The 52,494-nt window shown below is 48.4% G+C and overlaps 1 protein-coding gene across 2 annotated transcripts; it reads right to left on the bottom strand.

Moving 5' to 3' along the window:
- Window positions 1-29,122: 29,122 nt before the first annotated feature.
- Window positions 29,123-38,687, bottom strand: PHB1 (prohibitin 1). 2 transcript variants are annotated; one of them, XM_037493404.2, is made up of 7 exons: window positions 38,622-38,687; window positions 37,319-37,433; window positions 35,586-35,747; window positions 33,576-33,718; window positions 33,294-33,410; window positions 31,064-31,159; window positions 29,123-29,484 (listed from the first exon to the last, which is right to left on the bottom strand). In XM_037493404.2, the coding sequence occupies exons 2-7, from the start codon at window positions 37,404-37,406 to the stop codon at window positions 29,272-29,274; spliced, it is 819 nt and encodes a 272-aa protein (XP_037349301.1). In that variant the 5' UTR covers window positions 37,407-37,433; window positions 38,622-38,687; the 3' UTR covers window positions 29,123-29,271. The 2 variants fall into 2 exon arrangements, with proteins under 2 accessions (XP_037349301.1, XP_054545095.1); XM_054689120.1 differs by lacking the exon at window positions 38,622-38,687 and adding an exon at window positions 37,888-38,130.
- Between the last annotated feature and the right edge of the window lie 13,807 nt (window positions 38,688-52,494).

Genomic DNA, 52,494 nt, shown 5'->3' with positions numbered 1-52,494 from the left:
TAGGGCTGCCCTGCTTGGAAAAGGGGTATGCAGAGTGGTAGTGAAAGAAATGAGATGACCTTCCAATCTCTTTGACTCTCTACCCACAGGGCAACCCTCAGAAGGGTTCCTACTAATTAGAAGGATAATATTATTACCTTCCATTTGAGGAGTGCTCTATGGTTTTTGCAGGGAGGTTAGGTCCATTATCTCACCACATCCTCCAACAATCCTGTGAGGCAGGCAGAACGGGTATTATTCCCAATGAAGGAAATTCAGGCCAAGGAATATTTCATTACTCAGCTAAAGTCACCCAGCCCAGTAAACAAAAGAGCCTGAACAGGACCAGGCTTCCTGACTTCCAATGTACTGATCTCTCAGTGTTTGACAGGCCCTCTCTGACATACTGCTCCATCTTCCCCTGGGGTAAAACAGGCAGCCTTGGCATGTGATGGAGAATCATTCTAACATTTCCTTCTATGTCTACATTACCTTTCTTTCATTTTTCTTCTTTTTTCTCCAAGACTCTGGGACTTGACCCTGTGTTTCTGAAGCCTTGGCCACTGATACTTTGGAACGCCTTGGGCCTCAGGGCTAGCTAGCCGATCCCAGTTCCTCTGTTCTCCCTTAACTCTTCCCCTTAAGATAACCTACCAGAAGGGGACTAAGGGACTGCCAACCAATGTTATTATTTGATGTGTCACAACAAGAGGGCATTTGCTCTCAGGCTGCTAGTTCCAGTGCTTTCCCTCTTCAGCTGCTGCCCTGCAGCTTGGACGTCTTCACAGCACCCATACCAGGCCTTATTGGAAGATCAGGCAGGTGTTAGCCTAGCTTCTTAACCTTGGATAGCTCTTGACTAATGCTTTCATTAAGACCAGGGGCAGAAACCAGCAGAACCCTTTTCTTTTTAATTAAAAGATTTTAGTATAAATCTGCAGGAGATTTGTGCATTTATCTAATAACTGGTTTTATTAAAATAAATATTGCAGCAATTATAAAAAAAAGATTTTAGTATAAAGTTTCATGCACTTGGATAGTTCTAAAATCCTTCAAATATTTAATCTAAACAACAGCAGAGGATCCTCCCTGATGGTGCAAGGGGTTAAGTCTCAGCACTATGAAGCTATCACCAGCATGAGTTCGATCCCCTGCCAGGGAGCTGACCCACGTGGCCCAGCAGACCTCTTCTGTCTCATCTGGTGTTCCCCTCAGTAGTGTATTTCAGTCAATCTGCCTGTTCTGTTCCCCACTCTGTCTCTGGTGAATCCTCTCACCCCTCCCCTACACCTCTGGCCTACACCTCAGTTCCTGTATGCATAAATAAAAATAAGTCTTAAAAAAAAAATTAAGGGCCTCCCTGGTGGCACAGCGGTTGAGCGCTGGGTTGCGAAGCTGCCTGCAGCCTCCGTGGCGCAGGTTCGATCCCCGGCTGCTCCCCGGCCACCTGAGGAGGGTCCCACATGGCGCGCAAACCTCTCCTGCCGCCTGCTGCTCCCCTCAGCAGTGTACTTCAGTCCTGCCTGCTCTGTTCCCCGCTCTGGCTCTGGTGAATTCTCTCACCCTCCCGCGCTTCTGACTGTACCCAGTGCATGTATAAACAAAACAAACAAACAAACAAATAAAAACATGCCTCTATAAAAAAAAAGAATGCTTTTTTAAAAAAAAAAAGTTAAAAAAATAAACAATAGCAGAGATCTGATTCCTGTTAGATGGCATGCTACAAGTTCCCTGGTCACTGTGTTTCCTGCCTTCCCAGATTTCCATGAATGTACCTAATTCAACAGTTCTCACCACCTTGGCTTTTATAAGGGCAGTGGTTGTGGCCTCTGCTCACCCATGAACTGTTACCCCATGAATGTTACCCAATCCTACTGCACCCAACTTGGAGCCATGGCCCTTGTCGTAGTCTCCTAGGTCCTCATACTTGTACCTTGACCTTGGCTAAATCACTACACCTTTCAACTTTGTAAAAAGAGGGGGTTATATGATGCTTAAAGCCTTCCAGTTCTCATACCTAGGATTCCAGAAAGTTGACTGTGATCATCCATCCCTTGTAATTCCATTCCTTTCATAAGAATTTCTATCCAGGGCTTCCCCGGTGGCACAGCGGTTGAGCGCGGGGTTGCGAAGCTGCCTGCAGCCTCTGCAGTGCCGGTTCGATCCCCGGCTGCTCCCCGGCCACCACAGGAGGGTCCCACATGGCTCGCAGACCTCTCCTGCCACCCGCTGCTCCCCTCAGCAGTGTACTTCAGCCCTTCTGCCTGTTCTGCATCCTGCTCTGACTCTGGTGAATTCTCTCACCCTCCCGCGCTTCTGACTGTACCCAGTGCATGTATGAATAAATAAATAAATCTTAAAAAAAAAAAAAAAATTTGAAAAAAAAAAAGTGTATCTTTAAAAAAAAAAAAAAAGAATTTCTATCCAGATCTCTACAGGAAACTGCCCCTTTGACAGAAGGATAAAGCTATCTGGACTTGCCTTTCCATTCAATTTTTTCTCCTATGTCTAAGTGACAGTATTTAGACAGCTCAGGAAACTGGGCTTTTGGCTTTTCTGCCATAGGACTTGCATGGGTGCCTGTACTTGTGCACGTGTATGTATGTATCTGTCTAGTCTTTTTTTTTTTTATTTTTATTTATTTATTTATTTATTTTAATTTTTTTTTAAAGATTTATTTATTTATTTATACAAGCACTGGGTACAGTCAGAAGCACAGGAGAGTGAGAGAATTCACCAGAGCCAGAGAGGGGAGCAGAACAGGCAGACTGACGAAATATACTGCTGAGGGGAGCAGCGGGCGGCAGGAGAGGTCTGCGGGCCATGTGGGACCCTCGCCTGGTGGCTGGAGATCAAACTGGCGCTACAGAGGCTGTGGGCAGCTTCGCAATCCAGCGCTCAACCGTTGCACCACCGGGGAGGCCCTAGTCTCTTTTTTTTTTTTTTTTTTTTAAAGATTTGTTTATTGGGCTTCCCCTGGTGGCGCAGTGGTTGAAGCTGGGTTGCGAGGCTGCCCACAGCCTCTGCAGCACCAGTTCGATCCCCGACCACCAGCGAGGGTCCAACAAAAAAAAAAAAAAAAAAAGATTTGTTTATTTATACAAGTGCGGGAGGGTGAGAGGATTCACCAGAGACAGAGCGGGGAATAGAACAGGCAGACTGACGAAATACACTGCTGAAGGGAGAAGCGGGCAAGACAGGAGAGGTCTGCTCTGCCATGTGGGCATCTTCGTGGCCAATGGCAGCCGGCGGGGATCGAACCGGCGCTGCAGAGGCTGCGGACAGATTCACAGCGCTGCCCTCAACCACCTGTGCCACCAGGGAGGCCAATATCTGTGTAGTCTTAAAGGGATATGGGCCATGGGCACCTTCACTCTGTGCCCCCTTATTTCTCACCACCCCCACTTTAATTCTAGTGAACAGTTAAAATACATACCAGGATGCCCTAGAAGAAAAGATTCAGAAAAAAGAGTATGCACTAAGAAGCCAGGCATGTGAATATGGCTGCTTTGCCTTGGAGATAGTCAGTGACACTTCAGCTTTAAGCTTGATTTTAGTTGTTATCCTGGGACTGTCATTTGGTTCCTCGGTCTTTACAGCTATGGTTTCTGTACAGCAGCTTCTCCACTTGAAACGTCTCATTGGATTTAGATTAGGATTACTCTGATATCCTTACCATCAACATACATTTTATAATTTTTAAAGACCCATATTTATATGACAACTTTTACAGATCATTTTTCTGGATTACCTCCATCCCTCAACCCTGGGAGGTATTTAAAAAAAAAAACAAAAGGAAAAGAAATGAGGTCTGGAATTTAAGGGCCATACCACCAGAACTAACACTTGGTCTCTAGGGTCCAAGTCCAGGACTTTTCTGTGACACTGTACTATAGCCCTTTGCTGGACACCATACAAAGCAAATTGAACAGATGTGGTCTCTGCTCTCTGGAAGTTTGGACTCAAATGGACAGCCACAATTCCGCAAACATAAGAGAACAGAGTGATTCACAGTCACGCGCCAATAAATAAGAGCTAAATAGATAAGGAAAGCCATGTTTACCTGGTCGAGTATTTTTTTTTTTTCCAGTTTCCGATGGGCAGAACTGACAATTTAGTAGGTTAAGGTTTTAGGCCAGGCCCATCTACCTACTTGTTTTGCACATGGAATAATATTTGTAGCTGCACTCTTTCTTTGTCTTCAACATTCCAACAACCTTGCTGGAGCATATACCAAGTGTCATCCATGGTGGGAATCAAGGACCGTTAAGAAATCATCATTAACATTTTCCTAAGTTAAACCATTGTAAAAGCATTACCTCTGCATATACCATCTCTACTGAAAGAAAAAGGGCAGATCAACTCAGTTAAGAGGACCAGAGTGACATCTTTATCTATGCAAGATGACCAGTTAGGACAGTGGAGAACTTGGAATTTGAAGGACATTGGTCCTATTCTAGAGAAACCAGGCCACCATGCCAGTTTCCTGGATGTCTAAGCAAAGGCAGAGTGGAATACTGGGGTTAGGGAGTGTGGGCAGCTGGGGGGCAGGGTCCCTCCCCAGGGAGTTCTGCCTCCATCTGTCCACAGCAGAGTGAACTAAGGCAGTTAGGACCGAACTGTGTTTGAGCCCTTAAGAGGCTCACAGATTCTTTTAGGCAGCACGCTTAACTGTTGTCTGTAATTGATGTGACATATGCCCCAGAGGCATGTGCTGAGGCCCAATTGAAGAGATGGTTTTTAAAAATTGGAATTAATTAATTAAGGAAGGCAGCTGCACGGGCCTGTGAGTTAGTGCCAAACTCTGTAACCCTAAACCAGCCAACCCACCCAACCGGCCTCACCACCTGAGGAACAATCCCAAAGTTCTCACGGAGGTGGGATGGGAGACTTGGGATGCAGTGCAGGAAGTGGGGGGTGGGGTCTCCATGGTGTGTCTGTGGAGGGGGCAGGGCTCAGAGAACTCTGTTTGCTTTCATCTCCCCCTTCCACATCCCCCCAACAAAAGACTTGGTTCTTGAGACCTGGGCACAGAAAGAAATGTGTTGGAGAGCTTAGAAACAGAAGAGGGAAGGAAAGGTTAAAGGATGTATTTGAGGTTACAGGGCATGAGTGGCTAGAAGGACTAGGGTGTCCAAAACTGGGGACTGGAATGCGAGGGGCAGCTGTTGGCAGGAGTGAAAAATGATGGAACCGCTCAGGCAGGGACAAGATGATCCTTTGGGTCCCTATGGGATGAGGACCCTGTGGAAGAACTCAGAGGAGGTGCAACAGGATGTGGGGGCGGGAACATGATGCCTGGGGCCTCTGGCATTCAGAGGAATTAATTAAACCCCTGACCTGAGGTCATTGACAAAGCAGTGGCAGCTTTTCATAGGGCTGGGTTCATAACAATAACAACAATAATAATAACAATTAGCGATAATGAGACCTTATCTGCAGCAAGTTGTTCCTAGAGCTTTGTAGGCATTAAGTCATTAATTCTCTTGGGCCCTCAGGGCCACCTTTTTCTAGAAGTACTGGAGGTATAAAAGGACACAGACTACCTGTGCTATTCTACCTGCTTCCATTGGGCTTGGAGGGCTGGTTCTTTTACAAAGGGGTAAAATCCTGGGTGCCTTTAGGGCTCCATAAACTGCTATCATGTTTACATTGACTTAGAATTGAGGCTCAAATGGGGTGCTTGTGGAAATGTAGAAATCAGCTACCACAAGTGCCTAAATAATTTTGATGTGCACACTCCAGCTGCACCTGAGAGCACCTGGACAAGATGCCTGGGGATGACTACATAGTGGCCTCTTGGGTGAGTCTCTGACTGGCAGGCAAGGCCCAGAGCTGCTCTCAGTTTCTTCATCTGTGAAATGGGGACAGCCATGCTTGCCCCACCTGGCCTGGTGAGGAGGATTAGCTGAGAGACCGTATGAAAGTATTGCGGGTGACGGGGCTCAGGATTCTCTGGCGAATGAAGCCCTGAGCCCCTTGGCAGGCAGGGCACAGCACTGGAAGTCTGAGGATGAGGAGCTGAGTAAGGTGAGGTCTCTGGCCTGCAGGAGCTCTCTTTCCTGGGAGAGACACCTCTAGCCACCACTGAATCCTCTGGAAACAAAAGGATTTCAATCAGGTGGTATCCTCCAGGTGGATTAAGTGAGGGGGACAGGTATACATGCCTTGGGGATGAGTCAAAAGAACCACTGGAAAGAGGAAGGGGAGATAATATGTGAGACACCTACTCTGCACCAGTGACTTAGGGTAATTGGCTAACTCTTATTTACTTGCCTTGGTCTGCAAACAGGTAAATCAAGCAACTTCAGGCATCTATACAAACCAAGGAGGGAAATTTAGAGAGAGGACTTGGGGGAAGCAAAAAAAAAAAAAAAAAAAAAGAGGGGGGATTATCTAGATTGGGGAAGTCACGTGGGACAGGGCCTGGGAGGCTTGAGCAAACCTTAGTGTCAACAGTGACTGGCCTTGCAGACATTTTCTCATGATTCATGTAACACCCAGGACAAAGACTGCTTTTCCTTCTGCCCAACTCCACCCTTAGGTCCCAGCCACCTTCCCTTTGGTGGTGATGGGATTTGTCTTTCCCAATGTCTTGATGGCTTTAGTCTGGAGTGGGGGTGGTGTCCACAAAGCCTGTATGGGATTAACTCAGGACATCATTTCCCCCTAACATTCCCAGCAAGGAAGAATGGTGAGACTTCATCATTATCTGAGTCAAGATCAAAGATAGCAACATAGAGCATGCATCGCTTAGTGCTGTTCTTCAAAATCCCAACAGCTCAAGATGCTTAAATGGGATGGGTATCCTGGGGGTCCTTGGGTCATGGAATAACAGGGGTGATGTTCCCCACTAAGGATGGGGAGGTGGATGGGGGGTGTGGATGAGGTGCAGAGCAGGAACTGAGCTTACGTGAACTCAGAGATGGGCTGCAGAAATATCTGTCACCACATGAATAGAGAGGTAACAGGGACGCTTGCCTTCCCTCCGGATCATGACCTTTCTTCCCTTCCCTATGCTCCTTTAAAGGACATTAAGAAAGTACTGGAACTGGGGCCTCCCCGGTGGCGCAGCGGTTGAGCGCTGGGTTGCGAGGCTGCCCGCTGCCTCTGCGGCGCCGGTTCGATTCCCGGCTGCTCCCCGGCCACTGGAGGAGGGTCCCACATGGCGTGCAGACCTCTCCTGCCGCCCGCTGCTCCCCTCAGCAGTGTACCTCAGTCCTTCTGCCTGCTCTGCTCCCCGCTCTGGCTCTGGTGAATTCTCTCACCCTCCCGCGCTTCTGACTGTACCCAGTGCATGTACAAACAAAACAAACGAACAAACAAATAAATAAATAAAAACATGCCTCTATAAAAAAAAAAAAAAAAAAAAAAGAAAGTACTGGAACTGGGCCTCCCTGGTGGCGCAAGGGGTTAAGCACAGCACTGTGAAGCTATCCGCATCCACTGCAGCACAAGTTCAGTCCACAGCCAGGGAGCTGACCCACAGGACACAGCAGCCCTCTCCTGTCTCGCCTCCTGCTCCCCTCAGCAGTGTATTTCATCCGGTCTGCCTGTTCTGTCCCCCACTCTGTCTCTGATGAATCCTCCCACCCCCTGCACCTCTGGCCTGTACCCCAGTTCTTCTATAAATAAATCTTTTTTTTTTTTGAAAAAGAAAGTACTGGAACTTCAGGACTTGGATACCCATCTACCTTGTTGATTATACCAAAGAACATACATATACGGTGACGCTGGGAATGGAGTGTTCTGGTTAATCAAATAATCTGGTTAAGAAAACAGTGCTAGACATATCGTAATATCCAATGTTTATATATACTAAAGTTATCCTTTGTTCATTTGCAATTCTAATTTAGCTGGGTGTCCTGTGTTTTGACTTGCAGGTAAGTTTCAAGGAGATCTATATCTAGCCCTTTGGAGTTCCTTAAAGGAAAAAAAAGCAACAGGAAGGAGGGAGATTCTTTGATAGCTTCAAGTTCAATGATACTAGGAAACAGGAACAGAGAAGGTGGCCAAAGGTGTGTTGGGGGAAGCACAGTCCCAGAATCAGGTGCCCCAAGTCTGCTCTACTGTCTCATCATCACACTGGGTGATGGGTAGGATGTTGCCAGGTCTCTAATTGGCCACATGTCAAACTAAACAGTTGTTCCCAAGATCTCAGGGATGAATGCTTAAGACAAAACATCACCAGGGCCTCCCTGGTGGTGCAAGGGGTTAAGATGCAACCTATGAAGCTTTCTGCATCCACTGCAGCACAAGTTCAATCCCCAGCCTGGGAGGTGACCCACATGGTGCAGTAGACCTCTCCTGTCTCACCTGCTGCTCCCCTCAGCAGTGTATTTCAGTTCTGCCTGTTCTGTTCCCCACTCTGTCTCTGGCCAATCCTCTCACCCCCTGCATCTCTGGCACCCCAGCTCTTGTATGCATAAAGAAATAAATCTTTAAAAACAAACAAACAAACAAAAGACATCACCTACTCTTTAAGATTCCCCAACCCTCATAAACCCCACCATAAAATAGGGGCACACAGGGACAGCTTCATCCCTCATTCTTTGTGCCAATAGAGAGGAAGAAGCTAAGTGCTCCGGTGAGCAATGTGGTGCCACTCAAAGGGACTGCATGTCTCTACTGTGCCAGACTCTTCTGGTGCCTGGGCACCTCCTTCCCTACATGCACATAGCCTCTGGAAGTGGGTCCCCCAAGCTAAGTTCTGCCACATGGGACATCAACTGTTAATGACTTTTTCCTGACCAGGTCACTGTTCCTGGCACTGCCTGAGCACCAAGATGTTCCCAGTGCTTTCCACTGTCCTGTTTCACATCTTTTATCCCATATAACCCTTCCATGTACCCCTATGTTGAGGTAGTAACCCCATTTTGCAGATGAGAAACCAGGGCAGAGAGAAATGAAGTAGGAGATGGTACAGTTCATATAACTCTTATGTTAATACTTAGGAGCAGACCCATGTAGTCAGATTCCTAAGCCAGCTCTTTTAACCACACTGCTGTTCTCAACACCTCAAATTCAGTCACTCTACTCTCCTGTTCAGAATTCTTCAATGACTCTGTGGCCTTTCCACAAAGATGCCCACAGCCTGGTTCCTGGTCACTTTACATGGCAATCCATGTCACCTTCCATGACAAAAGGGACTTTGCAAATGGGTTACATTCAGAATCTTGAGACTCAGACTATCTTGGATGAACTGGTAGGTCCAAGTAAACCACAAAGGTCCTTAAAAGAGGGAGCCATGAGCATTAGAGTAAGAGAAGATGTGGCCATGGAAGCAGAAGCCAGGATGACAGAACACTGACTTTCAAGATGGGATATAAAGCAAGGAATGTGGGGAGCCTCTAGAAACTGGAATAGGCAAAGAACTGACTTTCCCCCAGAGTCAGCAGAAGGAACCCAGTCTGCCAACACCTTGATTTTGGCCCAGTGAAACTTCTGATCTCTAGAACTGTCCCACATGTTGTGGCAAGCCTCTCACATTTGTGGTCATTTTTCCAGCAGCAGGAGGAAATAATATAGCGCCCTTTGCTTTTTTTTTTTTTTTTTTAAATTTTTTTTTATTGTTCCCTTTGCTTAAAAGGGAACTTTAAACTGCTTTGCAAGTATTCAAGGACCTAGTGTTATGTATCTGCCCCTGCCTACCACTGTCCAGCCAACCTCACCCCTAGCCCCCATGCTCTATATGCTGAACTTCTTGGGGATCCTCCCAGGCCTTACCCATTCTGCTGTCCATGCCTCTGCTCGTGCCGTTTCTTCCACCTGGAACACTCTCCTCCTGGTTTGTCTGGCAAACACCTCATTCTTTACGTGTCAGCCCAAACAATACCTCCTCTGTGAAGCCTTTCCTGCTTCCCCAAAGGAATCTAGGGCTCCTTTCCTGTGCCTCTGCTGCATTCATGTGCTCCTTTAAAGCAGCTCTCATATTGTGGGGACCTGGATTATAAACTATTTGAGGGTGCAGGTCTTCAAAAGGATATAGACAAGAAGGGAGGGAGGAAGGGAGAGAAAGGAACTTTCCCCAATGCAATGTTTGCCTCCCACATCAAATAATGGTCCCCAGAGATTCAAGCTCTTATTCTGTCCTGTGCCCTAGACCAGTGACGCAGCACCCCCCACCCCCATTTCTCCATCGATAACCAGCATGTGGGAATCCTCCCTGCCCTTCCCTGGTGATGAAGACAAAGGCCATCAGACATGAAAGTGTTTCAAGTTCAAAAAAGAAAACAGGGCCTTTCTGGTGGTGCAAGGGCTTAAGACGCAACCTATGAAGCTGTCCACAGCCACTGCAGCACGAGTTCCATCCCTGGTCTGCTGCTACCCACATGGCACAGCAGACCTCTCCTGACTCGCCTGCTGCTCCCCTCAGCAGTGTATTTCCAGTCAGTCCGCCTGTTCTGTGCCCCACTCTGTCTCTGGTAAATTCTCTCACCCCCACACCTCTGGCCTGTACCCCAGTTCTTGTATGCCTAAATAAATAAATTACAAAAAAAACCAAAAAAACAAAAAAAACAACAACAAAAACCAAAAAAGAAAACGGTGCTAACCAGCTTCCTAGTATTCCAGTTGTACTCACGGTGTTTAATGCTTCCTCTCCAAGTCTCAATCTCTTCAACTGGGGGCAGTTATTAGAGACAGGCTGGGCAAAGACAGGAGCTGTGCTTCCTTCACACCCCCTCGGGCCCTCCATGCCCTACACTCCTCTCTGCTTAGATGGTGGTTGGTGAAGATCTCAGGGAAGGCTTCCCCATTCTTCTGATTCATGGTTTCTCTCCAGTGTGCAGCCTGATATTGGGTGTCATCCCACAGTAGCTGAGTTCCTGTAATTGACTTCTGTGACACTGAGTCAAAGGTGCCTTTGAGCCTCCAAACTCACCCGAGGGCTCTCCCACAGACACAGCAGATACAGGTCTCTTTGCAGTAGGAATTCTCTGATGTATAAGATGGTTACTCCACCCAAATAAGGGCTTATTCACATTTATTACACTATGAATTTTTTCCTGTGTAATTCTCTGATGTTTAACGAGAAGAGGAAGGCCAACGAGTCTCAATAAAGGCCCATTATGTGCCAGCCCTGGGCTGAGTGTTCTGGGGGACTCCAACTCGAGGGATGGCCTGGCGCTGGGGACACAGCAGCCTGGCTGAGGACACATGAGTCATACCCCCTACGCACAGATGCTGTGTGATCACCAAGCTCACGCAGGTTAATGGAATCCAATGGGAATTCAGAAAAAGGGCCTACAAACGAGATTGACTTGTTGAGAACGTGGCCCTAAAGGCTCTGTGTTGGGCTTTAGCTCAGTCTAGGTGGACAGAAGCCTTGAGTCTGGAAGAGGGAACCAAGATGTCCTTCTGGGACTTGCTGTTTTAGATTCTGGAGGGTAAGGCAAGAGGCGAGTATGAAGAAAGTGGTGGGGACTTCTTCCAACACAGTGACTTGCTCCCATGAGCTTAGGGTAGCAGTCTTTGGAAATTTCATTTCTCCATGCTTTTCTCATTCTGGCGCTGACATCACTTTCATGTTTACCAGGCATCTAAAAGGAAGGCTTTACCACTGCACCTGGTAGGCACGGCCCCCTCACCCTCCACCCCATCATCTGGGGCCTGTTCCAGTGCCACCACCAGGAATGTTGTTCTCTATGTGACAGAGGCACCAAGCCGCGGTGGGGGGGAGGAGGGGCAGGAGGGGAGAACCCCACCCCGAGAGAGGGCCGCAGGAGGCTTGAATTCAAGCATGTTAAGGAGCTCTGTCTTCTTTTCTCTCCCCCCAGCCCTGCCATCACATCCTCTAAAAAATTTCCATAGGGGGGGCCTCCCTGGTGGTGCAGCGGTTGAGCGCTGGGGTTGCAAAGCTGCCCGCAGCCTCTGCGAGGCCGGTTCAATCCCCTGCTGCTCCCCGGCTACCACAGGAGGGTCCCACATGGCGCGCAGACCTCTCCTGCCGCCCGCTGCTCCCCTCAGCAGTGTACTTCGGTCCCTCTGCCTGCTCTGCTCCCCGCTCTGGCTCTGGTGAATTCTCTCACCCTCCCGCGCTTCTGACTGTACCCAGTGCTTGCATGTATAAATAAATAAATAAATCTTAAAAAAAAAAATTCCTTTAAAAAAAAATTTCCATAGGGGATGCTCATCAGATCCAAAGGCCTTTACTTATGTCAGTTTATAAAAGTTTCTTTAAAGAGAGTTCATAGTAGAGCATCTTTTACAACTTTTCCTTGTTTTCTCCATTCTGCAGAGGGCGGCGGGCAAGCTGGAGGCTGGAATCTGCAGTGTCTCAATTTGGTGAGACAGTTGGAAGGCACTTCTGCCAATTACAGTGGTTAAACACTGACTCAACACCAACAACTGCATGAGGGGTCACAGCGTCATTCACGGGCAAGTTGCAGAATGAAACGTGGCAGCCCCACCTGTCATGGACAATTTACTCAGAGAACAGAGGAGGTGGATTTCACACCCAACAAGGTGGCTGCTTTCTGGATGGGGTGCAGAATCTGATACTTCCTGACAGTGAAATGGGAAGTGCCTTTTGCATCCTTATTCAATTTCACTGCCTAAAGGCTTTGTGCACAAAATTCTTAGGCTCTTGTTTCCATCCCTGCTTCCTGTGTCACTTCCCTAGGAGACTGAATCTGGGAAGGTAGGGACCTCGCCCACCCCTCTCTCAGGGGTGGGGAGCAGATTGTGCCTAGGACCTTTGGGATCTTACTCTGTGAACCTGCTGTAGTAATATTCTCCCTTCCTCCATAGCCGGGCATACTTGGTTCTGTGAAGAACCCAAGCATCAGTGGTCATGAGAGGGAGAGGAGGTCGGCTGTGCAAAAGATGAAGGATAGAATTGGACTTTTAGTGGTGAATTTAATGTTACAAATACAGACTGACTTATAATGTGGTACACCTGAAATATATACAATGTTACAGTGCAATGCTACTGCCATAAAATAAAAACAAACAATGTAGGTAGGAGGCAGCAAGTAAGAACAATCTGTGAGGCCACAGGGGAAGTGCAGACCCGCAGGGACTGGGGCACATTCTGTACATGGGCTGCCCAAGCCTGGAGGCACCTCTTGTCCTAGTCACCATCAGAACCTGCCTCAGTACCGGTCACAGTACCTGGTACACAGCAACTGTTCCATAAATGTTTGTTGAATAAATCAACTATAAATGTGGACATGATGCTTTTTGAGAACTGTTCACTCTGGCTCAAATGTAGAGAGTTACTTTACCAACACTGGCATGTAGTTGGGTAATAATAATAATCTGGAAACGCATGGGAGGGCCCTGGAAACTGGCCCGAAAGTTCAAATTGAATCTGATAAGCAGCAGGAGCCGCGCACGGCAGGCTCTTCAGGTCTCCAATGAGCGAAGGCATTGGGCGGAGGCTTTACAGGCCTGGCCATATTTGATCTGGAAGAGGACAGGATCACCAAAGAACAGAGTGTCTTGGAGCCTAATCACTGTGGCAAAGCTCACGAACTGACTTCTGTGGCTGACAGCTGAGTGTTTCAACCAGGTGGGGGCAGAAAACCCCCACCTTGTGAGCTGCCTCCTGTGTGCGAACACAGAGAACAGAAGCCAGTGCCAGTGCAAACATGATCCAAATGAGCCAGAGAGGAAGAAGATGCCTTGGGACCCAGCTCAGGGTTCTGGTATTGTGCAGCGGGGGTGAAATCAAAAAGGTTTTCTCCAGAGAGTGGCTGCTGAGGGCAGAGGCCATGTCTTATGCATCCTCACCCACACGTGAGCAGGGCACCTTGCATATAGTAGCTGCTTAATAAACACTTGGCAAGTGAGTGCAGGGCGAATTTGCCAGCACTAGGAAGCCCAGGATGAGAGTGCTCGTGGAGGTCCCCCGAAGCCCTGTTTTCCATCTTCTCTCCTCCAGCTTCCCTGGCCTACTCTTCTGTGCTGTGCTTCCTTTCCTTTAAGCCCAAAGAATTTTTTCAAAGATCGTGACACTCTCTGTAGAGTGCAAGTAGTGGGAAAGGTGACTCGAGCACCTATGGGCAGGGTCTCAGCACAAAGCCTGTCTGCTCATGCCCTCCTTCTGGGGGTTCGGGCTGCCAGCCTGGATTCATAAGTCTTATAGATTCCACTCAGCCCCCCACCCAGTCATCAGGGTGTCCTTCACATTTCCTTCTAGTCTCTCTCTCTTTGATCTCATCATGGCAGGCAGGGACATGTCACCACTGGGAGCTGGGTGTTAGCAAATGTGCGAGAGCGTGCACGCACCTTTCCCAGTCTCTGAGCCATCGTCTGGTTGTCTGCCCCATGGGCCTGGCCCATCTTTATGAGCCCCAGGTTCTTTCTCTCCCGGGATGCTGAAAGCAGCCTCTGAGGAGCTGGGCACTTTGCAAGTCTGTAGCGTCGTCCTCCCTCAGGGGCTTGGGGAAGATCCACCCTTATGGCAGAATCTTCCAGAGAGACGCGAAACCAGGAGCTGACCTCATGATGCCCGCAGCACCTGGCAAGGAGGGTACTAGCTCTGCTGTCCTGGCCCTAGCCCAGTTCTCTCTTCTAGAATCCACACCTTTCCTGGCTTCCCTCCAGGCTGACAAGATCTGCCCCAATTGGGTGAGGACAAGCATGGTCTAGTGTGTAGGGAATGGCAGGGGCTAGAGAGAGTCTCTCCCAGGGGACCCCCTTCTAATTGTTTCCTAGCTCTGGCCTCAGTTTCCCCTTTGAGAAATTTTGCTCATGCTTCTAGGGTTAGCAGTTTACCTAGCACTAGGAAGTTCCCTGAGCTCAGTGGGGGAAAAAAAAATCCAAGGTCAGGTTGTATTCCCTGCAGCCAGGAGCTGCCGGCCCTGCCCCACCCCAGGAGGCCTTGCTAGTTGATGAAGCTGGCCCAGGAAGGCAGGGTCCTGCAGGATGAAAGCTCGGAGAAGCCAGAGCAGGAATAATAATGATAATCATCAGCTGTGGCGTCTTAACCATCCAGGAATGCAAGGCCCCACGCCCTGTGCGCCCCACACCCCGGACACTCCAAGGGCTCCTCTCCCTTCATTTTATTGCAGCGATCCCACACTGCCATTCCCAGCCCAGCCTATTTGGGTTCCCAAGAAAGTAGTGCAGTTACCGGCTCACCCACTATCCAGGTTCCATGGGAAGATTCAGCTCAACAAGACCCAAGCCAGCTGAAGGGTAGGAAGCTCAGCAACTCTGGAACTTGGGCTCCAGGGTTTCCCAGAGAAGCAGTCGGCCCGCCCCTGGCCCGGAGCACTTTCCCACAGACCCAGCAATGTCTGATCAGTGCAAGGTCCAGGAGCTTTGCCTGTGTCAATACAAATCTGAATTCAAGTCCTGGCTGGCTGGGCTACAACTAACTGGCCATGGGACCCTGAAAAGTTTTGTTTTTAACTTCTCAGTCCCCTGCCTTACCTGGCCCCAAATTCCGCAAGACTCCCTTTTGCTCCTTAAAGAGAAAGTAAGTCCAGCATGCAACTGTCTGAGATCTGGTTGGATATACAATCTGGTAGGATATACAATCCTACCCTTCGCCCTCCAGATGCCAGCTGGGAGTACACATGTCCTGTCCCTTCAGTCCTTCTTCGAGAGTATCATTTCCTCCATGTTCTCCTCACCAGACCCTCCAAGCTCCCAGACCCAGAAGCCAGAGGTTTCCTCCACGTCTCTGCCTGACCCTCCTCATACTTTGGATGGAGCTTGACTCTTTCAAGCTCCCTGTGCCCACCCCAGAGGGTTGGTTGTTTGCACATTTTTGACCATTGGCTCATCAGTGTCCTGGGGTCTGTTTTATCTTTGTGCCTTCATGTCCCCGTATAGCAACTTACACAGAGGAATGTGCTCAACCTATGAGTTGTGGGAATAACCATCCCTACCCACTTTACTGCCCCACACAAACATGCTTTGAAAAAATTACTTGAATACAAAAATTACTTGAAATGATTCTTGAGTACAAAATTCCATGGGGTGTATCTTCCCCAGCCCTGTCTACATCCAGACGGGTTATAGGTACCAGGTCTCCATTGAAGGGCTTCGGGCCTTGGCTTCATCTCCTGGGTAGACATATAGAATGCTCTCCTCAACCAGTTGCTGGTCCATTCTGACCTTGGACTTGGCCTAGGAGCAGGTGGCTTCTTCTTCTTTTTTTTTTTTTTTAAGATTTATTTATTTATACATACAAGAACTGGGGTACAGGCCAGAGTTGTGGGGGGTGAGAGAATTCACCAGAGACAGAGTGGGCAACAGAACAGGTGGACTGACTGAAATACACTGCTGAGGGGAGCAGCAGGTGAGACAGGAGAGGTCTGCTGTGCCATGTGGGTAGCTCCCTGGCCAGGGATTGAACTCGTGCTGCAGTGACTGCGGTGAGCTTCACAGGTTGCATCTTAACTCCTTGTGCCACTAAAGAGGCCCGCAGGTGGCTTCTTGCTCAAAGATGGCAACTCCAACGAGGTGTTTTTCTAAGGTCGAGCAGCCTCAGTGCCCCTTAGGACTCATATGCCAGAAGGACCCCTGAGTCCAAGTGGCCTAGCAGACCAAGGCTGGATGTGTTTAGAAACTTCTCACCAGGGTCCCTATCAGCACCCGGTGGAGCCAGGCTGCCCATTCGTGTTGTTAATAATAGTAACAACAGTTTCCGCAATGCCTTGTATTTACTTAATGTTTTTCTCCGGAGAGCTCAACTAATCTCTCTCATCTCCAGAAGGAAGAGAAGGACCCAGGCGATGAAAGAGAAATGAGCCATTGCGGCCGCAGTCTGGAATACAAGCATCCTTTGTTCTAACACATAGCATTTCAGATGTGTCGAACTGATAATGCCGGAAACCATTTCATTCCCAGACCCAAAACTCACCCCTGAAGTACTTCTGCCCAAATCAAATCCCTGTGAGATGATGCCTCCCATCCTGAGAAGTCACCTCTCCTCAGCAATAACCTTTGTAATATATGTTCACCTGTAATATATGCTCAATTATTTACAAGCCGTACACACAACCTACTCTCATTGTATCTCAAGACACATTATATCCTTGGGGTGAGGCTCGCTTTTCACAATGGTAGAAGAGTACGTTCACTTTTCCGACTGTCACTTGCTAGTTACAAGTCACACAGAGAGCTCTGTGGCTCTCCTCCATGTTAGACCAGGCAGATGGTCCTGCTTTTAACCTCATGATGGGCTGACACAGTGCCCATATGAGAAGTGCCAGCTTTGCCATCTTCTCGTGTTAGTGCCTGCTGAATTAGGGTGATCCCCGAAGTGCAACTTCTTTGCAGGAATCTTTTGAAGCCCCTTGTCCATTGTGTGAAGGTTAATTTGGTTTCAGTTGTAGTGTCATCCATGATGTCATTCAAATGGATAATGTATACAGTGATGCTTGGCAGTTTTCTAGCCATGAACTAAAGAGGGAGGGAGTTCTGTCCGTCCCTCTCGTACACTTCCCTGGCCCCCCCACACACAAGGCCATCACCTCAGTGTCTGTCCATATGTTAAAATAGTAGAGGAGCTTCCTTGTCTCCCTCTGAAGGGAACTTTCTGCCACCCCATCTCATTTCTGTCACTGCACTTTCTGTTTCTACTCCCTCCTCTGCCCCTTCTGGCTTTCTCTGCCACCTCAAGCTCATCCTTTCTGGAACCATCTTTGTAAAGGTCATTCTCTCCTTTTATTCCTTACCTCCATTAAGTTCACCACTAAATGCTCAGTGTCCAGTCCAGAGATGTCAGGCCAGACAGCAGGGGGAGTTGGTCTCCTCTCCTTCCTCCTTGTCAGTTTTCCAAAGAAGCCCACTTTGTACGGGCCCTCCAGGGTCGTCTCTGGCCCTGACCATAGATGGGGCCACTTACCAGATGGCCACTCTGCCATCTGCCACTGTTCTTTCTCCCTTCATTTGCCTGCCACATTTCTGGTAGAGAATTCTTTCAAATACACAAGTTTGATTTGGGCGTCCCCTCTTCTGAGCCTCTCCATTTGCCTCAAGCCTAAGGTGTGAATTCTTGGCAAAGTCTAGTGAGCAGCCGGACTGACCTTTCCACACAGTTCCCCCAGCCACCCTCCCTATGCCCACAACTGCCCAGGAGCGGCCGCCTAGGATACCAGGCTCTTTCTCACGCGGGGAGTTTTCACATTCCCTCTTCCTGGCCTGCTGAGCCTTACTCTCCAAGACCAGTTCACCTGGCACCTTCCAACAAGGAAGGCAGAAAGTGGAGGGCCTAGTGGAGCTAGTGCTCCACAGGAGCACCTGTTCCCAGCTGCACCCCCTTCTACCAGCCCAGGGCTGAGGGTCTGGCTCTCCTACCAGAGAGTGCCACAGGCATGATGGTCTCCCCTCTGATCACCCATGCCCTGCTCTCCAGTGGGAGGCCTTCGCCAGCCCACTTCATTCTGGGCTAAGTTTTTTTGGGGATCTCAACCATAGTCTCAGTGGATCAAAATCATTTCTCTGGGAGGGTCTGCCTGAATCAGGCCCAAGAAGGTGAACCCCACCAGGACCCCATCCCCTGGCCACCAGACCTTCCAGGACATGGAGGGTGACGCCCACCTGTCCCACCTGATCAGTTTCCGGCCATTTAATGACACACCCTTCTCCTTCTCTTGGGCCTTTTTTCTCTTCTGCTTTGCCTCCCCACACTTCCTTCCTGTTCTTCTTTCTCTGCACGGGTATTTTTAACCTGAGGTTTCTACTTACCTCTCATTGTCCGACAGGGGATTGGGCGGGGCTGCTGGCGTGAGGGGAGGGCTGGGTGCTATTTTGTTTTCCTCAGTGCTGGACCCAGCCTTTGTCCTCCTCCTCAACCCAGCTGTGTTAGCTTCTGGAGTAAACACCCTAAGCTGGCTGCCGGCTGTGGCCTTGGACAGTGCACAGGCCTGAAGGGGACCCACCACCCCAGGGGGGGTTGCTATGAAAACTGTGGGGCCAGAGGAGCACCTAGAACTCATGGGTCCTCAGAACAGCCACCAGGGTGGCTCTTGGTCCCTTCAGTGGCATGAGGAGGCTTCCAGAGCTGGTGTGGACTGCGCATCTCCCTCCGATTTGGAGATGTGACTCAGAGGCCCAGAGCTCCCTTCTGCCTCCTCTCACAGCCAGAAGTTTCTGCTGGAGACCAGCAAGCCCCGTTCGCCTCATCTCCTAGCTCAGTCCCCAACTCCTGCCACTACACCGCTCATTCTCCACTCCATCCTCAGCCTTGTCTGCAACTCAGGCCTCACTTCTCTGCACCCCAAGCACTTAACAGAGATGTTTGTTTGAAGCCACAGAACTACAAAGGTGTGATAACTGGACTTTTAGCCTTTCATTGTCATTGTTTTTAAATTTGATGTTGGTGTCCAGCTTCTTCAAAAAGAGAACAGTGGTGGGCCTCCCCTGGTGGTGCAGCGGTTGAGCGCTGGGCTGCGAAGCTGCCTGCAGCCTCTGCAGTGCCAGTTCAATCCCCAGCCACTAGCGAGGGTCCCACATGGCGTGACAGGCCTCTCCTGCCACGCCCACTGCTCCCCTCAGCAGTGTGATTCATCCGTCTGCCTGTTCTGTTCCCTGCTCTGGCTCTGGTGAATTCTTTTACCCGCCTGCGCTTCTGACTGTACCTAGTGCTTGTATAAATAAATAAATAAATAAATAACAAAACAAAACAACCAAACAAAGAAACAAAAAAAGGAACAGTGGCAATTAAATGAAGTTGATATCAGAGCTGAGGACTCCCTGCAGGCTGCTGGGCCCACAACTAAAGTTCTCCTAAGTAACTGATAGTCCAAGCATGGCCCGGGGTGCCGCTGCAACCAGGATGAAATATATTCAGCATTGCTTTTGTTAACTGTGTTTTAAAAATTTGAGTTCCTGGGGCCTCCCTGGTGGCGCAAGGGGTTAAGACACAACCTATGAAGCAATCCGCAGCCATTGCAGCAAGAGTTCGATCCCCTGGCCAGCCAGGGAGCAACCCACATGGCGCAGCAGACCTCTCCTGCTCCTCTCAGCAGTGTAATTCAGTCAATCTGCCTATTCTGTTCTCCACTCTGTCTCTGGTGAATCCTCTTACTATCCACACCTCTGGCCTGTACCCCAGTTCTTACATACATAAATAAATAAATATTTTTAAAAAATTTGAGTTCCTTAAAATGAGCACCCCCTGTATAATATATGGGGTAACTGATAAGGGAATGATTTTCCATGTAGGGGCATTCAAGCTGACTAGTCAGAATATCTGCAGCACCATCCAGACTCCCCCACTATCCTAACTGACCCCCACCCCCACGCCTTTCTGTTGGGCTACCCCTTAGGCCCAAGTGGCCCCAGTGAGTGGTGCTGCCACACCGCTCCACCTCCTTGCCTTCTCTTGGAGCTGGCCAGCCATTCAGTCTGCACTTACTGGGCATTTCCTGTGAACAGAGGGCACGCTGGTTGGGTGCTGGGGGAGGCAGAAGAAAACGTGTCAGGGATGCCTGCAGGGAGAAGGTACTGTCACAGCACCGACCCCTAAGAGCTGCTGACTTCAAGTTCAAAAGAATTCTAACTCAGAATCTACATGGCAAGGGCAACCCAAACAGGGGTGTTCTCAGAAAAGGCTTCCTGAAGGGAAAAATAAGAGCCACGCTTTTGTCAGTAAGGCTGTCCCAGCTGGGCAAACCGGACTGCACAGAGCCGTGGAGCAGTGGGACCCAGAACTTCCCCATAGCCTGTCAGGAAGCTGTCTGTGAACCCCAGCTGCTTCGTCCCCACTGGGCTAACAAGGCAATATGGACGGGAGGCCAGCCCCAGCAAGGAGGAAGTGGACCGGCTTCCTGTTTGTTTGTGAATCTCAGTGCAGCACCCTGTGGCAGCGTGAACACCCGCTAAACAGAGCAAGCCCAGCCGGAACCAAGAGCCCCAGGGAGCCCATCAGTCAACCCTGCAAACACTCATCCAGCTGGAAGACTTAGGGACTCATCTTTGGGCAGCCACCCTCAGATGGCTGACCTGGTGGCAGCCATGCCAGCTAGGCAGGGCCAGGAGGTGGAGTACGACTTCCCCAAAGCACTCATAATATGAAAGCTTGGCAGCTGCAGGGGCGCAGGCATTTCCTAGGACCTTAGTTAGGCACCTCCCTTTTGCCCTCTAGTGAAATCTTGTGCAGAGATCACTGGACCCTTTCAAAAACCAAGCAGCATGCATTGCGGGTTTGCTAGCAACAGGACTTGAAAACCACCAAGTCCTCCAAAGCCACTGGTGACAACATACCGGTGGGGCCATACCAGGGGACACTGCAGCCGTTCACAGAAAGGGGCAGATTAGTATGTGATGAGATGTCCAGGATATTTCAGTAAATGAAAACAGCAAGTGTGGGACAGTGCCATTCCCTTTTCATAAATAGATCCCCAAGGGAGATCGTCATATAGGCTTAGAGATACTTGTAACGCCAAATGCATGCTTGTTGGTTTTTTTTTCTGGACACAAACTAACAGTGTTACTTTGGGGGAGAACAGTGGTGGAAAGACTTTCATTTTTCTTTTTTTATTTTATTTTTTATTTTTTTTTAATTTTTTTTTATAGAGGCATGTTTTTATTTATTTATTTATTTGTTTGTTTGTTTGTTTTGTTTGTTTATACATGCACTGGGTACAGTCAGAAGCGCGGGAGGGTGAGAGAATTCACCAGAGCCAGAGCGGGGAGCAGAGCAGGCAGAAGGACCGAAGCACACTGCTGAGGGGAGCAGCGGGCGGCAGGAGAGGTCTGCACGCCATGTGGGACCCTCCTCTGGTGGCCGGGGAGCAGCAGGGGATCGAACTGGCGCCGCAGAGGCCGCGGGCAGCTTCGCAACCCAGCACTCAACCGCTGCGCCACTGGGGAGGCCCAGACTTTCATTTTTCATTATTTATCTTTCTACATTGTTTTCACTTCTTGGTTATCCATCATATATAACTATATTTTATAGTCATATATAGTTGTAAATATATAGTTATACATATGTGAATTTTATATATTTCTATATGCAGGGATACATGATTACCTTGGGCAATGGATTTGTGGTCCATTGCTTTATTCTTTATACTTCTATCACCCAAAAATATTAAACCAGTATTATTTGAAAGACAATTTAATGAGTCAGGCAGTGTGCATTTTCAGATAAAACAGGATATAGGCTAGGATCACAGATTCTTTAGGGAAATAGATGGGAGGAGATGGGGAAAAGCTCTGCTTGAAGATCTGTACCCATCAGTCAGATTGCATAGCTGATTGATTCTACACACTACCTTGTGGATTCCTTATGGCAAACATTTGCACTGTCTCTGGCTTCCTTTCAACCATTCCTTTCACCTATTTCTTCCCCCATTTCACAGCCTCATCATTTAACTATTGAGCTGAACTGAACAAGGAGCTAAGCTCTGTAGCAAGAAGACAAATAATAGACCACACCTCAATAAACGGTCACTGGCCTTAGTCCTTTTTTTTTTTTTTAAAGATTTATTTATTTATGCATACAAGAGCTGGGGTGTAGGCCAGAGGTGAGGGGCAGGTGAGAGGATTTGCCAGAGACAGAGTAGGGAACAGAACAGGCAGATCTACTGAAACACACTGCTGGGGGAAGCAGCAGAAGAGACAGGAGAGGTCTGCTGTGCCATGTGGGTCACCCCCTTGGCAGGGGATTGAACTTGTGCTGCAGTAGCTGTGGATTGCTTCATAGTGTTGAGACTTAACCCCTTGCGCCACCTGGGAGACCCCTTCCTCATTCACTTTTTAACAACTGGGAGAACTCCCCAAACTAACCTCAAGCTGCCAAAACCTAAGTGTCAAGTACCCTGGGAGGCTCCTAGGTTTAACAAAGAGTTAAGCTTCTGTGTATGATGATCTCCCACCTGGCAAAGACAGGGGAAGCACCAGTTTGGCAGGTGGTTGGGACGGGACGCTGAGTGTATTTACAGCCACAGATGCCCAGGAGGTTCTATATCAGGAAGTTGTCTGCAGAGGGTCACCTCAACCTATTTACTTATTCTCCTTGCTGGGGCTAACATTCTCCTTGTTCCTTCCCTGGAATCTTTTTTCTGAACATCTTGTTCTTGTCCACACAGCCTGGCACCTGCAGCAGCAGGCAGGTTGCTGCCATCTGGTGGTAAAGAGAGGCCACGGCCCTGCCCAGCTTGGTCGAAACACACTTGAGAGAGGAAGGGAACTTTTGAGAACTGCTTCCAGGCCAGAGGATTACAAACTACTGCAGCCATGGAATCTTTCCTTCACAGGACAGCAGTGACTTGGGTGCTGATGTAGGCTGGATAAAGTCACTGCCGCTCTGGGGGACCCGCTGGACTCCTAGCACAGCTGGCAAACAGCTGATAAGACTCAGCCCTCATTGTGAGGGTGGGGAAATGCAGAGCTGGGGATTTGAAGGGACTTGGGCAGACAGTGGCACAAACAAGACTCAGGCACAAATCCCTTGTAAAAAACACCCTTTGGAATTTTCCCACCTAACTTGTACCCCAACCTCGAATATAGCTTCCTGAATGCTGGGTTAAGTCAAGGTATCTGGGTTACTGGAGAGAAGAGCCCAGAACTCAATTCTTCTTGCATTTTGCTTGAATCAAAGTAGGTTGGGGCCCATGGTGATCCCAATGCCCCCTTCCCAATAGCTGACATGGTGTGAGGGGCACATGGATGCCCACTGTCTTATCGGATCCCACAGAAGTTTCCTGGTCTGTGACACTAGGAAGAAGCAGGCAATTCCCCAGGACACACGGAGGGAAAGGAAGAAGAATATGCTAATAAGCACTTTCCCCTCTGTCATCTCTTTTATTCCTCAACAGCACTGCATCGTGGATATTCATCTCCTTAGTTTTTTGATAAGGAAAAAGAAAACGGAGACCGGACATATTCACTTGCCCCAGTTTGTCCCAAAGTAGTAAGTGACAGAGTGAGAGTCCAAATTCAAATCATTCCAAGTCCAGAACCCCATGTCCATTCCACTAAATTGAGTGGAGCTGCCTTCTTTTCAGATTTCGAGGGGACCACCGGGTTCTTCCTAACTCCTGCCTCTTTGCCTCCCTCTTTCCCAGCTTCCGTTCAGCTCAGAAACATGTGCAAGCCACAGACAACAGCAGGTGCTATCAATCTGTGCATGAAGCCCCACTGTGACTTTGCTTCCCAGGTTACCATAGCCTCAGACACAATCCAGGACCCTGGTGACAATTACACTGTTCTCTGACCTAAAGCCCTGAACCCTCTCTTTTAGTGCCCGAGACTTCCAAATTCCATGGTGCCTCCCTTTCTTCTCCAAGGCTAACTAATCCCCTAAACCAAGGGCCAGCAAACCTTTCCTGTAAAGGGACAGATGGTAAATACCTGGGCTTGGCAGGTCATTTGGTCAGTTTGCTGGAATGCACATGGGCATAGTTATGTCCTAACAAAACTTTACTTATGACAATGAAGTTTGAATTTCGTATCATTTTCACATGTCAGGACATGTTATTGTTTGAACTTTCTCCTCCAATCATTTAAGAGTTTAAAAACCACTGTAGCTCATGAGCTATATAAAAACAAGTGGAGGGCTGTGCTTGGCCCTTGGGCTCCATGCACGATTGAATCAGTGTTGCGGCTCAGTTAGCCAAATTTATAGGCTGCAAGTCTTTTACTGATCACAGTTTTCTGCCTAATCCAGACAGTTTGTCCTATCCTCCAAGCATGGCAACAGCTTGGAACACCTCCAAAGCAGGCTTATCTTTTGAGGTAGATTGACTGGAAGGTGCAGGAAAGATACCTTCCTCCCTGCCTGCCCAGAGTGCTGCGCAAGGTTGTTCTCTTTCAACTCTAAACTGGTTTCCCCAGGTCTGCTACATTTCCACGCATGCTCTGCTCCAGCCATGTGCATCAGGACCTTGTAAAAGCATCCCAGCCTCTCCTGATAGGAGCAGGCCCATCAGTCCTTTTTTGTTCAGCTCTCAACTCCAGTGTTGCCAGAGTTCCAGAGCCAGTCTTTTTATAAAGGGAGACCTTAAATGCAAGGAAGGCTGGGAAGAGTTCAGCCAAAGGCAAATTCTGGGAGAAGAGGAATTTTAAGTTACCTTGAGAGAGAGGGAGAGGGGCAAGGATGAAAGGAGGAAGGCGGCCTAGTGCACAGACTCTTAGCGCCTGCTGTTCCAGGCAGAAGCAGGAGAGGGTGAGCTGGGGCAGGTGACAGTGAGCGGGGAGCCACACCTGAAGGCCATATGAAGTGAGACAGTAATAAGTCCGGGGGGTTAGTCAGGGTGTGACATTGTGTATGGGTTGTTCTGCTATGTCCCAGAAACCCCCTGATTCAGAGTAGCTTGAGGTAATTTAATGTAATGGTGTGGGAGGAGAACTCAAGGACCTTGGCTTCTAGATCTAATTTTTTTTTAAAGATTAATTTATTTATGCATACAAGAGCTGGGGTATAGGCCAGAGGCGTGGGAGGGTGAGAGGATTCACCAGAGACAGAGTGGGGAGCAGAACAAGTGGATCTACTGAAACACACTGCTGAGGGGAGCAGCGGGTGAGACAGGAGAGGCCTGCTGCGCCATGTGGGTAGCTCCTTGGCCGGCCAGGATTGAACTCAGGCCGCAGTGGCTGCTGATAGCTTGATAGTGCTGACTTTAACCCCTGCACCACTAGGGAGGCCCACTCGCCCTATTTTCTAACTCATCCTCAGTCTTGTGTTATTCCTTCGTTTATTCACTTGACAAACATTAAGTAATTCCTCCAAGAGCCAGGCATGTTTGGCTTGGGGAAAAGTTGAGTGGTTGAGGGAAAGAAGAGAAAGGGAGGATGTCAGATCATTTTCGTGTTCTGTCTTCCACACAGTAGGAGAGAGGTGGCTTGCACATGCACACCCTTTGCACACAACTGCCAGCCCAGGAAGAGCGTGCGGAATGCTTCTGGGATAACGAGTTCAGGCAAGGGGGAGGTAGCGGTGGGAAGGAGGGGACACTGGCAGAAGTTCTGTGGAAGAGAATTTGAACTGGCTCTCAAAGGACAGGGAATATTTGGACCTGTGAAATGTGGGGGTCAAGCTGTATAGGATGAAGTGATGCTGTGAGTAAAGAGGGGTTAGTACAAAGGAATGGGGGGCTATGCAGACAAGAGCAGGGGGCTCAGTTGGGTGCATCTTCAGTGGCAGTCTTACCCCTTTGGGGCAATTTTTCTCTCTGAGTCAGTCTCATGCACAGAAGAGCTCGTAGCATCCCTGCCGGGTCCCCTCCCCCTCGCCCTGTCCTTTTCACTTGCATTTTCAAACAACAGCCCCACCCAGTGGGAACCATTATGGTTTGTGAGGCAAGCAGTACTGTCTAAAGTTGGATGAGAAAGGTCGTGAGAGGTGGCCAGGCCGCAAAGGGCCTCGATCACCAGGACAAGACATTTGCCCTTAATTAAGCAAACAACCAGTGGCAGGAGGTTTCTCAGTGGGAAGGGGGTGAGATTTGCTTTAGAGAAATGAAATTTGGGGCAGTGTGCAGGGTGAACCGGAGGGGAGGCCTAGGAACAGTGGGGAAACCTGCAGCCTCCTGTGACCTCACCAAGTTGTTTTCAGTCAGGGTGGGCTGCAATTATTGGCAGGTAGCAAAGTTCAAGGGGAGGTGCTAAGGCTACACCCCCCCCCCCCCCCCGCTGGTTGCTGACCGTCCTGTTAGAATAGCATTTGCTAAATCAAGATTTGACTAATATTCCAATGTCTCACCCTATCTCAAATATACCCACCTGGGGAGGACCCCAATACCTTTTTCTCTGCCACTGGTCCACACTGGCAAAATCTGCGTAAAAACTAGCAGAAGTGAGGAAAATGGCAACCCTTTGAGGGTTTTTCTCTCCCCTGCCTGTCCAGGGTCTACCACCCTCAGAGCCTGAACAAGGGGTCCATTCAGCCCGGCAGAAGAGAAGGGAGAAGACTCTCCCTGCTTGGCCCCTTCCCTAGCCAGGACAGGACATAGTTTTTGATCCAAGGCCCAGAGAATCCCATGCTTGATAAAGACCCATTGTGGTAGCCTCTGGAGAAATCCAAAGTCAACAGGGGACTCTGGGGCACAGCAGCCAGTTAACAGTCCCTGAACATTTGTGAAAAGAATTACTCGGCGGAAGTCAAGGCAGAATGAGGCCCCTGGGCTGCCAGTGGCACCATCCCTGGCAGGGAGGCTAACAGCAAAAGCAACAGGAAGGGGGCCTGCCTGTGCCGAAAGGACCGACCTGAAGGCAGGAGGCACCCAGAAGCCGTGGAAGGCTCCCCTCCAGACACTGGAACATGAAACCCAATCTCCTGCCAAATGCAAGAAACAACTGCTCCTTTAAGAAGGGCCTGGGGAAGAGAGAAGAGCCTCCTGCCCCATCCCCCAAGTGTCCAAAGCAATAAATGGCAGGAAAGGAGGAAGGCCGAGGGGTGGAAGCGGCCTGGAACCTATTTAGGAGTTATGCTCATTCTGCTCCAGTCTTTAACTTGCTGTGAGTCCACGCACCTCATCATTCTCAGATCTTGCTGCTCTTACTGCAGAAACACAAGTAGCAAGAGATGTCCCAAGGTTTGAGATGAGTGATGCTTGGGGAGATGGCAGGGAGAGGGCTAGATGGGGGGGCTTCAGTGGGAAGTTTGGGGTAGAGCTGAGGGCTGGGAGCCCATCACATGTGTGTGCCCCCAGGGGTTGGGGAAGGACCAGATTCCTGGAGGGGGAGGGTACAGGAATTGGGAGAAGTCAAGCCAAGTCCTAAGTGTGCATCTTCTGCCTTTCCCGGCACAGTTGGCCCTATCACGCGGGGAGGGGAATGCAGAGTCCAGGTCAGAGGGCAGTGCGGTGTCCTCTGAAAGCCTGCTCTCCATGGCCAGGTGGTGAGCCTGGGATGACAGAGCAGAGATTAAAGAACAGTCAATGCCTGTGCTCCCTGCTTTATTCCTAAAAGGACTGGAGGTGGTGACAGACACAGTTCATCTCTAAGAAGTCTGCCCTCCCTTCCCAACATGGAAGATGCACACACCTGCCCTGCCTCGCCGGTGCCAAGTCACGGTCACATCAAAGCCAAGCAGAATAAGCAACACACACCCGCAGCAGAGCACAAAGCCATCTAAACCGAAATAGAGTGGGCACTAGTCCACTCACTAGAAGGCTCGTGAATCACTTTGGACCCGGGCAGCGTTGCTGAGTGGGCCGACTCCGTTTGGAGCAGTGATACCAAAAGCTGTGGAGGAAAGGTAACTAACCTCTCTGCTCACCACTGCCACCTAAGAGCCTATCTCATGACAGACCTCACCTGACACCACTGAGATTTGTTACAGGCTGGTGAAGGATGTGGAACACAAGTGTTTTTCAGAAACCAAAGCACTTTCTGCCTTGCTGGAGCCTGTCCCAGCTGGTGATACACACGTGCACACAAAACTGCTAGAACGCTCTGTTCTGATCCTGCTGCTCCCACAAACACAAAAGCAAACCCAGAGGACTGAGCTGGAAGATCTGGGTATCATTTATTGACGGTAGTTTACACACATTTGTTTTCCTCCTGGGGCTATTTCCTTCAAAGCACAGGCAGAGCCCTCTAGAAGGGCAGTTTCTGACCGAGGGAGCCAGGAACGCAGGATGCACGTCTTTGGCAGGCATGCTCAGCCCCGGCAGGATGCAATCCTTCAAGTTGGAATTCCACTGGGTATCTGAGCCACCAAGGTGGGAGTGGAGAGGAAGTCTTCTGCAGGGCTCATATCTCGGTCCAGGCCTGCTCTCACTATCCAAGTTCTTCCCAGTTTTAGGACCCTGGGGGGCCAGCAAATCAGGCCCACCCACCTTCACAGGGTAGATTCTTCAATCCATGCCCTGCTTGTACACACCTGTTTCCGCCGGCCCCAGTTAGAGGATCAGCCTTAGGGTAACTGACAGACCACTTCCTCTCTGACTGCCCCCCTCAGCACCTTTTCAGCTGGGTCTGTTTCAGGAACCGCTGGAAAAAATTGGGGCCTGCCCTCTTAGCTCAGCTGTGTGTGCCAACTTCCTCAAAGCTTGAATAAATGGTAAGCTGGAGGTTACAAGTTTACTCAGGCCAACGACTGTGTTCCCAGGCCATGACACACGGCCCTGCCTTTCTTCTGCCAATTGCCAGTGCCACGGCTGGCATACCAGCAGACCCCAAAGCCAGGAGCCAAGCAGGTCTGTGTAGGCACTTGGCAAATTTTGGTAGGACAACAGATAAAAAAGTGGATGGAAATGAGAATGAAAGAGTTTCATCCGATAGAGTAATTAGAGTTGAAGTGATTTTACTTTTATTTCCTTCATTTTAAGCCAATCATGAAATTTCACAGTGATTTCTGGGGTGGGGCAGAAGGAAGGCGGTGTGAAGACCCACTGGAGCTATGGCCCGGATGGCCCAAGGAGGCGCGGGCGAGCTGCCTCACTGGGGCAGCTGGAGCAGCACTGACTGCCCAGCCGGCAGGTAGGTAATGTTCCGAGAGCGTGAGAGCTGGTAGGCGATGTCCTCCGCGGCTTCCAGCTTGCGCAGCTCAATCAAGCCGTCGCCCGCAGTGGCCAGTGAGTTGGCAATCAGCTCTGCAGCCTTGGAGTCGCCCTCAGCAGAGATGATGGCTGCCTTCTTCTGTTGCTCAGCCTAGGAGAGTGGAGACAAGAGGACACCTCAGGTCCTGGGTGGCGGACGGCAAGCCTTGCCGAGACCAGGTGAGGAACTTTCACTGGTTCTTGCCCTCCTCATCACCACCTGATCCTCCTCTAATCTGTAATGCCCACTTCTCATCATTGGAGGGATTGTTCTGTCAGCCACACAAACATCTGTCTTATTTCAAAGGCCTCATTAATATTAATAGCAATCCAGTCCAGCCACTCTACGCCGGGCCAGGAGGCCCAAGGCCAAGGAAAACAGGAGATAAAAAGGCGGGATCAATCTCAGGCTCATCTTTCCCTCCAGTCCCAAGTCAAAGTGACTTTCATTAAAACCAGTGTAGGGCTTCCCTGGTGGCGAAGGGCTTAACGACAGCACTATCAAGCTTTTGCCAGCCACTGCAGTATGAAGTTCGATCCCCAGCTGGCCAGGGAGCAACCCACATGGCGCAGCAGACCTCTCCTGCTCCCCTCAGCAGTGTATTTCTGTAGCTCTGCTTGTTCTGCTCCCCACTCTGTCTCTGGTGAATCCTCTCAACCCTCCTCCCCGGCCCTGGTACCTCAGGCCTGTACTCCAGTTCTTGCATGCATAAATAAATAAATCTTAAACAAACAAACAAACAAACAAACAAAACAACCATGTAGCTGAAGAGGATCAGCAGACACGTGTGATTCTCCCAAGAGTAAGCTGTGAGCTACACTGGTTCTCAGTCAGGAACCCAGAACGAGACCGACACTTTTCCTACTGATAGGATGCCATCAATAGGACATGCAGCCGTGACCTTCAGAAGTGTGGGAGGAGAGCACAGTGCAATCCTCTCTGAAACTAACACCTAGTTTTGATACTGCTAGGCCAGGCCTGCTCACTCAACACATTTCCTGAGTACCGAGTACCCCAGGCAGTCTTAAGATGTGTTCCAAACTCTGGAGACACGCAGATACAAAGCAGAGAGCCCATACAAAGTTTACTTTCCCTAAAATTAATTGCTGGTCATCCATACATCTGTTTTCTCCGATTCTAATGAAGGGGTCTTGGATTAGAAATACTAGGTCCAAGAGAATTAGTGGTGAGAAGAGGACAGCATAAACAAACTGGCGCAAAGACCAAGAAGACCAGGCTGCTACGCGAATACACTGTATCCCATCACACTCTGATACATCTGGATGGATTTAGTGCTTGAAAAAAAACAGTGAGGATAGCGCATCTGGCTCAACTGTTTGATCCTTTTTGCTGTCAGCTTTCACTGTGTAACCACAGTTAAAAATGACTTCAGCTTCTGAGTGAAGCTGAAAACATTCCAGGAGAAACATTTTTATTTGTAGGAGGGTGTTTTTGATCTTAGGGAAGTGGAAAAAAAATTACCCTTCAGTGATTTAAGAACATAACTTCACATATCCCTGACTAGCCCCCAAAGACTCTGGAACCAATTGCAGGGTATGGTCCCTTCAATCCCCTTCCGATGATCCCGGAAGGAGAGATGACAGATGATGAATTTCCAGGCCACCCAGCAAACGGGGAGGCTGAGCACAGGAGGAGGGAAGAGGCTCCCGCCATCTGGCTGAACGCTCACCTTTTCCACCACAAATCTGGCCCTCTCTGCTTCCTGCTGAGCCACCTGTTTGGCTTCTACCGCTTCTGTGAACTCCTTCCCGAAGGTCAGATGTGTCTAAGGGGAGAGAGTGAGCAAAAGATGAGGCAGCGTAATTGCTTCGACAGTGCGGCTGCAAGGCCTCCATGCCACTGCAGGAAAAGCCCAGGAATGGCTCTAGCAGCTGGAGGAACGGCGAGCCAGAACACGATTCCACCTCCACATCATGTCTACACTGAGTTCACACCCCAGAATCCTTGGCTGCCCAAACTGTTCCTGCACCTCATTCTGTCACCCTGACTTGGGCTATCTCAAGTAGAAAATGGCTCGTGGCCCCAGAAGGTAGCTGCTCCACTGACCACCTCTCTAAGGTAGACCGTGGGTTCTAGAACCCCCATACTGAGTAGTGTTCCTCCAAGGTCCCCTGATGGTCTGTCTGAAGGCTCCAGGGAAGCCAGATGGAAAACTGAGCCCCTGAGAAGGGGCTGTGCAGCAGGTCTGACGCTCTCTGGGCCTGATGCTCTCTGCTTATGGATTAACCAGTCCAATCCTTCTCAAGGCACCTCCACCACAAAACAGGAAGAGAGAAGATAGACTGCAAATCATGGTGTTCCCATGTGTGAGTGCTCTGGAAAAGGGATTAAAAGAGAAGGCAGGTAAAGCTATTGCCTAGGGTGAGTCTGAAGTCCGACTGCCCACTGACCTCCCCATGGCACACAAAACCGAGCCTTGGCTGAAGTGACTGTCTCCAATGACAGTGCAAAGAAGGGGAACAGGCGGCAGAACTCCTAATGCCTAGCCTGGAGCAATCTACTCACTAATCCAATTTCTTATTAAGAAAGGAAGAAATAAAGAATAACATTGGTTTTGCTATTAAATCCTGTTGCTTTCATTTCCTCTTCCACCCACCCAATCTGGGCTGTTTGTTTAATATAAGTAGTTCAAAAGTCCTGAAGAGTGAATCCTTATCCTACAGATCTTCCAGCATTTTTAATGTGCCTAACTCTTAAACTGCAGCTATTCTACTTAGCCTGCTCCACTTCTGGACTCCTGTTCAAAGTTTGTGGAAGAAGAGACAATCCTGAGAAATGAAAAGTGAAATGTGTAATTAAAGAATAACATTTAATTCTAAAGGGGCCAGTGGAGGGCAGCAAATTCCCCATGAAATCTAATTTTTTTCTCACCCCTCCTAGGTAAGGTTTCTTGTGGTCAACCCACATTTCCCCAGAATAGAGTAGGTGGTTAAAACAAAATGCCAAATTTCTCCTTAGGTTTTTATTTAGCATCGCTCACAGCCAAGGTGCTTAGGTTAACAGTAAGTGGAAGAGTGGGAGGAACTGTTCTTGTCGGAGCAGCCAAATGGCTGCAGCCGGGCATCTTGCCAGTAGAGGGAGCCCAGACCTTCCACGGAAGGCAACGAAAAGCGGTGGAGCAGTGCCCTGTGGGTCAGCACTGGGTGTTGCAGTGTGTGACTGTTTAAACAGCTGCACAGACGCTGAGGTGGGAAACGGTGCTGGTCCCCAGCGATGCACAGGAGAACTGAACAGGAAACACTCTACCTCACTACCCGAACAAATCACTCCAAATGATTTTTCCCAGAGAATCTGGAAACACGACCCTTTCCCCTCACCCTCGATCTGAAATGCTATCCTGCCTGCACTGCCTTCTGTCTGAGTTATGGCATTCAAAGTCACATAAATACACAGGCTATGGAGTCTCCAGAGGATAGCTTACGCCTCCAAGATGTCCCTTGCCCCCACACCAGGCTTTGGGGGAAGAGAATGATTCATTTACACTCTATTACCTTTCATGGGGGTTGACCACTGTGCTTTAGACCCTAACTATTAGGAAATTCCTAAGGGTCAGGCAGGGAAGTCTGCGCTGGGGAGAAAGGCTATCCAAGCAGGTCTCCAGTCTCCACTAGGCAGCTTGTGACTGTGTCAAACAGGGTTAACAAGACAACTCTTCCTGGGGAGCTCTGGAGGACACTTGGGAGTTTGGGGAAGGTGAAAAATGCATATGGCAGAGGGAACGTAAAGGAAGCCTCTTCTGAAGATAAACCAGTGGAGACTGCTCCATGACACAAGAAATTTCTGTTTTCAAGTGTCACACTGAGGAAAGTGGGGCAAGATCTAACAGCATATCCACAATGGAGCCAGACACCTACAGGAGAAGCACAGCTCCTTCCTGGCAGGTTCCCCAGGGATCTTACCAAGGACACATCATCCAGGATTAGCCCAAAGGTTGCTGCTCGCTCCGTAAGGTCATCGCTCACCTGCCTGGAGACCAGTTCTCTCTGGGTGATTAGTTCTCCAGCATCAAAGCGAGCCTGTTTCCAAGGGAGGGCAGAGGAGCAGGACAAGATGAAGAGGAAGCAGAAAGTCACCAGGACACGAGCCACATCCCTAGTCACCCACTGGCAAGCCCTCCCTGCCACCTAGCAAGCTCTCAGGGCTTGTGCTTTGGGCTCAAGGCAGAGGTCCCATTCACTCACCACCACTGACTTGAGGATTTCTGTAGTGATAGATGGCAGGACACGCTCATCATAGTCCTCTCCAATGCTGGTGAAGATGCGGGGGAGCTGGCTAGCAACCGGCCGGAAAAGGATGCGCAGGGTGATGTTGACATTCTGTAAATCTTAGGGTAGTAGACATATATTGAACTTAAAGAACACAATGGCCTTTTCTATGATCTCTTCCCACCCAAACTTGCTATAATTTACAAGTCAGGTAGTTGACTGTCAGACACTACATGGCAAGGAAGGTATCCGCGTGGTTCCCATGGGGGGAATCACCACACCACCGCAGGCTTCTTTCTGGTAATGACAACTTTTAGTATGTCCTGAATATAAATGATTTCCTATGTCCTGAACAGAAGTGACAGCAGTGATTTTGATTATATGTCTAATTGGTGCCATGGGATGTTTGGAACATTAAGTATTTTAAGATACAGGCCAATGCCAAGAATTTTAGGGTAAGGCCTTTCCAAGCCCTTGAATGTGGTCCAAGTCAGGAGTACACCTTGGAGAGATTCCAGGGGTCCAGGAGAAATGGCCCACTTTGGGCTGGGCTAGCTGTCCAGAGGCCCGGGCTGCAGGCCCACTCTGCTCCTCTTACTACTTGGCCCAGGAAAGGATCCAGATTGGGAGTTACAACTTCCCTTACCACGGAGGCCTGCGTGGCACTAAAGCAGCATCACAGCTTGCTTGCAGCTGTCAACATTACGGACCAAGGCCCATGAAATAAAGCCCCGAGCCAGCCACCAAGAGAACATAGATAAACAAGTTCCCATTCTTCAGAAGTTCTGAAGTTTGAAGGTTGGGCAGATTATGTAATAAACCCCCCTCACCCCCACAAACACAGAGCCTGACCAGCTCAAACCTAAGTTCCTCACAGGAGCCTGCCCAGCACCTGGGGAAGCTGGTGCACGCTCTCTTCCCTACCCTGGGCTCTAGCACATACCACACTCTGCTCTACTTGTTTGCACGAGCATCTCCCTAGCAAGAGTGCACCCTCGAGGTCCTTCGTTTTAGTCATCTTTGAACTAAGCACACCCTCCAGTCCAGCACAAAGACAGTAAGCAAACATCTGCTGAGGAGTGGCCCTGAAGTGTCATCAAAGTAATCAACCAACACTCATGTGACCCTCCCATTTTCCTGCACAGAAAAGTCACTGCTGAGCCAGCTCCTGCCATTCCATTTACAGCCTGCGCACCGCTTTGTGTGGGGTGGGGGAGAAAAGCAACAGCCACTCATTTTAGGCTCCAAATGGAAATCCTGAGGCATGTGAGACTCCAGGAGCCCACTCTCAGGGATGTGGGCCTGTCTGTGAGATAGCAATGTGAAGTCCCGGGGGCCTTGGAAAGCAAGGAAAAGGGTAAGACAAGCAGGAGGGCCAGAGACTGATTTATATAGTCAATCTAGGGTACAAGAACTGATGGGAAGGATCAACTGAGGGAGCAAAAGGCACATTTGATTTCTTTAAAATTAAATCACTATGTAATTCTTTGTCTATTTCTCTCAACTTGCCCAGTGTGTTGGGTCTCCTTAGTGGCACAGGAGTTAAAAGTCTCAGTGCTATTAAGCTATCGCCAGCCACCAAGTTCGATCCCCGGGCAGGGAGCTGACCCACATGGTGCAGCGGACTGCTCCTGTCTCGCCTGCTGCTCCCCTCAGCAGTGTATGTCACTAGATCCACCTGTTCTGCTCCCCACTGTCTCTGGTGAATTCTCTCACTCCTGCACATCTGGCCTACACCCCAGTTCTTGTATGCATAAATAAATAAAAATAAATCTTTAAAAAAAATGGATTTGTCCAGTGTGGTCCTTAGGTACATATTTCTATGAATCCATAAAAAACACTCCAGGGCAAATAAACCAGGAATTATTATAGCAAGGTGAACCTCTTCTGGGTCCTGATGTCCCACAAATGCTTCTGGAACTGACAAAAGTGTACAGCACCCCCTTCCACATGCTCTGCTTCACCTGACCCACAGGCCAGACTCACCTTTGCTGCCAGTGATTACTGGCACATTACGTGGCCGAGAACGGCAGTCAAAAAGAATTGGTTTTTGCACCCAAGGGATGAGAAAGTGAGTTCCTTCCCCTACCACGATGTCCTGCACACCACGGAACCGGTCAAAGATGACAGCTCTGTGCCCAGCATCCACTAGGAGTAAAAGTAATGAAGGGTCAGAGAAATTTCCTCACCCTTTTAACTAAAATGATCACATCTTTGAAAGACCCCCCCCCACCTGCTGCTTTCTGTTCACTTATTAAGTCTCCCCTCTCCTGCTCAGACCTCTGATCCCCAAATGCTTCTAACTAGCTACAAAACTAAGCAACTATTTCCTGTCCTAGTGTCTTCCCAAGGATTTTAGTAATAGGCTCTATTCTTCAGCATACTTATTCCTGAAACAACTGGTCACCGATTTTATTAACCACCGAATCCCCAAACTTCCACCAACACATTTCTAGGAATCAACTCCCAAAACTTTTACAAAACTTCACTGTCACTACACTCCACTCCATCCTGGCTCCAATTTAATCCAGCATTCCCATAAGCATCACTATGGGAACACTAAATTTGGAAGGTCCCACCAATAGGATGGTTTTTCTAAGGCTTTCAGGGGTCACCGAGCTTGTCTCTGTATGTTGACTCGGAGAGAAATTAGCAATTATTGTCTAGTTGTGTAAGTGTGGCTAAAAAAGATCAGAATATAAAGCTGTGTCATCTATCCAAGCAGGCTTTCCCAATCAGCTGCTGTCTACCTGCCCTTTTGGAGTTTATATTCGCTCCAAATATCTTCACTCTGAAAGTAACCCTCTTCTTGTCAGTTAGCCACAACAGGGTAGGTCAATCCACTGCTGCTTTCCAAGAGTGAAAGTCAGATAACATCTGAGCTGGAGGGGGTCTGAGAGAGAAAGTAGCTCAGTACCATGCTTGATCAGCAGGATGCTGAGGCCTGGAGAGGAGGAAGTGACTTTTCTAAAGCCACACAGGAAAGTAGGAGAAATGCCTCTTTAAACCCCTGCCACACTGGGGCCTCCCTGGTGGCGCAGGGGTTAAGACACAACCTATAAAGCTATCCGCAGCCACTGCAGCACGAGTTCGATCCCGGGTTGGCCAGGGAGCAACCCACATGGTGCCGCAGACCTCTCCTGACTCGCCCGCTGCTCCCCTCAGCAGAGTACTTCGGTCAATCCACCTGTTCTGTTCCCCACTCTGTCTCTGGTGAATCCTCTCACCCCCTACACCTCTGGCCTGTACCCCAGTTCTTGTATACATAAATAAATCTTTGGAAAAAAAAAAACAAACCAAAAAACCCTGCCACACTGTTAAAATAAAAGATATTTTCTCTGCAACTGCCTCACTTCAGCAGGGCCAAGGTCACCAGAGGTCTAAAGCCGCTGCTGAGTTCTCTGACACAGGGGTAGGAAACAGCAAAGGAGCACATCCTTTCAGCCAGCCTGGGGACTCCTGACACGGTGCAGCACTTGGGTGGTGCAGTATCACTTCCAATTAGCAAGAGCTGCTGGAAATACCCAACTGGTAGCTGGACCTTGAACAAGAGCTCCGAGAGGACGTATGCTAGAAGGACCTGCGGAAAAGCAGGTGTGTCCTCTTGGTCACAAGCACATTCACAGACAGCAGGTGACCATCAGGAGTGGCACAGACTGTGTAGACCAACAGAAATCCTCCAGGAAGAGGACGTGACCCACCACCCCTCCGTGCCTCACCATTATACAAGGCAGAGTTCACCACGCCTCCAGCAACAGCTAATGCCAGGCCAAACTTGCCGATGGACTCAAACACTTTGGCAGCCATGTCTCCTCCTGCTGGACCCACTCACACCTACAGAGGTAAAAACAAAACAACTTGATCCCCAAATCCTCAGCGAAAGCCCTCTCTGAGGCACATTATTCACTTCTTAAGCTGGCTATTTATTTTCCCCACTCTTGAGAGCTTTGAGTCAACCACCAAAGGTCACCCAATACATAACACTCTACAGCTTGGAAAAGTGTAGTGGATCAATTCCTCTGCCTTTTCTACTTCTTTCTTTCTTTCTTTTTTTACCTGGGGAAGGAAAGGGGTCTCTGGCTTTCTGTTCAATAACGGGAAGGAGACATGGACTTGGCACCCCTAGAGAATTCAGCATCACATTTAACCACCTTTCCATTTCTTGGACAAACAGGCCCTAAGAGAAAGGCTGTGTGTTTGTTTCTGTGCAATTTTGGTTTGGAAAATTAACTCAAAGAATGTGGTACATGATGATTCCAACAGCAAAAGGAACAGTGACGGCTTTTACCTGAGGCAGTCTCCTAGCGGCAACTGAATCTTCCACAAGACCCTAACGAAGTAGACTTTTACAGACGAGGCAACTGAGGCGCACACCGGTAAGATGAGAAGCTCAAGATCACATAGCTGTAAGTGTCCGAGGCAGGACTGGGGTCTGGAGGTCTAATTCCACACACAGCTAAACGCCACCATACTGCTTCTCAACACTAGACAGTAACAAAGGTCTGGCAGCAAGGAGCGGGAGCTGGATGACACTCTAGGACCGAGCCAACAGAAGAACCAACGGGGCACAGGGGCCAACCCGCCCCACAGCGAGGGCGAGGCGGGGCAGAGCGAGGCTGGGCGGGGACTCAGCTGGCCTAACTAGAAGGCAGTGGGGGCGCCTAACTTTCCAATGCCCGCCCCGCCGCCGTTCGCGACGGTCTCAAATGCTCCCTCTTGCCCAGACCCCGACTCCTGGGACTCCCCAGATGCCCCCCGCGCACTTCAATACCCCTTTCCCGAGGCCAGACCCCCAGTGCCGGCGGCTTCGGGACGACGCCCCACCCTGCCCCCTACACACTCCCGTACTCCACGAAACCCTCTGCACGTCCAGGGCTCACGGCCTTTCCCCTCCCCCACGAGGCAGACCCAAACACGCAGCGCGCTCGCCCAAACTGCGAACGCGGGTGCAGAGGAGGGTTATAGAGGAGGAGCGCAGCGGCGCCCCAGCAAGGACAGGAGCCAGCCCCCCGCCTTTCTCACCTGCTTCCACTCTGACCTCCACATGAATTTCTCAGCCCCAGAATCTGCGCGTGCGTCCGGCGGCTCCTCCTCTTCCCCGCCCACCATCCAAGATACGCGCCTCCTATTGGTGGGAAGGAGAGCTGTGTATTCTGGGAAGGGTGGCTGGCTTACCTATCTTGGTTCCTAAGCCCATGGTAGATGAACTACAACTCCCAGAAATACATGCGGCATCCGGCTCTAGCTGAAAAACCTTTTCTCATTGGTCTTAAGCTCCGCGAAGGTTGCCACAAAGCCTTTTGGGGGCTGTAGTTCTTTGGGGATAAATGCACGTGCCTATCCCGAGCCAAAGCAGGTGGCTGACAAACTGTGGGCCCTAAGGCCCTTGTAAAGAGTAGCCGCCAAGCGAGCGGCCAGTGGGGGGATGGATAGGGGACGTTACGGACGATGGCAGACAACGAGAGAAATTTATGGTGAAATAACTGGTGGACTGAGAGACCCTGAGGGAAGGCGAGGGTTGTTTTTTCTCCAGAGCCTTGAGAGTAAAGCCCTGAGAGTAATGGGACAGAGCTTGCAGAGCCAGAGAGAACCTTAGGAACCATCTGCACGAGATGGTGCAGGAGACTTAGGAGATCTGGAGTCTTAGCAGACGGACTTGGCTTTGTTTCTGGGGTCCCTGGATACAATTACATGGAAAAGTTGCCGGAATAGTGTAAAAAACATGTGTGTCATTTACTCAGTCTCCAATTGCTAACAGTTTGCTCCACTTGCTTTGTCATTTGCCCCCTCCCTCTTTCCTTCCCACCTTTTCTTTGTGGTGTATTTTCTAAGACCAAGGACCCCATCCCTATATAACTAATCTACCCACTGTGTCCCAGTTTTGTTCACTGACCAATAATGAACTTGATAACAATCCTCTCCTACTCCCAACCCCCACACCCTTGCAGGATTCAGGCTAAGATTAGGCACCGCATTTATTTCTCTTGTCTCTGTAGCTTCCTATAATCTGAAACTTGTTCTCAGCCTTTCTTGTCTCTTATTACATTAAAGCAGGAAATAGAATGTTTCTCTTTTTGGGTTTGTCTTATGTTTCCTCAGGTTTAGGTTCAGGTTTTGCATTCTTAGCTGGAATAGAATCTTAAGTGCTATCTGGACACTTACTTTTGATGCAATCTGGCCCATTTCTGGATTCCAGTAGGATTAGATTATTTTCGCTCTTTCCCCCCTGAGTTCTCTTCTCTCCTTTTGTAACAGGGTGGTCCCCAGGAAAGGGGGAAGTTCCAGGTTCCCTGCCCCACCCAAGGGAGGGTGGAGCTGAGCAGGAAGAGGAGAAGCTGGAGAAGAGACTGAGGAAGGAAGCAGGATGGAGCCAGGAGACCTGGAGGAGGCGCATGGAGCCTAGAGACACGTGAAGAAACTGCGCTTGTCTTTTGGTCGTGGACTAGGTGACACAGATGTGGGTGAGACCCATGGGGAGGTGACAATGGCAGCTTTTATCTTGATGTTGATTTTGCTCTTTTCCTTCCGGGCTTGTCTGGTTGTTTGTGACCCTTTTCTGTGGGTCCCCACTGGAAGATGCTTTAGACGTGTGGCAGGCTTTGGGGCCTTGTTCTGGGCCGATCCCATTTGGATGGAATTTTACCCACGAGGGGATGGGTAACTTTGGGTGTTTCATTTAGAAACTAGATTATTTGCTTTTCCTGTATTGTTTCCTAGTTTTATTAAAGTTCCTTCTCATTAAAGTCTCATATGTTTTGTGTTGATGCGGCGGATGGCCGAACCCATTTAGAATAGGCAGGTTTGCGGGGTTTGGGCTGCCCCTCTCCCTGTCCTATAACACTTTCTCCTCTCCTGGCACAACCATGGCTGCCCTCTTCAATCCCAGCTTTTTCTTCCAATTACTAGAATACAACTTTATGAAAGCTAAAAGTTTCAGTTTGCTGTCTTCATTGTTCTAGTCTTAGGATATACAACTGCTTGGCTCACAGTAGGCACTCAATAAGTATTTATTGAATAAATGAATAATAAAGGGTGTTAAAGTGGCTGGCTTGAGCAGGCTGGGCCAGGTGCACAGGACAGGTTTCTCCAGAACCCTGCAAGAATAGCCATAGTGTTGCCTGCGTCTAATCTATAATTTCACTAGCAGGAGTGCTGGATATGTTAAATTTCGGTATATGGTTTTATAATTTTCAAGTCTGGGTATACAGCATCCCACTTTGAGTATCATTACAACACACTATCTCTATTTACAGAGAAGGAAGTTGAGGTTCATGGGTTAAATGAACCATCACTCACCAATTCAGAGCCAGACTGGACCAGGACACAGGTCTTCTAGGTCTCAGCCCTGAATTAGTTCCACTTCTCCACATTGTGTCTTGGGAAGCATATGTGACATGAAATGGAAAAGCTCAGAGGGGAGGAAGAAGGATAAGGATATTGAGGAAGGTATTTGGGAATCAGGGTGATGAGGCAAAAATTAGGGACAGAGCAGCCATGATGCCTCAGCTTTAGGATGGGGTCCCATTTATTGTCACACAGATCATTTCCCCCTTGAGCCCCTCTTCTTAGCCAGGTGTGCAGGTTGGGGATAAGAACAAAGGCATCTTGGACACTGACAGGGCAAGTTGCTTCATCAATACACAATCTTATTTACTCTTTTCATATCACCATTTGGAAGTGAAGAAATGGCAATTCTGAGAAGTCAGATAACTTACAAACAGTCCTGCAGCTGATAAGTTATAGGTATGTCTGATTCCATAGTGTGAACCTTTCCAAGCTGTGGTAACAGGTGGTCAGTCAGATCCAAACTCAGGTTGATTCTACTTCCTAGCTCAGTGCCAACATGGGGAGGGGGTAGTAATTAAAGCGAACAATTAGATAAGAACATCTCTTTTTCTTCATTCATTGAACACACATGTATTAGAAGCCTGTCATATCTCAGACATTGTGCTAGACATGGGGGATTCAATGACAAAGAGGGTGGAGAAGACTCTGTCCTAATGGAGTTTACATTCTGGGGTGAGGGGAAGGTGACAAGCATACAAAAAAAATGATATGAGATCGTGACTAGTTTCTTGAAGAGAGCAAATAGACAATAGGATATGTGAATCGGTAAAGAAGGTTTTGACTGCAACTAATAGAAAAGTGGGCTAAAATGAATTAATTAGAAAATACAGTACAGGCATACCCCAGAGGGGTAGTGGGCTCAGTTCCAGTCCACTGCAATAAAGCAAATACTGCATAAAGCAAGTCATGAGACCCTGGTTACTTAGTGCATATAAAAGTTGTTTATACTATATTGTAGTCTAAAGGTACAATAGCATTGTGCCTAAAAAAAGCATTGTAGGGCCTCCCCGGTGGTGCAGCAGTTGAGCGCTGGGTTGCGAAGCTGCCCGCAGCCTCTGTGGTGCTGGTTTGATCCCCGGCTGCTCCCTGGCCACTGGAGGAGGATCCCACATGGCGCGCAGACCTCTCCTGCCGCCCGCTGCTCCCCTCAGCAGTGTACTTTGGTCCTTCTGCCTGCTCTGCTCCCCGCTCTGGCTCTGGTGAATTCTCTCACCCTCCCGTGCTTCTGACTGTACTCAGTGCTTGTATAAATAAATAAATAAATCTTTGAAAAAAAAAAAACATTGTAATAATTAATAAATACTTCACTACTAAAAAATGAAAGACAAAGCGACTACCTGCTGTTGAAAAATGGCATCTACAGACTTGCATGATGCAGGGTTGTCACAAACCTTCAGTTTGTAAAAAACCTAGTATCTGTGAAATGCAATAAAATGAAGCCCATCTGTATAGCTAGTCCCAGGGTCGGTAGTTCCGGGACTGGTGAATTTAGCGGTTCATCCACTAAATCCATCCATGATGGCATTTTCCCATCTTTTAGCTATGCCATCGTCAGGTGTTGACTTTTGTCCCCTCAGGTCACAAGATGACTTCAGAAGACCCGCGCTTAGTGTTCTCACACAACAATAACTGCAGGCAAATAGGCAGGAAGAACACATGTCACATTTTCGGTCCTTTTATAAGAAGAAAGGAAAGTTTCCAAAAGCACCCACCGCACATCCCTTTATGTATTATTGGGAAGAATCGTATCATCTACCCATTTCTAAACTAGTCCTTGGAAAGGGCCAGCCTTGAATAGTTAACCTCTGGGACCAGGGAGGAAGAGCCCGACTTTTCCTAAACATGATCACTTATCACCCCAACAAACCAAAAGTGGGGTTCTTATTAGCAAAGAATAGGCTGGAAGGGAGGATGGATGTTGGAATTGCAACCAATAGTGTCTGCCACTGGGGGTCTATTTGGACAAGCTGGTCAAGGAGACCTCTATGAGATGACATGAAGGTAAGATCTAAAGAGCTGGGCGATGCCCAGCAGAGAGGTGAGCCCTTGGGCAGAGGAAGAGTGAGCAAATGTGAAGAACAAGGCAAAGCATGACTGATAGATCTGGATGGTCAAGAGTCAGGGAGTCCTTTTATGATTCAGACTGGAAGAGTGGCCAAAGATGCCAGCTCCCCTATGGAGTGAGAACTAATGCCTGCCGCTACTGCTGCTGCTGCTGCTACAATATTAGAGTTTGCAGCTGAAACCTTAGGGGAGTGAGACAGAAAGCCTCGTACCTCACCCGCAGGCTATGAGAAATTGCCTGCTGACGTCATTCCTGGGAGAGAGGGAAGCAAGTAGGAAATGGCCTTGGAGCAGCTCCTCACAAAGCCCTCCATGTGTTCCAGGGTGGTCACAAGACATCTGCCAAGACTCAGATTCCACTGAGGTTCCAGCCTTGCCTGTGTGGACTCTGTGGGAACGCTAAGGTTGCCAGGGCACCGTGGAGGAGCCATTCCCTCCTGTGCAAAGACCTTGACACAGGCCAGAGCTCAGTCCACAGACGGGACCAAATGAAGATGAATGTGGCAGGAGTATGATGAATGAATGGGAGACTCACACAGTATTACAATGGTGAAATACACAAGTGCCAGATCTTGGAGGCTTTGCTAAAAGTAATTATTTCAAGTGAAAATTTCTAAGTGGGAGAATGGATAATTTCTCTCTGGGGAAAAAAAAGAGCCTGAGAAAAAAACCTACAGATCATGACAGCTGGAAATCCCCGAAGAAAGACCCTAGACAGATCACCCTAATGAAATGGCTCTTAATCTTTTTCATCTCAGGGCCCATTTATATTCTTCTTTTTTTAAAAGATTTATTTATTTATTTTATACAAGAACCAGGGTACAGGCCAGATGCGCAGGAGGGTGAGAGGATTCACCAGAGCCAGAGCAGGGAACAGAACAGGCAGACTGACGAAATACACTGCTGAGGGGAGCAGCGGGCGAGACAGGAAAGGTCTTCCGCGCCACATGGGACCCTCGCCCACCAGCCGGGATCGAACTGGTGCTAGAGATGCTGTGGCCAGCTTCACAGCGCGACGCTCAACCGCCAGCGCGACGTTCAACTGCCTGCGCCACCAGGGGAGGCCCAGGACCCATTTATATTCTTAAAAGTTATTAAGTACCCCTAAAGAACTTTTAAAAATGGATTATGTGTATTCAAAATTAAAATGAAAAAAATTACTGATTTAAAAATAGCAATAATAAACTCATCAGGTGTTAACCTGTTTTTACTAAAAGTAACCAGAGTTTCCCAAATAAAAATATTTAGTGAGAAGAAGCATTGTTTTACATTTGTGCAAATCTTTATTCTGTTGTGCGATTCACTGGTCATATAGCCTCTGGAAAAATGGGTTGTGTATTCAGGAGAGAATCAGGATAAAAAAGGTAAATAATGATTTAGGATTATCTTGAAAATAGTTGTGACTTTAAGTATCCTCTGAAAGTGTTTCTGAGATCCCCAGAGTTACCTGGACCACATCTGGAGAGCTACTGCCTTAGAGTGAAACCACCACTGGACTAGTACACAGAGCTTGTCCACACAAAGCATCCAACCAGCTTCCAGTGCTTATACCCATTGGGAGAAGATTTAATGTGCAGGTTATTGGGCCTCCCTGGTGGCACAAGGGGTTAAGGTGCAACCTATGAAGCAATCCGTAGCCACTGCAGCACGAGTTCTATCCCAGGCCAGGGAGCTAACCACATGGTGCAGCAGACCTCTCCTGACTCACCCGCTGCTCCCTGCAGCTGCTCTCCTTGGTGTATTTCGGTAGATCTGCCTGTTCTGCTCCTCACTCTGTCTCCGGTGAATCCTCTCACTCCCCACACCTCTGGCCTGTAACCCAGTGCTTGTATGCATTAATAAATAAATCTTCTTAAAAAAATAAATAAAGTGCAGGTTATTATACCAAGGAGATCACAAATGAAGTGGGCTAAAGAAGAGAGAAATTACTTTTCTTTTGTGCCACAGGTTATTCACAGACCCAGTTTCCTTCCATTGGTTTGCCATCCCCTTAAAAGCTGTTTTCGTCTAGCCGTGGGCCATCTGTGCTCCAGCTTGCAGGAAGGAAAAACAGGGGAAAGGGCAGCAATAATTTTTTTTTAAAGTTAATGTCTTTTATTATTAACCCATACACAATTACCTGTCTTCTGGTTTGTTGAAATAATAGGTTAGACAACATTAGCCACAATAATGCCTGTCAAAGTGACAGACCATAAAAACTCCAGCACCACATTCATCAGACGGGTCCCCTGGCACAGGTGACTGATTTGGTAAAATCAGTTCTCATCCACCTTATAATATTTCTGTGTTTTAAGCAAACAAGGCAGAAGCAACTCATGTAAATTTCACTCCATTCTATTGGTGAAAACTTGTTACATGACCTCATCTAGTCACAAAAGAGGCTAGAAAAAGCATACTTCCCTGGGCAGCCGAGCATGTAGGAAAAAGGACTTGGAGGTTAACCAGCAGTATTCGGTACCCACTATCAAGTTTGAACAATCACACAAGTGACATAAGTCCATTTGAAAAAAGTCATAACATAACAGAGAAAAGTGAAACAATCAAAAAGAACTAATCAAACAAAAAAACTTGGTAGAATCAGAGACAAGGCAAGGAGCGTGAAAAATCTAAACCAACCAATCAACCAACCAACCAACCCACCCTGTAATTGATATCCTCCATTAAAGAGAAAGATATTACCATACATGAAACTAAGAGCAAGATACTATAAAGAAAAATAGGTAGAGATGAAAGACTGACTGTATCCCCTTAAAATCAAAACAAGGCAAAGACGTTCACTCTCATCACTTTTATGCCACATAAGAAGTCTTAGCCAATAAAATAACCTACATTAGCCAAGAAAAATAAATAGGCATATGGAGTGGAAAAAGTCAAACTTCCTTTATTTGTTTTGTATATAGAAAATATTTTAAAAACTATTAGAACCAAAAAGTGGGTTTATTAAGGATGCAGGATAGAAGGTCAATACACACAAAAGCAACACCAAATATTTGGAAACCAAAATTTTAAAAATGCCATTTAAAATAGTATCCAAAAGTGAAATATTTAGGGTTAAGTCTGTATGGAAAAAAAATGCAAACATTGCAGATACCTCAACAAATGGAATGATATGTTATATTCATTGATGAGAACATTCAGTATTATAAAAAATATCATCTCTGCCTACACTGATGTGTAGATTCAAAGGAATAGCAAATGAAATTCCAGAAAACATTCTTATAAAAAATGACAAGCTAAATTCTAAAATTTATATGAGGATTGCAAAGACCTAGAATTTGCAAAACAATTTTGAAAAATAGTACAAGTTTGGAAGGTGTAATGTACATGGAAGAGTCTCCATTCATCCATAAAGCTACACTAATCTATCATATCAAGTGTGGTATTGGTTTTCAATGGAACAGAATAGAGAATCCAGACACAAACCCACACATCTGTGGTCAATGATGAAAATGTTATTCAATAATTAATGTATAAGCTTCAAAAAAATGACCCTGTATATCCATGCAGTAAAGCAAACTTACTTGGATTTTATCTTACTCCATACATAAAAGTTAATATGAACTGGATTATGAGCCCAAACATAAAAGCTAAAACTATAGAACATCTAGAAGAAAAGCAAGAGAAAATCTTCATAACCATGATAAAGATTTCTTTCATAGGATATACAAAGCACAAACTATAGAAGGGGGGAAAAAGGGATACATTGGACTTCATTAAAATTTAAACTCTTGTTTTTCAAAATGCATTAAGGAGAAAAATTTAAAGCCACAAACTGGGAGAAAATACCTATAATGTATTTTTATGACAAAGGACTTGTATACAGCACATAGTAAAGATATCTTACAACAAAAGGTGTTATGGTCCCAATTGTTTATACCCTTGAGTTCAACTGTTTGGAGTTTTAATGTCTCTAGCCTTTTGGAGATAAAGTAATTCAGGAGACAAGGGTCAAAGATTAAAAAAAAAAATCAAAGATCAGAAGCATATCATAGTAAGAGTGGAATACAATAAGGGTCCCATCCATCCAAACTAATTAGAAAATAGTTTGTTTTTCATAGAAGTCTGGGACCAGGATTCAGTTTTTTCAAGGTGCCCCAACTCTGGATAGTCCCTTCTTTCTCTGCAGTTTTGTTCCCAGCTGGCATTGGAGCTCCGTTCATGACTATTATTGCTACTTCTCTATAAATACAGCCTCAGAGAGGAAGTTAGATAGGCCTTTTTCTGTTTGTGTTCTTTAAGGACCTAAGAGCAATTTAACCTTTTAGCTTGTGTTACAATAGGAGAGAAAAGATTAGAGAATCAACTCAGGTCTGATATCCCACTAATAGGATTTGCAGAAAATAAGAACAGAGAAAACAAGGAAGAAGACATTTATTATACAATAAATAATGAACTGCAGGACATGAGTTTCAGATGAAAAGATCTGACCAAGTAGAGCACAGTGAACAGAAAAAACTGACACCAAGACTCATAATTATGAGATTTCAGAACAATGAGGACACAAAGAAGTTCTAAATGCTTCCAGAGAGGAAAGAGATGGAATCAGGGTGGCATGGACATCCCATGAGCCCCATTGGAACAAAGAATATAGTGAAGCAGTCTTGAGATTCTAAGGGAAACAGGTTTGCTGCCTACTATAGAATACCCAGCCAAATTGTTATAGGACAGGGAGAGGGGCAGCCCAAACCCCGCAAACCTGCCTATTCTAAATGGGTTCTGCCATCCGCCGCATCAACACAAAACATATGAGACTTTAATGGGAAAAAAATTTTAATAAAACTAGGAAACAATACAGGTAAGGCAAAGAGTCTAGTTTCTAAATGAAGCACCCAAAGTTACCCGTCCCCTCGTGGGTAAAACTCCATCCAATATGGGATCGGCCCAGAACAAGGCCCCAAAGCCTGCCACAAGTCTAAAGCATCTTCCAGTGGGGACCCACAGAAAAGGGTCACAAACAACCAGACAAGCCCAGAAGGAAAAGAGCAAAATCAACATCAAGATAAAAGCTGCCATTGTCACCTCCCCACAGGTCTCACCCACATCTGTGTCACCCAGTCCACGACCAAAAGACAAGCGCAGTTTCTTCACGTGTCTCTAGGCTCCATGTGCCTCCTCCAGGTCTCCTGGCTCCATCCTGCTTCCTTCCTCAGTCTCTCCTGCAGCTTCTCCTCTTCCTGCTCAGCTCCACCCTCCCTTGGGTGGGGCAGGGAACCTCCCCCTTTCCTGGGGACCACCCTGTTACAAAATGATCAGGTGAGAATTCTAGAATCAAGACATTTTCAGAATATAAGTTCTCAAAAATGTTACCTCACATACACCCTTTCTCAGGAAGTCACCTAAGGGTGAGCTGCAGCAAAAAAGGAGAAATTTTTGAAAAAGGATAGACGATTTAGGAAATAGGGGATATGATCAGGAGAGAGGCAAAAGGGATTTCTAGGATGATGGTGAGATGAAATGTATACCCAGAACAGGTGGGAGGAACCCAGGATTCAGGGAGGATGTTGCAAAGAAAAAAGTTTTTTTATTGTTCAAAAGTACTGAGAGAAGATATTTATTTCTGTCAAAGCATGTGGGAATTAATTAGTGGTAAGTACATAGAAGAGTAAATAAAATTTAAAAAAAGAAAGAGGCAAGTTTAATTCTGGGGGAAATGCAGTTATTCAAGAAAAGAATCAGTGCCATAGTATACTATGTGGCTCAGCTGTGCGTAACACTTTCATAGTCAGATTAATGTCAGTGCTCAAAGATTTCACAAACTACAGGGGATTTCACAAAACTACAGTTCTACTGGGGAGCTGTGGGAGGGGGGTGACGAGTGTGCGTATGAGTTAAATAACTTTCCATAACAGGAAGACATTAAGTAATATATACAGCTGAAAATTCTGTAAATATATAATTGTATAAGCCTGTGGTTTTGGAAACAAAATCGGAATGCCAAAAGAAATAGAGAAAATAAGGAAATTGTTGGCCTCTGGGGAGCAGGAATTTGGGCAAAGAGAGAATTTGGGCAGGAACTTCTGGAACTCTTTGAATTCTTTATCGACATGTAGATCTTTGATTAAAAAAACACTCAAAGGAATAATAAAGAAAGAGGGTATAAAGAAGAAAGCATACCAAGAATATTGGATAAAAGTTAATCTCCCTGAACTACTGCAAACAGGCAGAGAGGACCAAGACCATGGTCATGAGGTAGTAGAAGAAGAAACAAAACCTTCTTAGGCACAAACAGCTAAGGAGAGATTTATTTCTCTCCTTTTGTATTCTTTTAATTCTTTGAATTGTAAAAAATGCGAAATGTGTTAACTAGGAAAATAGGAAAAGAGAAAAGCATACAAAGGCAAATAAAAATCACCCCCAACCCCAATGTTCAGGAAAATCATTATTAGAAATTTGGTCTTTATTTTAATGTATAAATAACTGAGACAGGACATGCAGCTTTGCAGCCTGCTTTTTTTCACTGTACCTTCTCATGAGAATTTTCCTATCATTAATAACTCTTTGTAAGCCTGGGGGAGAAACAGAATAGGAAGTGAGGACGTGGGAACTGAGTGTCAACAGTTCTTTGGGCAAAGGGAGAAGAGAACCGTGTGGGGCTGAAGGATGATGTGGGAAAGTGGGGGTCACCTCACTTATGGGAGACACTTGATCCTTTTTGGGGACCGATAGGAACTATATGGTGTTGAGAACGGGCATTCAGGACCCCTTCTTTGAAGGGGCAGAGTCTGGAAAGGCCAGGGGTGTCCCCTTTGGAAGGTGACCCCACCTGGCAGGGGCAGAGGAGAGGAGGGCGCATTGGCAGGGGTTCCAGTTTGCTGGTGGGAAGAGGCAGACTCCAGTCAGGGGGTGACTTGGCTCTGTGTGCAGTGAGGTCTTCAGTGGAGGAGGCGGGGTGGGAGTTTGGAGGGAAGATGAGCAAGCAAGATGTTTAGTGGGGTGTGAGAAACTGGACTGCTGGGTGGGGGTGGGCTTTCCCAGTTGGTGAGTGAGCATCAGCACCAGTGACCGGGCTCAACTACATGACCACCACCCCCCACCCCCCAACCGCAATCAGCCGGGAGACGCTGGGGGCGTGCCAGGTGGGTCATGATAACAGGAAGAGGGGGGTAGAGCTCTGCAAAGTATGGGCCTTGGCGTCTAGGCTGGGCTGGAAGGGGGAAGTCAGGGAGGGCTGTGGCATTGGCACCTGAGCCCGAGCTCCCAACCCGCTTGTGCCAGGGTGGCCGCAGGAGGACCCAAGCAAGAGCTGGAAGGACAGGGGCCCCTTGTGCCCTCACAGATTTTAGAGGTGCAGCTCCTGGTGAGGATGCACGGCAGGAAGGTGGGTCAAGGGGCAGATCTTACCTAGATGGGAGACGGTAAATGGATCATAGGCCCTTCAAAGGATGTGGGATTTTTAAGAGGAGGAGGAAGAGACAGGAAGCAGGGAGAACCCTTTACTCCTTCCCTGAGGAATTCAGGGAGTGGGGGGAGAAAAGTCTTCCCCTGAAAAGGCCGCCAGAGGGGCTGCCGGGAGAGGAGGGCTGCTGGGGCAGAGGGGAGGACAGAGGGAGTTGCCCTTTGGACCGGGAGGCCCTTTAGGTGGAGGGATGGGAGGGGTAGGGGTGGTGGGGGTGGGGGATTCTCCTTCTGTCCTGACAGTTCCCTCTCTCTGCACTCACAACTCTCAGATCCCACTAATCAGGTACCCAGAATATCCCCTGCTGTTTCTCTTCCTCTTTCTGCAACAAAATCTGGAAATGCCACAGCTGCGCCTTCCCCAGGGAAGGGAACTGCCTTCGCCTTAGATCAATTCTGCCTCAGCGGGTTTGTCCCCCTCGCCCTCAAGCCCCTGGAGGCCAGGATCGCTGAGATTTATCTTCTAGTCCCCCAGGCTTAGACCACGCTGAGCTGAAGGCAGGCTCCCCAGGCATGTGCCCGAGTAAATGGAATCCATTCAGGAGGGGAAGGCAGACGCAGACGGAAACAAGCAGCCGACTCCTTCCCTGCGCAGTATCTCGACCGCACCACGGGCGTCCCTGGTGGGGCCGGGCCCGGGAGGGGTTAGTATTTAATCCTCCTAACGCCTCGCGGGATAATGCAACTACTCCTATTCTCTATAGTCATTTAACAAGCAGTTCTCAAGGGCCCACTGTGCTTTGGAGGCTGTGTTCGAGCCTGGGAATCCCGAGTGCCGATCCATCTTGGTTGAACCCCCAAAGATCCAAATGCAGTCTCTGTCCTGCCTTGAGCGGGAGGCCTGTCCTTTTGGCATCCGCTCAGCTCACTGGCCAGCTACTTGCAGGCGGGTTAGGAGAACGGGGAGGAACAGGTAGGAGAGGGAGTGGGAGAGAGAGAACGTGGAGTGTTTCTTCTTTGCCCACCCCCAACCCCACCACTGCTTTGCACTGTTTCTGGCGGTGACTTGACTGTGGCCTCTATGGATCTAGCCCTCCCCTTAGGGTTCTAGTTCTCAAGAAACTCTGGTAACACCAACCCCCAAATCACTCTCTCCACCTCAGCCGCCCAACCCAGAGTGTGGGGAGACTGTCCTGAGCATGCCAGGGCCCAAGTCTGAGGGTAAGTCCACAGGCACCTCCTCAGCAGTGACCTGGAGAGTCATGTGCTGCCTTCTCTCCCCACTCACAGCTCTCAGATCCCGCTAGTGGGGTACCCAGACTACCTCTTCCTCTCACTGGGTCTTTTCTGCAGCAAAATCTGGAAATGCCACGGCCATGCCTTCCCCAGGGAAGGGGAGGCTCCTGCCCAAATGTTCTGTCCCCAGCGCAGTGCTGGTGCCAATGCCCAGACAGAAACAAGGAATTTGTGCTGGCTTCAGGGCTCCAGGCAGCACAGCGTGCAGAATTTGTTGGAAGGGAGGGAGGGAGGGAGGGAGGGAGGGAGGGGGGAGGGAGGGGAGTCGGGTAGGGGAGGAGGGACGGTGGATGGAGCTTGTGTCCAAGGCAGTCCCACCAACCCCTCTCTCCAGGTTGCCAGGCTGAAGTGATGAGCCAACAGGCCTCTGAAAGGTCACAGATCTTGTAAAGAGGCACCTCTGTGGTAGGAAAGAGACCCTGAACTTGGGAATCAATCCCAGCTTTGTCACTCTTGCTAGTTCTGTGACCTTGAGCGACACGTGTCCACCTCTGTGAGACAGGGATGAGACAAGCTCTCCAGTCTGGGAGGGGCGCACAGAAGCCCCTCAAGCTGTGTGCAGAGCTGCTGTGACCATCACACCCAACCCCCACGCCCAGGCAGTGTGTCCTCCTCACACGGACTCTTTCCTTCTTGCTCCCCCAGAAATGCAGTCACTGCCAGGAGTGAGAAAACATTTCACCCTAATTGGAGGCCACACACAATGTCCTCTTCACATGAAAGAGGGGAAAAGTCAGGACAATCGCACTGTGTCCCTTGCCCCAGGATTGTTTAATAAGCAAAAATCTCCAGTTTCTAGAAGACCACGTGGCAATAGAAACAGCGGGGTCTGGGAAGTGCTGAGGCTCTCACT

This window comes from Talpa occidentalis, unplaced genomic scaffold, assembly GCF_014898055.3.
Source record: "Talpa occidentalis isolate TD23 unplaced genomic scaffold, MPIMG_talOcc4v2.1 talOcc4.7, whole genome shotgun sequence".
NCBI classification, from domain to species: domain Eukaryota; kingdom Metazoa; phylum Chordata; class Mammalia; order Eulipotyphla; family Talpidae; genus Talpa; species Talpa occidentalis.
Note: the sequence above shows the minus strand (reverse complement) of the source record. Positions and strands in the feature narration are given on the sequence as shown.

Excerpts from the sequence above, each read along its gene's own strand:
- PHB1 (XM_037493404.2), bottom strand. The coding sequence starts at position 37,406 with ATGGCTGCCAAAGTGTTTGAGTCCATCGGCAAGTTTGGCCTGGCATTA. Across the intron at positions 35,748-37,318 it reads GAACTCTGCCTTGTATAATG|TGGATGCTGGGCACAGAGCT; the intron begins GTGAGGCACGGA and ends TTTTACTCCTAG. Across the intron at positions 31,160-33,293 it reads TCCTGGATGATGTGTCCTTG|ACACATCTGACCTTCGGGAA; the intron begins GTAAGATCCCTG and ends CTCTCCCCTTAG.